Raw genomic sequence first — 72,089 nt, forward strand, 5'->3', positions numbered from 1 at the left:
GTTTTTTCATTCCACATCATATTATCAATATAGGTTCATGTTAATATAGGTTATTCTTTTTAACTGTAGCATATTTTATTGTATGAATATAGCAAATCTACCTGTCATATCTAAGTATCTGTGTGTCTATATCCACTACCATTTAACATTTGAATTATTTCCGCTGTTACAACACTGTTGTATCGGACGCCCGCGCATACCGCCGTGCACCACTCTGCAAATGTGCATGGGCATGCACGCACACACACATTCCCACCCTGGTGGCTAGGTTATAGCATACAGATGTTTTGGGGCGATGTCATTGTTCTTCGTGACAGCTCTACTAGCTTATACTCTCATCACTATTAAATGAGAGTTTTTATTTCCCCAGATTCTTGGCCAAACATTGAAATTTTGTCCATCTTGTAGATTTAAAAGTGTATCTTCTCACGCCTGTAATCCTAGCACTCTGGGAGGCCGAGGCGGGGCGATTGCTCAAGGTCAGGAGCTCGAAACCAGCCTGAGCAACAGCGAGACCCCCGTCTCTACTATAAATAGAAAGAAATTAATTGGTCAACTAATATATATATATACATATATATATATATATATATATAAAATTAGCCAGGCATGGTGGCGCATGCCTGTAGTCCCAGCTACACAAGAGGCTGAGGCAGGAGGATTGCTTGAGCCCAGGAGATTGAGGTTGCTGTGAGCTAGGCTGACGCCACGGCACTCACTCTAGCCTGGGCAACAAAGTGAGACTCTGTCTCAAAAAAGAAAAAAAAAAGTGTATCTTACTTTTTGAGCTTCCCTGATTATTTGCATAGTTGAGCATGTTTTCACATTCAGTTTTCCATTCAGCTTGTCCTCTTCCATGAATGACACATGCAAATACTTTGCTTATTTTTCTATTAAGTTCTTTGATATTTTTGGTTATTGATTATACATCCCTTTGTATTCTGGTTATAGAATTCTATATGCTGAACATATCTCCTTTCAGTGGCCCTTTATTTAATGTATTAAAGATTTATTAAATATATTAATGTATATTATTATACATGCATAAATTTTAAGTATAAAGTAGTCAAGTTTATCAGACTTTTTCTTTATGAATTTGGCTTTTTATGTCTGGTTTAATAAATATTTCCCTACTCTGAAATCTTAAATATTTCCTCCTAATAGTTTTACATTTAAATTTTCATTTATTTTATTTGTAACATAAAATAAGGAATATGATTTATACAACCTTTACATTATGCATATGGATAGTTAGCCCTGCCGTTTACTAAATTCTCTGTTCTTTTATATTTATCTTTCTCCAATTTAGACTTTGTTCTCTCTACTGAGTTTTTATTTAATCACTATACTTTTTATGTTTATGCTTTTAGATTGGTAGCTTTTCATATCCACCTATTTTAAGTACCTACCTCTACCTCTTTTATTCCATATTACTATTTTTATTTTATGAATTTTTCACTCCATTTATCTGTTTTAAGGATCTTGAAGATTTTAATGTCATTTTACAATTTTTTCATTATTTTCACTAGTTTCTGAAGTGAATTTGTGTCTGAAATGTTTTATTTTGTTAGCTTTCTTATCTGAGTCATTTCCTTCACGCACTTTGGAACTTTTATTTGCAAGCTCATCTTGTGTAAGGAGATGTTTTCCTTCTGGCCCTCTCTCTGCCCTTACCCTGCCCTCCTTGACCCACGGCACCCCCCACCCTGCCCTCAGCCAAGCAGAACTGTTCTTTCAGTCTCACCCACTCTGCCTTGGGCCTGGGAGAGCAGGAGCGAGTCTCTAAACTGGGAATGAGCAGAGCAAAACCATCGCATTTCCTCCTCTAGTGCCGCAGTCTAGAACAGAGCTGAGCAGTGGGGCCTGGCCGGTTGCATCAGCATGATCTGGGGCTTCGGGTTTTCTTAAGAGTTCCAAAGTTGATTCTTATGCTCAGCGGAATTTGGGGAGCACAGATTCTGGGTGGGGAAGTCAGAAAGCATGATGTTCAGTTCTGACTTCTTTTCTTAAAATCTGTGTAAATTTGATTGAGTCAAGTCCTCTCTAGGCTTTGATTCGCTCAGATGTAACACGAAAGGGCTGCATTGTGTGATCCTGAGAACATTTTACATTCTGAATATATTTTAATCCTTGTATTAGAGAACCAAATTATTCTTGTCATTTTGGCATCCACATTCTTCTCTTGACTTGGGTTGACATTGCAGTCAATTAAAACATATGGGCCTTTTTTCATGTGTTGCCGCCTAAGCCAGCATCTCTCCAGTCTGCAATTAGTTTTTGTATCTAAGTAAGGACTCTGTATTTTTATGATGAAATTAATTTTAATATTTGTAAACATATTTAATGAATTCTAATATGAAAAAAGGTACATGAATGTATTCCAAGTGTACAATTTGATAATTTTTACCAACTACACATGTGCATCCAGCACCCAATTCAAAGAACAGAATATCTGCAGCACCCATGAGCCCCTTTGGATCTTTCCAGACATTACCCATCTTCCCGTGGGTGACCTTTATTATGGCTTCTAACATTCATTTAGCTCTTTTTTGGACCTTATACATGAAATCATAACTATGTACTGGTTCAGTAAAGCTTCTTTTGCTCAATATTATGTTTGTGACATTTATGCATCTTGTTACGTGGTGTTAGATCATTAATTCTCATTAGTGCATTATATTCCATGGTGTAAAATGTATCAAAATTTATCCATTCTACTGTTGGTGGGCATTGAATAATTTCCAGCTTTGGGTATTATGAACTATGAAAATTCTAGTACATGTCTTGTGGTGAGCATATATTTTTTTAAAATTCTTTTTGTTTATCTGGTTTTTTAAAATTTCAGAATATTACAGGGGTACACATTTTTGGTACATAAATTGCTCTTGTACCATTTGAGTCAAAGTTACGCATGTGCGCATCCCCCAGATAGTGTGCATTGTACCTGTTAGGTGCGAATTTATCCTCCTCCCCACGCCCACCAGCTGGACTTCCAATGAATGTTATTTCCATATGTGTACATAAGTGTTGATCGAATAGTTCCAATTTAATGGTGAGTACATGTGATGTCTGTTTTTCCATTCTTGTGATACTTCACTTCAGAGAAGGGGCTCTGGTTCTATCCAGGTTAATAATATAAGAGGTATAAGTTCACCATCTTCCTTTATGGCTGGGTAGAACTCCATGGTATACATATACCACATTTTATTAATCCACTCACATATTGATGGGCACTTGAGTTGTTTCCACATCTCTGCAATTGTGAATTGTGCTGCTATAAACATTTGAGGGCAGGTGTCTTTTTTATAGAATGCCTTTTTTACCTTTGGGTAAATACCCAGTAGTGGGATTGCTGTATCAAATGGTAGTTCTACTTTCAATTCTTTGAGGTATCTCCACACTACTTTCATAGAGGTTGAACTAGTTTGCAGTCCCACCAGCAGTGTAGGAGTGTTTCTATCTCTCCACATCCATGCCAACATTTGTTGTTTTGGGGCTTTTTGGTAAAAGCCACTCGGTGAGCATATGTTTGTATTCCTCTTGGGTATATAGCCAAACTTGATGCTGCTGAGTAATAGGCTATGTATGTTTAGTTCAGTAGATACTGCTACACGGTGTTTCAGTGTGGGTGATTCAATGTAATCTGGCACACAGAGTAGATGAGTGCTCCAGTTGCTCTACCTCCTTGCCATATTTGGTATTTTTCATATTTTTATGTTAGCTATTATAGCTTGTGTATTGTTTTATCACATGAGAGTTTTAATTAGTATGTACCAATGATTAATGAAGTTGAATAATTTTTTCCCACAATTATTGGGATCGCGAGTCCTCTTCTGACAAGTGTTTCCTCAAGTCTGCTGTGCATTTTCCTGTTAGGTAATTTGTCTTTTTCTTATCAATTTGTTTTAGCTCTTCATATATTCTAGATATGAATCTTTTAAAAATATATTTATTGTAAATACTTTCTCCTACTCTGTGGATTAGATTTTTATTTAATTGTGTCTTTTGATAAAGAGAATTTCTTAATTTTTCCATGGTCCAATTTATTATTTGTACTTTTATGTTTAGTACTTTGTGACCTGCTTAAGAAATATTTGTCTATTCTAAAGTTACAAAATGTTACAAAAATGTTCTTCTAAATTATTTATTGTTTCACCCCTAACATTTAGACACACAATCTAGAATCCATCTGAAACTGAATGTTTTGTTGGTTGGTTGGCTGGTTGGTATGGTATGGCTAACTACCTCTCTCATATATGTGTGTATATATCTGTGTGTACATATACATAAATACATACTATTTGGTTTTGGACCAGAATTATTTTGTTATATATTCTACCATCCAAATTTAGCAATCATTCCCTGCCTTGTGTCTCCTACAGATAAGATCTACATGCCATTACTGTTAATACCAAAACAAAAGTTTTTAATTAAATAATTTAAATTAATTTAAAATTCTATTACTAAGGTATATATTCTTAGTAGTCTTCTGATGAAATTCAAATATATTTGGGGAGGTAGCACATTGAAATTGCATAACACATCGAATCTGTTGGTAATTTATAAATCAGAAAGCAAGTTGTTTTAGCAGCCCTGTGGGAATTCCATGAGAACTAGTTCTGACCACTGGGATAACAGTGAGGGCTTGCCAGTATGGGGAGCATGGCCAGCAAGGACTGGCCTGGCGGGATGCCGAGGCCAGGGAAATGTGTGGGAAGAGACCCTGGAACCTGGGGCCAGCAGTATCAGCAAGTCCTAAGAAGTGAGATGGAAAGGCAGCAAAAAAAAAAAAAAAAAAAAAAGATTTCTTGTTTTTAAATTGCATTCAGCACTGACTAAGAGTAACCCACTATGATCATTTGTTTTTCCACAGAAGTCCTAGCAGAGGACATTTAATGTTTCCTTTTCTCCCTCCCCTCCACTGGTCAGGCTGGTCACCACAGGTCGCCTGGTTTTCCCCGTCTCAGTTTCTTCTCTTGCGTAAAGGAGATGAGTGGATGGCCGTCCCGCCACACTTTCCACTGAAGGCTAAGGGACTCATAGTGTTCTAAGACTTTCCAGTGAGACTCCGCTTCCAGGAATAAATGATTGTCACTGCATCTCAGAATCCTACTTTGTTTAGCCACTTCGACCACCACACACATATGCGTGAGTGTGGGTGTGTGAGAGTGTGTGGGCATGTGTGTGGATATGCTAGAACTTAAAATAAATCTACCAGCATACAAGCGTGGCATTGAAAGATGTCGTCTGTGTATGGGATCTCTCTTAGTGAAATGACCTAGCAGCGGCTGAGGTGCAAACCTTCATGAGGACGTAAAGAAGTTTCAGGTGAGGCAGAATAGAGTGATAGAGATGTTCCTACTCCGGGTTTACACAATGAGTTAGCTCAGTGCTCACTCCACCTGGGAAGTGCATTGGGCCCTTTTTACAACTCAGATATCAAAATCTTCCTATTTCTAGACTGAGTACATTTTCACACTACATTTACATATGCTAATACTGATAAAGTTTTTAGCTGAAAAAATTTTAGCGAGTAAATGGCATTAAGGTAATTTAATTCCTTCAATTTGCTATTTAGAGTTAAATCATCTCAAAGTTTTAAAAAATTATGTTACTCTACTGAAATTGATTTCATCTGGACAAATTCTTTTTAGTGTAAATTTTACAAAGATCTAATTTTTGGTTAAATCAAGTTTTGCTCATATGCATTTGTGAACTATCTTTTGTGGCCATAATTTCTGCAAAGTCCAAATTTCCTGTCTAAAAATTTCAGATCAAAATTTGTGAAAAAATTTGAATTTTTTAACAAATATTATTTTCAGCAATCTTTGCTGTGTGTGATTTTAGTTATTTTCAGTATATCTATAATTCATTTCTGTCAAGTTTTTTTTTTTCCTGTTAGTCATAAGGTGATTCTTTGGTCAGTGTTTGACTTACAACAAATTTTACTGTGTGAAGTTTTAGCTATTGTTAATTTGTTTTTGTATTGATTACTTCTACTATGCTTGCTTCTTTTTTTTTTTTTTTTTTGAATGTGTCAATTGTGGGAGTTTTCACTTTACTATCCAGTTACGATTCTTTACTGGATTTTTAAAATCTGTAATGGCAAAATCAAAATGTTCTCATGATTAAGTTTGAATTTTACTTTTCTAAATCTGCATTAAAATGACCCTATGCTTGAAATTTTTTTTTGTTGTTGATGTATTGTTCTTTAGAAGTGACAAGAAGTCCAAAGTGAGAGCTGGCTCTAGGAACAGCCATTTCTAGTGGCAGCTCTGAGACTGACACCTTCTAACCAGGACCGAGAGATGTCTAGGTTTGTAGTGACCGCCTGGTAACAGTCACAGCCAACTCTTAGTCATGCTGAGGGGATGCAGGGACACCACGCAGAGCCAGCTTCCCTTGCTGAGGGCACAGAGCGGGTGCTGTGCTTGCCCTGATTTCCCTGTTAATGCCGTGCATTGAGCTGGGGAAAATTCCCTTCTCCATTCACATCTCCTGCTGCATTATCTTTCTAGGCTGAGTCAATCCCCTGTTTCCTCCTAAATGGATATTATATTCTAAAGAGGAAATACTCTGAATTCCAGTTGTAGCTAGGGCTTACTTGAGCACAGAAGAGGTTAAGTCTTCTGACTCAGGGTTTCCTTGTGGCTATTTGAAAGAAATCAGAGATGAGCATCTCTCTGAGCTCAGGAGATCGGTTTCCCAGGGGAATGCCCAGAATGAGAGTCCTGTAGTGAGCAAGCTTCCCAGGACCTGCCGCTATCTAAAGAATTTTCACACACTAAGAGAATGACTTCTTGTTTATGGTCAAAAAGAATTCAAAGTTTGAGAGATTTATTACCTGGTCTGAAGGATAAGCCTCTGCATTCTTCGTTTTGGACAAAGGTGGCTCTTGCTGGAGCCTCTCAGGACCGTTGGTCCTTCTGGGCCACATGCTTTTGCCTTTAGTAAGCTTCTGGGTGGATGAGGAGTGAAGGTTCTGTTTCTCAGCCCTCCTGAAAGATGGAAGCTGGAGAACAGGTCTTGCATTTATATGGATTTGAAAAAGCAGCACATCATTCATTCATTCATTTGTGGTTTAAAAAGCATTTAGTGAACATCTATAATGTGCAAAACACTGTTCCTTATGTTGTAAAAAACACAGCACCCACTGCCCACCTCCAAAAACACCCAGAATAATACATTGTCTCTTTCCTTGAGGAGATAATATAGAAGAAGAGAAAAATGATGAATGACATTACAGCGCAGGTCAGTGGTGCAGACACTACCATGTGAGTTCTCAGGGGAGCTATTCAAGGGTATGGAGAAAATCTGAACATACAAGTGTTCAGTGTATACTTTGTTTATCACTGTGTAAACAAAGGCATGGAGCAAAGGTATTTAGCCTGATAGTCCAATTTGAGCCCATAGCACTCATGTTGTGGAAATCTGAGAAAGGAGAATTAATGTACAAATGGTAGACTGAAGCTATACTGTGGAGTGATTTTGATGCGGAAAATGGTGGGCGCCGGGACGTGGGCCGCCTCCTCGTAGCTCCGCATCTCCCCTGGCCACAGCTGCCAGTGGCCAGTTGGAGGGCACACTGCTGCAGCTGGCCAGGGGCACAGAGCCACCCGCGTGCTGCTGGGACCCTGTGTGCAGCTGTCTGTTTCCAGCAGCGCTGTTTGCATGATCCTGATTGGCTAATTTTTGAATTCCACTGTTTTTGATTGGATGTTAAAGCTTGTTGGTGATTGGATGTTAAAGCTTGATGTTGATTGGATGTTAAAGCTTATAGTTGATTGGATGCTTTTTGAGCCCTACCAAGGGTATAAAAGCAGGAGCAGGAGGGGCAGGAGAGGAGAACATTGGAAGACAGGAAGAGAGCTGTAACACTAGGTGTGCTGAGCCTGCTGTAGAAGAATAAAGGCTGTTCTCTGACTCTTCCTGTGCCACTCAGTTCTTTCCCTGGTCAAACGAATCAGAGCTGTAAGGCTAGCTGTACACATTGCCGCAACAATTTGGATACAGAGTAATACTGTCCTGCCAAAAATGAACACTCTCTGATTGTTTGATGAAAGCAAAATTTTATAATTAATCTGGGGTAATCAGTAGGAAACCAGAAATAGGACACCAATGCAGCACAGTAAGTGATGATAATTTTAATACATATGTTAACTGATTAATTTTTGTAACTTTAGGGAAGTCCTTCATAACATTAGGGAAGATATTATGGTCTGCATTTTACAGGTAAATATATTGAGGGTCAGAAGGGTTAAGTGACTTGTTAAAAGTTACACATAGAATCAAAGGACTAGCCTTCACATAAACCCAAGCTTCTTCACTTTTTGTGTGTCTTTGGCATAGAAAATCCATTCTGTTCCCAAAAGCAACCAATCAGACATCCTCTAAAACAGGGGTGGGGAACCTGCAGCCTTAAGGCCACATGTCCTTAAGTATAGGCTTTTGACTGAATCCAAATTTTACAGAACAAATCCTATTTTATTAATACATTTTTATTTGTCTTTTGTATTTTTATTTTAAAAATGAATGGATTTAAATACCAAAGAATAAAATAAGTTTCAATGAAATAATCCTCCCAGATTAACTGGTGCAGTTAGAACATTAGTAAGCCATAAGGGCTAAATTGACGACTGCTGTGCTCATGATTTAGTTCTCAATTCCCCTCCTGACTGGTACCACTACTGCATGAGGCTGGCCGGCAAGAGTTTATGGAGGTCAAGAATGCCAGTCTGTTATCAGCTTTTGACAATGGTGCACCCTGTTTCTGTTTGAAATAAAATTTTTGAATAGTTGCACAGCTCAACAGTATTTTTTAATTCTGTCTGTTTAACAGCCCATCATGTCACAGAAGATCACTAGAATGCTGAAGGAAGAAAACAGATTTTTAAATGAGATTGAGAATTGCAATATTATCTTGTTTCTGCTAAAGATAAGATGATTTGCTTGCTTCATGATACTGCAAATCAACATTAAAGAAATTTAATGCTCATCACCAGTATAACACTCATGAGGACCACAAATATTTTAAATTAGAAGGAGACATGTGTAAGGTTGTATTGCAGAAATTAAAAGATGAAAAGCAAAAGCAAAGACAATTCTTTCAAGCAACAATAAGACCTGGGAATGATGCCACTGAAGCAACTTATAAAGTAGCTTATATACTGGGCAGGGGGGAGGGGGGAGGGAAACCATTCAGTGATGTAGCAAATTGTGAAAGAATGCATTGTTGTAGAATACTTGGACCCTGATCATGTTTCAAACTACAAGCAACTGTCTTTTTGGAGGAGAACCATAACTGATCAGCAGCATGAATTAGCCTTCAACTTAGCAGAACAGCTTCATGTGATACTTAAAAAGGAAAACATATATTATTCAATCACTTTGGATGAATCAATTGATACCACTGGCCTGGTACAGGTCATAAAGGAAGATTTTCTTTGCTACAAAGAGTTACTTGCTTTGGGCACTCTTGCAAACAGAATACGGGGAATAGATCTCGTCAACAACTTTAAAGATAAATGTCGTGAAGTTGAACTGATTTGGTAAATTTAGTGAGTGTATGTAGAGATGGTGCACCTTCCATGACAGGAAAACATGAAAGATTCATTGCACAGATTTAAAAAAAAGTATTTTCAGATCCAGATGCTCTCATTTCTTTTCATTCTGTCTTGCATCAGCACAGTTTCTGTGCTGAAGCTGCTATTTTAAGTGACATTTTGCAGCAAATTATAAATATTGTTAACTATATCCATGCAAATGCAACACAGCATTCAGTTTCATAACATGCTGAAGTTGAACTATGAGATATTCAGTGTGGATCTGCCATATCATTCTGGAGTGTGTTGGCTATGGCAGGAACAGGTGTTAGCCAAAATTGTATCTCTACAAGAACAGATAGTTAAATTTTATGAAGAACAGAATTAGCAGTGTGAATTATTGAAAAAAGATTTCTATAGGAATGCAGCATTTCTGTGTGATACCATGTCTAATCAAAATGACTCGAATATTTTTTGCAAGGTAAAACTAAGTCTATGTATGATATGTGGCAAAAAAAATCCGAGCATTTCAAAAAAAGCTATCTTTTTTCAAAACACTTCTTCAAAAAGAAGTTTCATGTGAACGTTTTCCCCAGTTAGCAAAGATCATCGATGAGCAGGATGATATATGAGAATCATTTGAAGAAGATGTAGCTGTCATAGACCTATTAATTGGAGAATACAATGAAAGTTGCCCTGATTTGGGGAATCACGACATCACACTCAAACCAGCATTTCAGGCTCACCTAGCTGATATCACCAAGGGACCTGAAGAACTACAGATGGAACTGATTGAACTCTCAGTAGATAGAATTTTAAAGTCATTGTTTGATGCTAAGAAAGATCTAATTAAAATATGGAAAATGTAGTAGAATACTCATGCCTTTGGCAACATGCCAAGAAAATGCTTTCTTGCTTTTCAACCATCCATTGCTGTTAATCTACATTGTCCCACCTAGCCCAAATCAAGATGCTCTTAAGCTCACAAATGACTGTTACCCACCTAGAGGACTGACGGGAACTGTAGACCTCCGTGCTGCAACCAAGTATTCAAATGCATTCTAACAAAAAGCAGACACAACAAAGTCATTAAAAGGCTACTTAACTTTAAAATTAACAATTCGTTTTCATTTTTTTAAATTATTAAGTACATAGTACTTAGATTTTTACAAAATAATGTACATTTTTAAGTAAATCTAATTGAAGTTTCTTGAATGCTGCCTCATTCGATTACAGCTAAATTTAATGCAGCCTTCCAACATGAAAACGTTGCCCATCCCTGCTCTAAAATATTCTGTAAAATTTAATTTTATACAAATAATAAGGTCACTCTAACCTTGATCCACAGAGGTGAGGAGTGTGCAGGATTACATAAAATCCCTTTTGAGAGACTTAAAAAATGGGGGAAATATTTGCTGACTTTCGAAATTCCATGGTTGGATAATCCTATACATTTCAGTGTCTCATGATGAGGGGACATCATTCGAAGACTAATGAAAATATGGTCAAACTCACTCAGTGCTAAGTTACTCTGCTAGTAAGTGAGTAATTTACAAAAGCAACTTATTTCTTTCAGGCCAATAAGGGGCAACTGAACAGTCATTGTAGCACCTGTGTGTTCACAGGACCGAGGCTACAGCCTTTTTATTACTAGGGGTGGGATGTCCCCTTGCTGTCGGGAAGTGGCAGCAAGTGGTAGGCTCCCCAGGTTCCACACCATACAACCTTTTATCTGGCCTCGTTTATGAGATGAGGAACCCCTGAGACTCCAGAAGGGAAAGGAGTCTTCTTATCTAGAAGAATTTTAGCTTACGAAGACTGAGCTTTCTCTGGAGTCTCAGGAAGAAATCCAGAGTTGCTTCGAATTGCTTCTTTCCACACTTCCTTTTTTTTTTTTTTTTAAATAATCCCCTTTACCCTTCCTCTTCCCACCCTCATTGTGCCAATGGTTAGAGCTACCCAGATGCAAACGCAAGGTGCCCGAGATGCCAAGGTGGAGTGGGAGACCTATTCCCCCGCACAGCGCTGCTTACCTCCAAGGAGGGGCAGGTCCCACCCCCTTCCCCTCACCAAAATTATTTTCTTTTGCCCCCATTTCTTATATTCTGACCCCTCTGTACTCTGGTCTTTCCATACATCAAAGCAAACAAATAAGAAATGATCTTATAAGTCATTTCCTCCTTGTTGTGGAGTCCAGGGAGTGAAAGACCCATGTAAAAAGATTTCAGACACCAGGAAGAAAGTGTCTGTACCTTTAAGTCATCTTTGATCAACTTGCTTCTTGAAGACCTGGCCTGGCATGGTTGCTCACTCCTGTACTCCCAGCACTTTGGGAGGCGGTGGAGTGGGGATAACTTGAGGCCAGGAGCTCCAGACCAGCCTGGGCAACAGTGCAAGGCCCCATCTCTACAAAAAATAAAAAATTGGTGAGGAGTTCAAGTCTATGCCTTTCAAACTCCAGTACCTGCTCGTCCCACTGGAATGAGCGTGCCCGGCCGTGTGGAATCACTGGTCTCAGCGGACACAGCCCTGCAGCTCAGCTGTGGTAGGCTGCTGGGTAGGGTGCAGTGCCTCGAGGAACTTCAGCTCCATCTCCGCAGAGGCCTTCTTGCTGCGTCCTTGCAGCAGGGATGGGGGCAATAAACCTCCCTCCGGGAAGGAGAGGAGAGAAGTCAGAACATTCCCCCTGCTCTTTCTACCCCAACAGCAATAATTTATGAATTTATCTTAGATTGCTGGTCTTTCCCTTATAGCTAGTTGCTTCTCTGTGATCTGACTGGCTTGAGGGGCACGGGCTGATTCTACTGTCTTTTATCAAACATTGGAAGGTAGGCATGGTAATTCCCAGACATTATCCTTAGAACATGGGGACAATCTCATGTATTCTCCCTAAATTTCTGGCTGAGAGAAAAAGAAAATCCTAGTTAACATTGTGTTAACATTCTGTTTAACATTGTTTGTATTCCCAGACACAACATAATATATGGCATATGGTAAGGGTTTATTAAATATTTCTTTAAGAGAAGAATGGATAAATGAATGAATAAATGAATGGTCAAATAAATAAAAGTGGAGGGAAGGGAAAGTCATTCTGTTACAGTGATCTTAAAATTATATTATATTCATGGCAATTCTGTTAGTTATCTATTGCTGCATAATAAATTACCTCAAAACTTAGCAGTTTAATACAACATTTATTATCTCAGAGTTTCTGAGAGTCAGGAAGCCCAGAGTAGCTTAGCTGTGTGGTTCTGGCTCAGGGTCTCTCATGGCCTTGTGGTCACGATACTGAGATGTCGGCCAGGGCTGTGGGCATCTGAAGGTGGACTGGGCTGGAGGAGCCGGGTCCGAGACGGGGCCCTCCATGGCTGGTGGCGAGTGTCTCCGCCGCATGGGCCCTTCCACAGAGCTGCACACAGTGTGGCAGCTGGCTTTCCTCAAAGCCATAACCAAAACACCAAGTCAAAAGCTGCAATGTCTTTTATAACTTGGTGTTATAAGTGACATAATTATCACTTTTGGCATATTCTGTCTTTCACACAGGCCAATCTGGTAAAATGTGGGGGTGGCTGCACGAGGGTGTGAACAGCAGCAGGCAGGAATCATTGAGGTCCGTCTTGGAGACTGGCTGTCACAGCAGACTGTTCGTATGTCTCAAGTCTCTGAGTGCTCATAAACTCAACAACGTGAAAGAAATGGACTAGTTCTTTGAAAACCACAAACTACCCAAAGTCAACCAAGACAAAATTGTCAACCTGAATAGTTCTATAACCATTAAGGAAATTGAATTTTTAATTAAGATCTCCTGACAAAGAAATGCCCAGGCCCAGAAGGTTTTACTGGAGAATTCTAACAAACTTTTAAAAAAGAATCAATACCATTTTACACAGTCTTTTTCCATTTCATTTTATGAGAGAATTACAATGACAGCAAAACTAGAAAAACAAAGAGTAAAAATTAAAAAAAGAAAACTACAGACTAATAGCTTTCATTAACTCAGATGCAAAAATCTTCAACAAAATATTAGCAAATCAAATCCAGAAAGGTATAAAGTGGACTACACAGAGTGACTAAGTGGGCTTTATTCCAAGTATGCAGAGCTGATTTGATATTCAAAATCAATCCATGTAATCCACCATTTCAACAGGTTAAAAAATCATGTAATCATATCAATCGATACAGAGCAAAGCATTTGACAAAATTCAACAGCCATTCATGATAAAACACAACTACTTTCAGAAAAATAGAAATAGAAAGAAACTTCTCCAACTTGCCTAAGAATATCTCCAAAATCCCTACAGTGAACGCCATGCATAGTGGTCAATGACTTTCCCACTGAATTTTCTCTCTAGGATTAGGAACAAGGCAAGGATGTCCACTCCCACTGATCTCAATCAATTCAGTGCTGGAAATTATAGCCATTGCCCTAAGGCAAAACAAAACAAAACAAACAGAAAGATTGGAAGACTGTAAAGGAAGAAATAAAAACTGTTCCAATTTTCAGATGACATAAGTACTTATATTAGAAAATTCCAAAGACTCTACCAAAAAAAAAAAAAAAGGAAAGAAAGAAAAACCTTCAAGTTTTCAGAGTACAAGATCAACACACAAAATCAATTACATTTCTATATACTAACACTGTATACCTGGAAACCAGAATTAAAAACACAATTAAAACCAAAAACTTTTATAATCACTCCAGAGAAAATGAAATATTTGAGTATAAAAATACCTAAAAAACCTAAAAAATATATAAAGTCTCTTTATACTGAAAATGACAAAATGCTACTGAAGAAACTCAAATAAGAGCGAAATAAAAGGAGAGAAATACTATGTTTATAGATTGCAAGAGTCAAAATAATAAAGATGTCAATTCTCCCAAAACCGATCTGTAGGTTTAAGTCTTGCATACATCCCAGCAGACTTTGTGTAGATATATACAAGTTTATATGGAAAGGCACAAAGCCTAGAAAAATTAAAATAATCTTGGAAAGGAAGAATAAAAGAGGAGTCCGTCCCTCTGCATATCTTCTGACAGGAAGGCTTCCTATACGGATACGTAGTGAAGACAGTGCAGGGTTTGTGGAGAGAGGCATACATGGACAAAGAACAGGGTATACAATTCAGTAATATACCCACACGGATATGCCCAGCTAATTTTTTAAATTAAACTTTTTATTTTGAGATAATGGTAGATTCGAATACAATTTCAAGAAATAATACAGGGATACCCCATATACCCTTTTCCTAGTTTCCCTCAATAGCGATGTCTGCAAAACCATGGTACAATATCACGTCCAGGATATGGACATTGATCCAGCCGAGAGATGGGAGAGTTCTGTCACGACGACCCTCCTGTCCTGTTCTGTCATAAAACAGCCCTCCCCTAGTCTGAAAATCAATCCATTCTCCTTTACTGTAACTGTGTCACCTACAGAATATTACATAAATGGAATCAAACATTATGTGACCTCTTGGGACTGGAATTTTTTTTCACTCCGCCTAATTCCCTACAAGTTGTTGCCTGAGTCAGTAGTTCAGTCTCTGTTGTTGCTGAGTAGTGTTGCATGATATGGATGCCCACAGTTTGCCTAACCACTCATCTGTTGAAGGACATCTAAGTTGTTGCAGTATCTGGCCATTATGGATAAAGCTGTCATGAACAATCATATACAGGTTTTAATCTTCATTTGAATTAGGTTGAACAAACTTATTTAAGGAAATGCTTCCACTTGTGGAAATATTTTCAGTAATTATGAAATATCACTTAAATATTTAAGAAATTATGGGGAAGGGGAGGTGTTCCAGAAGATTATAAGCACTCTTCTCTTTTATCTTTGTGCCTCTGCACAGACCTATTCTTGAAACTCCATTCAGGTATCCCTGTTGCCCTGTCCCTACCCAACCTTCTTTGAGAACATGGTTTCTTTCCACAGCACACTGGATTGTACATTTCAGCTCCCTTCCTATGCCTTTCAAATTCAAGTCTGGGGAAGGAAGGGTGAATTTCGACTCTCTGTTGGGGTTGATGCAGAAGAGGGAGAGATGACAGGTGTTTCCAGAAAGCATCTGGTTTAATCCTAAATTCTGAACTCAAACACACTTCACCAGCATTACGATTAATTTCTTTTCAATGGTGAGAATCTAGTTTGCATGTTAATAAATGTAATCTCCATTTATTAACATGACTTTAGCCTTTTTTTGTGAAAGGATAACCAAGATTTAATTATTGTAAAGGTATAGATACTCATATCTTGCCCCAAAAATTCCTTCTAAGGCTTTATTACATTGATTAAATATACCTTTGTCTGAGCTTTTTAGATAAATGGCACTATGTTGAAAGGTCATCCAGTGTATCTAACACACAGACTCCACTCAGTAGACATCTGCCGAATTAATCCTCTGTTTTTTTCTTCATCTTAGGCACATAGTGGGGATTAGGCAGGCAGTGGAAGCAATTTATAGTGCCACCTGAGGCACAGTTAAAGGAACAGGAAGCTGTTTTTAGATATTTTAGAGATTAGATGTGGAGTCAGAATTAGATTTATAGAGTTGACAGATTATTGTCTGTTTCTTCCCAGGGCAGAAGATCAATGGATGGAACTAACAGGTTGATAGCCACAGGGCACTTTTGTCATGGCCCGATTGCAGGACGGGGATGAACACATAGGACATAGACATAAGACACAGACAGACAGAGTTGGCTGCAGTCCAAGAAGATAAAGTACACAGAGACGAGACGTGGTTGGAGACTGCAGCACCGTAAAGCGCCAGTCGTTTTATTTTTATACTGTTTAATTGGGCGAGCGTTGCGCAGCTATTCTCTCGTGCCAGCTACTTTCCCAGTCACTTTTTGGTATGTGACTTCCCACGGCCAACAACACCTGTTTCTCCAGTCAGAGCATCAGAGACGGCCTTCCACGAGACATGGCCCTTTGATGCCTGATACCATTTGCAGATAACAAACACTCTCGGCTCCAGTGCGAGACCACAAGTCCTTGGCCGACTTGCAATGCCTGGCACCGCGTGCAGGACACCAGACAACTGTGGCTCGCATGCGAGACCTCAGGTCCTTGGCCGTTTGCCTAGAGAATCAGTTCTTTCAGCCGGTCAACAAGCCATGTCCTGCTAATTGTGGGAACAAGCAATAGGCTCCCCTTCTGCTGACTTCGGGTCTCAGCCAATCTGACCCAGGGACGGCTCGCTGCAGCTCGCTTCACACTTTACAAAAGACTTTTCTAATAAGGGGATATTAAAAACTTAGAATAAAATGATTTTTGAAGTGGTAATTTACCTGTCATTAGAAATACTTTATTAAAAATTTCAAGATTATGGTAGAGGGTATTGAGGCATTGAGAGAAAAGTTGAACAACATAATCTTGAAGGCCCATGCAATTCTAAGATTCTTTGTATTTATACACATATAATTGAAAAAAACTTTATTCCATGAATTATTATACTGAAAAGGAACATAAATATAGACTAGTCATGAACTAGTTACCCTTTAAGTATTCCTAAGCATAATATGGGAAACAAAGTCATCTATTTGCTCAATCACCAAGTGATTTTGGCCTCTCTTACCAAATGAAAGGACAATAAATGAAAATCATGAAAGAAACAGCTACACTGACAGGGAGAAATGTAAAATCTGTTATTAACTCTGTCAAATTTTAGACCTTAACTCCATTTTGTTGAATCCCTAATGTTTTATTGAAAAGGGAATATTCTTTAACTGAACACTATGCTAGTATTATGGCTAGTCTTCTGTGTTGACTTGGCTAATAAACTAGTTATTTAAGCAAATGCTAATCTAGGTTTGCTATAAAGGTATTTTGTAGACGTGGCTAACATCTACAATCAGTTGTCTTTAAGCATAATATATTACCCTTGATAATGTGGATGATGTCATCCAGTGAATTGAAAGCCTTAAAGGCAAAAACTGAGGTTTCCTAGGGAAAGATTTTTGTCTCAAGACCATAGCATCAAATTCTACCTGGGTTTCTAGCCTGTCCTGTGGAATTTAGACTTGTCAGCTCCCACAATTGTGGGATGAGCCAACAATTCACATAAACAAATAAGCAAACAAATAAAAGTGTGTGTACATATCCTCTTGCCCTGTTTCTCTGGAGCACCTGTCGGATACACTGGTTCTCTTACACCTGCTACTGAAACCCCCGCCTCAGGGACATGTTGCTGATTTGATCGTAGAGTCCGGAGCCCAGCTCAATCAAAGTCACACTGCATTTGTATCAATATGTCCAAGCATTTTGCATTCATCTGTCTTTCTAGAGGCCAGATGATTGTAGTTACTCATGGTGGCCTAATTCAAGAATTTTATAGAGTCATTGAATGTCAGATATAGAAAAAAAATATTAGAAATCATCTAAGCCAGATTCCCACTTAACAAACAAGAAAGGCAGATAGCAAAATTATTGCTAATGTTAGAACTAGGCTAAGCAGTCATGCTTGTACACACACAACTAGACTGTACTATGCTGCCTTCCTCTTCCTCAGGCAGGAGTGTCCTCCCTTCCTGCATCCCTGAAATGCCATAGAGTGAACCAGACTAGCTCCTGGGATGAGGACAGATCATTATGGATGGGGTGGAAGAAACCATGAAGAAAAGAAGTTGCTACATTCTGTTCTGGAATCCTACGACAAGCAAAGGCATTTAAATCTCCCCAAATTAGGGTGACCAGCCACATGCTTTGATTTCTGAAACCCTCTAAGAACTCTGGCACAGTCAAAACTAACACATTCCACCTGAATTCATGTAGGGTTCAAATATGCAACTTTCTCTGTCATAAAAAAAAACCCAGAAAGATCTTTTACTTCCAATGACTGGTAGAATTGGTTTCCCTTCTAAATGCAGGGTTTTTTTTTGCAATATTAACCTAGTTTATTTGCAACAAAGAAGATAAAATAGCCTGATTCAAACCTTTTAAAATACTGAGTCAATGGCTAACATGTATTGAGTATTTATCATATTTAATGAACATTTATTATATATTAATATTTATCATAGACATTGTGATAAATGTTTCATATGAATTAGCTATTCTATCTTTCCAACAGTTTTTTGAGACAGATATTATCATTATTATCCCCATTTTGTTAATAAGGAAACAGCCCAGAGAGCTTCCCTACCTTGTACAAAGATTGCATGGATCATAGTAGCAAACTTGGTATTTGGACTAGACAACTTGATTCAAGAATCTAAATGTTGAGCCACTGTTTTATCAACACTCTGCTAAGTGATTCCTGTGTAGTAGTGAATAAAATACATATTGTCCCTGACCTTTTGGAGCTTAAAGTCTAACAGAATTTCTTTCTTTAATTATAAAGGTTAGAGTGAAAACATTGAATTAGATTTGTCCTTTAAGACAGAGGCTATAAATTAAGCCATGGCTATCTCATAGGCATTTTTCACATTTAGTTTAATGGAGATCACATATTTCAAATTTTATGGGAAGGATGAATAATAACCCTGATGCCACTCAGCAAACGAGGAGACAAAGAAAAAAAATTGATAGTCTACAATTTAAAAAGTCCAGGGAACCCAAGCAGATATAAATGGTCAGCATGTTTGCACTTTTGTTTTCGAAATCAAGCCTAGAGTGTAACAGATCATGGAGACTTGCACAGAGATAGTTAAACATAATGTCTCAGATTTGATGTTGAACCCCACCCAAACACTGGCTTTCTTGGAAGTGTGACCCTTCATCGTGTATAGTTGTGCATAGTCTTTCAGCTGGCATTGGATATCCTGACGTTAGAAGGCATTCTGTATTAGCGGGAGTGAATATGGGTTATGAAGCAAATAAATAATTGTTCTTAATGCCTATAAGCAGGTTGAAATGCAGTGTTCCAGATTTTATAAGATTTTGCTACAGAGATAAAAATATTCAGATATTCCTGAGTTTTAATCACACAAAATTTTGTGCTTAGGTCTTTCTTTCAATTTTGCACACACAATTCAAAGGGTAAGTGGATAGTGCTGAGTAACTCTAGGTTTCCAGACACAATACCTCATTGGATCTTGATATCAACCCTATGCAGCATGTTGAGCAGCACATGGGAAAACTGATCTCAAGTATAGAGTTTTGTCATTTCCCAACATCAAGTAACTAAGAGGCTGAAGAATGAGGTCTTAAATCTAGGTTTTCTGATTCTAAATTTCATGTCTCTCGACTACAGATTTTTGGCCACACAAATAAGAAAAAAAATTGGGTTAAACAGTTGAAATCACTCTTTCTCTTACCTATTTATGGTTTGAAAAAAATCAGCTCTCCTGCATTTTAATTCTCGATGTCTTAATTTAATATCAATATTTCTAACAAAGATTTAGTATTTTGTATCTGTGGAATAAATGCCTGCCATAAATGTTGGGCAAGTACTGCAGTATGTAAACAATGAAGATGAAATTCAAGGGCTCACATAGTTTATGCCAGTTTGTTGGCACTCAACCATGACTCACAACTCCAAGCCAGGAGTCCTCAATCTCTTCAGTCCTACCTCTCAGCTGGGCGTTCCCAGGGTTGGTGGGATTCAGAGCCAAAATGCTTCCTAAGTTAGCCCCGAGGGTGAGTTATTACTCTGGTATGAAGCTTGGGGCCCAGCCAGTTTAGGTGGAATCCACTGGGTACTCAGGTCACCGGAGAACACAAGACTCATTCAGCCCCTAGCTCACCCACCTATGTGAATGTTATAAGCATTCACTTTACAATAATTTGATTTGTATCTCTACTTTAGTCATCAATTATCTACCTAGGACAGTGTGAATAAAGGAAGTCAGCTTGCTTATTACCGTTTGCTTACACTAGCAGAAAGTATGTATCTCACAGCTAAAGTTTGTCCATCTGTCTAGGATGTCCTTCAATACTTAAGCTGCTACTGGTCCCAAAGAAGTCTATTTTTCATCCTCTATTATGAAGAAGGTCTATATTTTTACTCAAATTTGAGTCTTTTTTCTTTTTCCAACCAGTAATGGTAAACCTTCTTGTCCTAAGAAAAAAAGAATACTTCAAAAGATGACTCAGAAGTTTTCCTGGAAATCAAGTAGCACTTATGAAACATGATTTGCTTGTATTACTGTAAATGACAATAAATCAAAATCATATGAATTAAATTTCCTTGCAAATTAATACAGGCTCACTAATAACGAGTTTGGTTTTTATTTTGCCAAAGCTACAGCAACTTAGTAAGGATTTGTAGCCTTTCCTGAACCAGATGGATCAGCTGTTCCACAGTAGATAGTAAGATGGATCATAAACACAAAATGTTACAATACATCTCAATAAGGTATTCTGAAATCCTTTTAAATTGTTTTCTTTTTTAAATCAAACTAGCTATTGATTTTGGTTATAGCTAAAAATTTGCAAATGCTTTAATTTTTTGAATTGACATCAGCAAATATTATTCTGCTTGATAGAAAAAAATTAATTTTCAATGAAAGGCATTGCCAATGAAGAAACTCGGGACAGATATTTAAGATGCAAAGGTACAATGAGCTAATCACTGACAAAGAAAGCAAGAATTAAAAGTCCTCCTTTTTTTGTCTTACAATTTCATACTAACAATAGTTTTAAAGATGGCATGTGCTATTAATTGTAACACATATGTTGAAAATAGTACTAAAAATGTTTTAATGCAACCTTAATTAAATATAAAAAGTAACTTAATATCCATGCTTAGAAACAGATAACTTAATGATTCAATAGTTGGACTCATCCAGCTAAAATGCATGCAAAAATAAGATTCTAAACTGGAGAAAGGATGATCTGAAGGTGACTAATAAGATCATTCTGTCCTTTCCCAGCAATGTCACCAGTAATGTGCAAGTAACTAAAGCTATAGTGAATAATTTTGCTTGTTCTGGTTAATGCTGGACAAAACTCTAGAGAGGAATTGTATAAAACAAATATTTTTATTTTTATAATGCATTTTGGCTCAAAGCCAAGTCGTGCAGGATTTTGCTTGGAATTACATTCTGTTATTTGCAAGCAAAGAGTTCCCTAGGCTGCTAGATTAGCAGAGCTAGTGAAGTACTGCTCATCTGAGGCTATTTAATCTGACTACTCTGCAAGGGTCCAATCTATTACTGCTGCTAAATTTAACCTCATGTGAGCCACAGCACTAGGGCATGAGGGCCACCATTCTTCTCAGCATGAGAAGTGAAAGTGCCCTCTGCTCATGGCCTGATGAACACACTCAGACGGGGTCAGTCTAATGAAGGCCAGTCCTTTAGCTTTTTATTGTTTTAACAGTTATTTCTTTAATGTCTACTATGTATGTTGGCTCCGTGTGAGGTCCTGGCAATAGTTCTGCTTTCAGGGAACTCAGAGTCTAGTAGGGGAGAGAAAAGCATAAACAAATAATCATGGCAAAATGTGAATCTTACAACAGAAGTAGAAGTAGTCACAGAGTATATGGTCTTTCTGTATTGGCAATGACTAGTTTTATGAGGTTGGAGCTGGGGTGAAGTTGTAGCAATTACCTGCTTCTGCATAACAAACCATCCCAGAACTAAGTGGCTTTAAACAAAAGGCATTTATTTGCTCATGATTTTTTTTTTTTTTTTTTTGAGACAGAGTCTCACTTTGTTGTCCAGGCTAGAGTGAGTGCCGTGGCGTCAGCCTAGCTCACAGCAACCTCAAACTCCTGGGCTTGAGTGATCCTTCTGCCTCAGCCCCCCGAGTAGCTGGGACTACAGGCATGCGCCACCATGCCCGGCTAATTTTTTTTTTATATATATATCAGTTGGCCAATTAATTTCTTTCTATTTATAGTAGAGACGGGGTCTCGCTCTTGCTCAGGCTGGTTTTGAACTCCTGACCTCGAGCAATCCGCCCGCCTCGGCCTCCCAAGAGCTAGGATTACAGGCGTGAGCCACAGCGCCCGGCCTGCTCATGATTTTTCTCTGTGGTCTGGGCTCAGCCACACAGTTCCATTGCTATCTCATGCTGGCTTGGCTATGGCCAGACTGTCCAACAAAGCTTTGTTCACATACCTGGCACTTAGGTGGGATTCTCAGCTGAGCATCTTAGTTCTCCTCCCCGTGGCTTTTCCAGCGTACTAACACAGATTTTTAATGTGGTGGCAGTAGCTTTCCAAGAGAGTGAGAATAAAACCTACAAGGCTCCTTGAGTGAGGCTTGAGGCTGGGCAGTCAGATAATGCCACTTCTACTGCATTCTATTGGTGGACACAATTAACTGGGCCATTCTATAATCAAGAATGGGGGAATAGTCCCCACTTCCTGATGCAAGAAGCTGAAAAGAAATTGTGGCCATTTTGAAATCACAGGGGCTAGTTGGTTAGGGAACATATCAAAGGAAGCACTTTTGAGCTGGGTCTTAATGATTTGTATGAGTATTGTATGCTTAAATGTAAGTATGTGTGTGTGTGGGGGGGTGTTTGTGTGTGGTGCAAAGAATATTACAGGAAGGGCAGAGGGAACATTCCACACTTAGTGATTGGCATGAACAAAGAATGGTGCAATGTTTGTGAAACTGCAAGCACGTGTACGTAGGTGAATGCAGAATGCATCACAGCTGCTGGGGTAGAGGGTGAGCAGAGGAGAATCACAGAGAAAGGAATGAAGCAATGAGTATGAAAGGGCAAAGATTATGAAGGGGCTTATGTGAAAGGCTCAGTGACTTGCAATTGATCCTCTAGGCATTGAGCAACCAGGAATAACTTTTGCATCAATTTCAGACCTTTCTGGTTGAAAGTATTTGTTTAAGTTGCTGAGTAACTATTTGTAAAATAAATAAAACCTGGTTATTGACACACCCAGAATTTTCATTCTTGATAAAAATGGGACAAGATTAAGAAGACCTTATAAAGCTCTGATTAGCCTATATGTTTTGTTCATTCTGAGTCCCTGAACTACCACTAGACGTTTCTTCCAAGTACCCTCAATATAATGGTGGCTCCAAGAGTGTTTAGGGTGGCCATCGAACCATGATGGGGTGATGGCTGGGAAAAGATTTTGGAAAAGATACTTCGTTTCACTCAGCTGATATGCTTATTTGGAGTGGGTTTGGAGGTGTGCTCAAGACACCCCCAAACAACACCTTGACACTACCATTAAGGAGCCCTCTTCTCCCAAGCTGCTCCCTGTGGTCATCTAAGTCAACAGTAGAGAGTTAATGTTGAGGTTGATTATCTAATAAGAGAAGAAGTTTCTTTAATTAAAAAACCTTTTTATTTTATAATAATTATAGGCTAAGAGAATGTAGCACAAAATAATACATAGGGACCCTTGCACTGTTCACCCAGCTTCTGCCAACGGTAACATCTTATTATCATGGAAGTACAATATCAAAATATGAGAAATCTACATTGGTACATTGCTGTTAACCAAACTACAGATTTTATTTAATTTTCACCATTTTTACAGGTATTTGTACATGTGTGTGTCTAGTGCTATGCAATGTTATTCCATGGATAAATTCATGTAATCCTTATCACAGCCAAGATACAGAACTCTTCCATCACTACAGGGAACTTCCTCAGGCCACCCCCGTATGCTTGCACCCCTCTTCCTTTGGGTTTTATTCCACAAATGTAGTGGTGCTGGAATAACTACACTGAAGAAGGTATGCCTTAAGATAACAGGATCTATTTTCTGGGAGCCTCATACATTACATATCATAAGTTACACAAAGTTTTCTTGCCTGTCAATCCTGACATCAGCTAGCTTAATGTGTGTGGGTGAGGAATTTGAGAATTAAAGTTGGTTCTAAGCTTAAAGATTCCTTTTGCTTGCATGGTTTTCTTTTGCTTTATGAGAGCTACCCTTATGATCCTTCCTGCCTTCTCTCTTCCTCTAGCCCCCCCAAAAGGCCCATCCCATGTATTTACTGTATCTTCATTGGCAGATTGGCAGAAGTCATTACTTGAATTACTTCGTGTCAACACTTTCTTACAAAAACCCCATAATACATATTGTATATATGTAGTATGTGAAACCAAAAAGAATCACCACTGTTTTGAAGATTCTCTTCTTTTAATTATAAACTAATAGAAATAAAGTCACCAAGGATGGTAGATACAGTGATGATAGTGATTAAGGATAATATAGACAAAAGTCTAATTTGCTATCATCCAGAAACAAAGTAATCTAGATATTCACATTTATTTGGTATGGACCTTGACTATTATAGAAAATATTTGGTTGTGAATTAACCATATAATGGGCTTACATTTTGTTATTTATGCCAATGTCTTCTTGGCTGTCCATTAATTTATGGATTTATTGACTGTTAAGGAAAGACTATATCCTAAGAATGGAGAAAAAGAGGATACTTTTTTTTCCTGAAAGTAAGAGTACCTTGGATGATTGAAGCTTGGCTATTCCTATCATAACATAGAATCTGAATGCTGTATGAATTAGAATGCTGTAAGGAAAAAAAGAGAGCCCTAAGTGGTCTAGTACAGCGATCCCCAACCCTGGGACAGGTCCACGCCTGTTAGAGACTGGGCCTCAGAGCTGTGCTGAACCCAGCCTAGAGAGCGGCGCAGCGGGGGCGAGGGGCAGCCGGGAAAGCACTTGCCTGTGTTTGCGGCCTCTCCCCTCCCCTCGCTTGCATGGCTGTCTGAGCTATGCCTCCCCACCCCCACTTTCACCCCCACCCCTCTGTGGAAAAGTTGTCTTCCGTGAAATCAGTCCCTGGTGCCAAAAAGTTTGGGAACTTCTGGCTAGTGTAACGCCTTTATTTTATAGTCTACAGCGATAACACAACTGTGAGGTTATCTAGCAAATATTTTTGCCACTTTTGATATAAAATTGTCTATTCCAAAAATCTATATATCAGTTATGATATGATTTATACACTCACTCAGGATATACTACAATTGTATTTATTTTATTTATTTCCAATCAATTCCTCAAAAACAAAACAAAACAAAAGAAAACAACAACCCACCAGGGATTTCACATTTGGAAATGGTGAGGTTGACGTCATCTATGAGACAAGGGAAAATCAGAAATTTCGCACCGTAACCAGCTCTCTGCCTGGACACCTTTACGAACTGGAGGGAAGTAAGGATTTAAAAACATGCTAACACGGTCATGACAACAATTCTTGTTGGTTTGGAAACAGTCCTGGCTCACTCCTATAAAACCCTTCTGAAAATAACTGATTCTGCAAAACTTATTTCATTCAGAGATGAGTAATTCATAACCAGAAATGTCTATAAAATGCCATCGTAAAATAAAGAACATATGGAGAAACTGGTATATTTATAGTGTTCAACAGATATGTGTGGTGAGAGATGAAAATCATCTTCAAATATTTCCTGTGAATTAAAAAATATTGTAATGAAGCAATTAAATCCATAATAAGAATACAACATAATAATACAAGACCTGAGGGAAGAGATGACAAAAACATTACAAGGAAGTGAGACCTCAGTCTCAAAATTTTAAAAAGTAAGAAAAACATTTAAAAAATGAAAATATCACAGAAATTGGGATAAAAAAGAAGCAGGACAAGGAAGAAAAGGCATTTCTAATAGGCTAGAACATAGGAAGAGTAGATGCAAGTGCAGTGAAATAAAAATGTTAAAATGAATGATAGGAAATGACATTTATAGAAGGCAGGAAAAAGAGATTATATATATGAGTGTTTAAACAGTTCTATCTAAATGGATTATAGAATATTTTTAGAAATCGATGAAGCTTTATAAGCACATTTTTCTCCAGAATGGTCAACATTGTGATGTTTATCATTGAACTTGACTTGGAAGAAAAATGTTTTGCACAACCTGATAAAAAGACTTGTGTGTTCATATGGGACAAAAAAGTTAGAACACTACCTGTGAGTTCCAAATATATGATTGGATTACATATTTAAAAGTAAAACACTAACTTTAAAGTCCTAGATGAACCATGGAAATATAATCTTACAATTACAAAGGCCTTTCTAGAGATGAAAGCTAAAGGAGTAATACATTTAAATGCATAAAAAATCTAAAAATCACTGCATGACAAAAATCACCAAAAATAATGAAGTTACCACTCAAGAGAAAACAATAGAAAATATATTTAGATCTCCTAACACAGATAAAAATAACTTCTGCCAATCAATGAGCAACACAATAGGAAAGAGCAGAGTAATTTAAATAGACAAGTACAAATGGATTTTCAACCTAAGAAATGATGGTAAGTGTTAATTTGAAGAAAATAAATGAAAATTCAAACTAAGGGAGCTCGTTTTTCACCTATTAGAGTGGCAAACATTTGATAAGGTGTGGGGAGATAAGCCCATGTGGCAATGATGGTAAAAGTATAAACTGAAAAGTAAAATAAATAAATAAATAAGTTTTAAAAATCAAAGCATAGAACGGTGAGTAGAATAGGTTACTGTTTGTGTAAAAACAGGGTAAGATAATATGTGTGTAATTAGTTGTATTCATAGCTATCCCTGGAAGCCCAACCAAGACTCTGATAACCTGGTTGTTTCTTGGGAGGAAAGCTGGGTGTTTTGGAGAAAGGGTGGAAGTAAGACCTGTTATAGTATGTCCTTTTGAAATGCTTACATTTCTCCCTGTAAATGTATTTCTTATTAACAATAATATTAATATCAAAAATTCATTGGATTGAAATCCCACTACCTCTGCTTGAGCCTTCCCCATTCCAAGAACTCTAGAGGCTTGTTCTTGCTAAGGCTGGTGTGTGCACGTGAGTGCGGCCGCCTGCCTGTTGGGAGGGGACAGTTCCTGCTTCCAGTGGCAGGTGTGGATGGAATGGCCAAGTCGGCTCAGTCCACTACTGCCACAGCCCCTACTGCGGCGTGGCTCATGCAACGAAGGCACGGCGGCCTTGGCAGGGTGTGCCTACCCACCCACGCGTGGGGCAGCGTCCGCAGGGGCAGCCTTGCGTCGGGTTACAGCTCTCTGCAGCCCGCACTCAGCCGCGCTCAAGCTTATTCCTCGTGAATTCAGTGGCGGGTGGCAGGGACTAGAGGTGCACTTGCCACCCCCCTCAAATGCATAGGTGCTTCCACTGAGCCCTGGTACCAAGCCTGAACTTCCGCCTTTACCAGTGTAAATTTAACCCTGAAATTTCAATGTCCTGCCCTGCCCTGGGCTTTGGTCAGAGCCCCTCAGGTCCATGGCGACAGCTCTGCCTACACTCTAATTGTGAGAAATGATGTTGGGGACACTATCCTTTTCTGTCCAGAAAACCCTAGCCTCTTTGCACTATTAATGGTTCGTCTCATATCCCAGGCCCAAGAGAGAAGTGTGAAGGGCCGGGTAGCACTTCCTAACACACCCAAACAAGCAAACAAGCAGGCGAGCAAACAAACCAGAGACTCCGACAGTGCTGCCGTCGGATTATTGTCAAATCCACCTTCATTGCTAGTTTTTAATGCCAGAGCCGGATCGTGCGAGGTTCTGCAACAGCTTTTCAATGGAGAGCTGCGGGGAGCCTGCCCTCGCCCGGCCCGTGCCGTCCTCTGGGGCGCGTTCCACTTGCCAGACCTGGCCCTGGTTCCCGGCCCCCAGTCAGCCCGCTGCCAGCCCAGACAACGGTCGCCTGCTTGCTCTCTGCCCACCATCCTTGGCCGGGCGGCTGAGGATCAGCTCTGGGCTGGGACAACCCTGCAACGCTTCCCACCAGCTGGTGGGCTCCAGCCACACCCCACAGCGGGCTCTGAAACCCCGCCTCGCAGAGGCCACCCTCCTTCCCAGCCGCGCCCTCCTGGGGTGCCCCATGCCAGCCCTCCGGCATTCCTTAGAATTCGTCTTCCCTTCTTAGGCGCTAAACTCCTATTAATAATAATTTTCTCAAAATTCACTTTTCAAATTACTGTGTGATTTCCGTCTTCTGACTGCGTCCAAGCTGATGTATGAACTAACTAAATGAAAGGCCTATCCACATCGTTCTTTCAGGACATTCGACAATTTGCTTTGCATTTGCTTAATTCAGTGGGACCCTCAAGCTTTATTCCAGGTTGTCCTATGTTATACAAAGAATGGTGGCTACTATTTGCACTAAGGAAGCAAGAAAAAAATCGTGTTACATTATAGGGAATTTGCATTATTATGTTATAGCGAATTTAATGACATCACATTGTTGAGATTTGGCAATACGCATTCAGTAGCAGCTTGGGGATGGGTGCGTGGGGAGGCAGAGTCGGGACTCGCAGGCGACCCTTACCAGCGGCAGCGTGCTATTTTGTACAGGGGACCGTCTCCCCTCAATCTATTTATTATAAATATTAAATAAATGTTAAGTTTTATTTAATAAAATATTAAGTAAACTATCTCTGCAACTTGTCACATGAATTGAATTCAGGAAAGCAGGGTGTCCTTTTTGGAAAGCTTGCAATAGTGAGGTGATGGGCTCCGGAGATGTCCAGGTTGACGCATCTTGCAGGGCAAAACGCCGGCCTGGGGCGGCACAGCAGGAGCATCTCGCCGCGGTGAAACAAGCCCTTCACATGCTGGCCCATGGCTTCTAACATATCGGGAGGAAATACCAATTGCATTTTGTTTGTTTCTTTAATAGATTTTCAAAGTGGGCCCTGAATAGAGAGTTTAACAAGACGTTGAGAAAGAAATACTGGGAGAGATTGAGACCAAATGCCACACTGAAGCCTGGGCACTCCGTCCACAAGTCTTCCAAACCCCACACACCTCTTCACAACCTCACTCAATCACCCTGCCCGGGCTGAAGCCGTACTCTCACAGAAAACTGCCATTTATGACCTTGGTTTGGAATCTTGCTCAGACTTGACACATTGTTTTTTCTTTAACAAAACCCTGTCCACTGATCAACCAATCCCGGGCTCAGGCAGAGGCTCTGAGATGTATTATATTCTCAGCCAGTGGATGATTGAGATCACTTGTCTATCTGCTGGGGGAGCTGGCCAAATATATGCCAGCCACATGTGAAACAGGATCTGCCTGCCAAACACCAACCACAGAAGGTTGCCATTAATAATTTCGTGAGTAGACAGCGTGGTGAGATTAGTTCCAGCTCTTCATGTGCTGGCTTCCGGGAGCAGATCCGCCAGTGGGAGAAGTGCTGGAAAAGCCCACCTTGTCCATAGACATTGTCATGACCTGTGCAAAAGAGCATGGGCATCTGTGGGGAAGGCAGAGGCCCTTGTCAGCTGTTGGCAGGGAGATCTCTGGAGACTTTCTGAGGCGAAGATCTCTGGAGACTTTCTGAGGCGAAGATCTCTGGAGACTTTCTGAGGCGAAGATCTCTGGAGACTTTCTGAGGCGAAGATCTCTGGAGACTTTCTGAGGCGAAGAGCACAGCATTGCCCAAAGGCTAAGAAGCAAGTTTTCTTTCCACTGGGTCTCCCAGGTCCACATGCTCTGCCCAGTTAAGGAGGTGTTGCAGCATCCAGAGTGGCTCAGGCTGGGCTCACAGGGTTTCCTAAGTGTGTTGAACCACGCCCCAACCTTTGATTCCTAATGAAAGGCTGTTGCTGTCTTTGTGCCTTCAAGGATGCAGCAAAATGGCTTAAATTTCAGCTACTAAATTTAAGAGAGTGATATGGGAATGGGTATTCACAATGTGACAGGGCAGAAAAATCACCCTGCAAAATGCCTCTATCCCCGCTCCCTCCAACTCACTTTTAAGAGGTAGAGAGTTTACAAGTCCTCACTGAGAAACATGCCGAATGCCCATCACAGGTTTCTCTTCAGCGGAGTCGTGTGAAACTACCTGATAGAGATAAGTTTCTCTGCACAGATTAGTGTGTACACAGAGACCAATTCTTGACCTACTGTGTCTTCCAGTCTCCAGTGGAATTAGCACCGTTTATCTGAGCTTCCTTGGCAGCCTGCCTGTCTGTCTACTTCTGTTGTAGCAGTTACTACATGATAGGGCGTCGCTTGTTTAAACTTTGCTTAGTCTCTTGTGTTTTTTCCTGGAAATTTTACTTACTCATGTCGATATCCTTCGCTCCTAAAGGAATGGTTGGCACTTCGTAAATACTTAGCAGGGTTTATTGGCCTATTGAATGTTGATATTGACACTGGGCAATAAAAGGATCTGCATTCTGTATGCCAACTTTCTCATTGTCTCCAACATCTCCTAAACATATTCTAATAAAATGTTAGGACCAAATGACTTACTATTGCAAAGAGTTCAGAGCACAGAGGTTCTGGGATCAGACTTGAATGTGAATCCTAGGTACAGTATTGACTGTGCAACTTTAGGCAGGTTATTTAAAATTACTGTGTCCCCATTTGTAAAATGAGTTTAAGACAACATGTAAAGCATAGAGCTTTGTGAAAATTAGATAACATACGTACATGCCTGCTACATAGCAAACACTGAGTAAATATTAGCTGTTATTGTTATTGCCATCCCATTACTCATCAAAGGTTGGGCACCGCGTTCCTGCCACGCTCAGGCTGATGGTGGAGGCACCATGTCATGTTCCCCCCACCCCGCAGCCATCGCTGGACCTGAGGAAAGACACGCTCTTTCTCCAATGGCTCTTTCATTAGTGAAAACCTTTGAAGTCTTTTGAGAAGGCACATTATGAAACGGAGGTATTCTAATTATTTGTGGCACCAACAATAGCACGACAGTCAAAATACCTAACAGGGATCCCACTACATTTTAACAACCTTTAGAAGGCAGTATTTCTAGACACTTGTCACGTCACCAGGAAATTTAGATTTTTTTTTTGAGCAGAGTATGGTAATGCACTTAGCCGTGTGGCTCTTATTTTCAAACAATTTGCATCATATTCATCTGTGTTAGAAAAATGGAAATAAAAAAATTTGAGTCAGCTAAAACTGATTGTCTCCTTTCATTGGCTTATGGGATTCCACTCCACACAAACAACTACAATGCCAGCTGGTGTTTCAGCTGGAAACATCTGCAGGACCATAAATCCTTTCTTGCATCTTTTTTTTTCCTGCTAAATTAAGCCCCCCTCCTCTGTTGGTAATTTTATTCATTGAAGAAAAAGTGGGCACAGGAGAGTGACAGACATTTATGACCACAGATGAAATAGAATATTAAATTATAGAATGAAATATAGAAATAAGATGATTATTGGATAATTAGTACAAAAAGTAAATTTACTTAAAATTTTCAGGTAATCAGAGCTAAAGAGACATAATGAAATCAAATCAGTTTTTAACAGGGTGGCACCACCCAATGTTTTTTGCTACAGATTCCAATAAAGTCTCCCAGTACCACAGATCATTGATAGTGAAATTATTGATTAGTGATAGAAGATAAATATCTCATAATTTTCATTTGGTAGTTATTTAGTGGAACAATGCAGGAATATCATATAAGAATATAGCATTATTTGATATATTAATATTAATATGACATTATAGTAATATAATATAAATATATTATTGTTTTTATTACAATACTTTCATGTACGTACACAGTGCCCAATACCTTACAGTCGTAGGGCATCTGCTTCACTCATGGCTGTCCTCTCCCATCTGATTTACATCTTAATATAAAATGAATACTAATCAAGTAATCCTTGGGATAGACTAATTGATTAGGTGTTGGTTTTTATTGGAGGATAACTCATTCTTTAAGGCCCCTAAATATGAGAGTACCATAGAACATTCTATAGAGATGACTTACTGTCTAGTAATTAAAAATAAGCATAATTACTAAAGCCTTCCTCCCTCAAATATCTTTATGATTTGAAAGAAGAGAGAAGATGAAATAGGGAAATATTCCTAGAATAGCATCTGTAAAAAGTAAGCTCTATAGCTCATTTGCATCAGAATTATTTGTAGTTTGTTAAACATGCAGAATCCAGTACTTCAATCTAGATGCAAACTTCAGGCATGGCTTGGATCTGTGCACTTAATAAGCTACTCAGGAGACTCTTCGGTGCATTATTGTATGAGAATTCCTGGCCTAGAAAGTCATGAAGTTGGGGGAACCAGGCAAAATGTGGGGACATGAGGTTTACTAAGCCTGTATTTACCAAGCCTATAGACTTACTCGTTAATCCTGAGAAATGCTTCCTGGGAACCACTAGCACTGACTAGCAAACGCAGCACCATGAGGTTGCCAGTATCTGAAAGCAAGGTAAGAATTTTACTATTTCCATTGGTATTGTCACCCCTCTCCCAGTCCCATTTGGTAAATGCTGTCCAGAAAACTCCTATCCTGGGGAAAGTGGACATTCTTACACTGTAACTCAATTCTTCAAATCACCGGGCAATGTAGTTTGGGATTAGTTACTTCTCTGAAGTGCAAAGCTCTTTATTTTGTTCTCAAGTATTTGAATTCTAATATTCAAATAGATTCCTTTTCCACCTTCTCCCGATAAAGAATTTAAATTCTAAAACAGAAAAAAAAAAAAAAAAAACCATGGAACAAACTTCTTCCCAGACTAATGATTCTACAAATCATGAATCCACATGTGGCGATGCAGGAGTTTACATACAGATGGATGTGAATGTGTGATTGTGCAAAGAATTAGAATTCATTGCAAACACCATTTGTTTGCTTCTGGTGACCAAGATCCCTAAGGCTTTAACATTGTATTTTTTATTTACATTACCATTAAAGTAATGGCAATGTAAGTGGCAATGTAAATATTGTATTATCTAATTCAGGAAGGTCTCTGCATCCATCAAAATTTCTCATGGATTGATACTTGTTTGGGAAATCCATGAAGTTTTTCACTATCATGTGTTCCTGTTTTATCTGCAGACATCTTTCTGCAGACTGTGACACATTAAGAGTCCAAAAAGAGCTCAGTCGGACGGGCGCGGAGACGCTTCTGGAAGGAACGCCGCGATGGCCGCCCAGGGAGAGCCGCAGGTCCAGTTCAAGCTTGTGTTGGTTGGTGACGGTGGTACCGGGAAAACTACATTCGTGAAACGTCACTTGACCGGTGAATTCGAGAAGTATGTAGCCACCCTAGGAGTCGAGGTCCACCCCCTCGTGTTCCACACCAACAGAGGACCCATCAAGTTCAACGTGTGGGATACCGCTGGCCAGGAGAAGTTCGGGGGCTGAGGGACGGCTACTACGTCCAAGCCCAGTGTGCCATCATAATGTTTGATGTAACATCAAGAGTTACTTACAAGAATGTGCCTAACTGGCATCGAGATCTGGTACGAGTATGTGAAAACATCCCCATTGTGTTGTGTGGCAACAAAGTGGATATGAAGGACAGGAAAGTGAAGGCAAAATCGATTGTCTTCCACCGAAAGAAGAATCTTTGGTACTACGACATTTCTGCCAAAAGTAATTACAACTTTGAAAAGCCCTTCCTCTGGCTTGCTGGAAAGCTCATTGAGACCCTAACTTGGAGTTCGTTGCCATGCGGCTCTTGCCCCACCAGAGGTTGTCATGGCCCGGCCTTGGCAGCGCAGTGTGAGCACGACGTAGAGGTGGCCCAGACCACCGCTCTCGCGGATGAGGGGATGACCTGTGAGATGAAGCTGGAGCCGGCGTCAGAAGTCTGGCTTTACAGGCTGTCCTGTGATGTCAGCGGTGCAGCGTGTGGCCACTTTATTATCTAGCTAAATGGAACATGTGCTTCATCTGTGCGATGCTGAAGGAGATGAATGGGCTTCGGAGTGAATGGCAGTTAAAAAAATACCGTCATTGTTTGGACCTGCGTATTTAGCTGTTCTGGAACGCAGTTGATTCCTCCTTGAGTTTCAAATATAAGACTGCTACAGTCACGTCACAATGTTTAGTGGTGAAATCCTGTTTGTTAACTGTCCTTCCCATTCCTTTTCGTTTAGAATCAGAATAAAGTTGTATTTCAAATATCTAAAAAAAAAAAAGTCCAAAAAGAGAAGGTGACTGCACATGTATAGCCAGTGTAGTGAAATACATTCAGTTATGCTATAAACACAGCGCAGAGGCTCGCCACTTACTACTTGGTGATTAATAAAAAGGTGCTGAATGCAGGGACATGTCTCACGCCCTCGCTCAGTTACTACAGCCACTCTTCTTCCAGCAAAAGGCAAGTCTTGCAGATGATGGAGACTGGATTTCACAATGACAGGCTCTTTATAATAGCCCAACAAAATGCAGCTTGGATTGCAAATAAGAAGAGGTTGGATTTTTCTATTTCTTTTTTTCAAACTAATAAAAATGAAGGCAATAAAGATGTTTAGATAAAGAAAAAAATCTCTGATCTAATTAAATGTTCTCTAAATCTGAAGGTACACATACATTGTGAAAAGTTTGTTCTTCCAATTGAGCTACTATACTTCCAAAAATTTTATAGCAGGAAAATATATATTAATTTGTGGTCGTTAATAAAATTACCTCTCTTATGTGAAAATTATTTTTACCATCTTTTTCCACTGTGGTTTCAGGTTCAGACAGTAAAGACATTTCTCTATATCAATTGCATGCAGGGTAATATGTAGTGGAATGTGAATTATGTCCAGTATCATGTGAGTAAGCCACTAAGTTAATGAAAAATATGTTATATAAAAATACGTTTATATAAAGAAAGAAAAAATATATTATCTTTATATATTACATATATAACACATATGTATTTGTCTGATAGATACTGATCATTGAAAGTCTAAAGAAACATATATGTCGCATTTTTGGGTGGCTGAATGTATACACTTTGTTGATGAAGTGCTGTCCACTGTAAACTCTAAACCAGGCACTAACCATTTGTCTGCTCCCACACTGTGAGAACCAGAGCAGGCATGTAAACAGAAATGCAAACAACATTCCTGCTGAGGACGTAGGGATTATTTGTCCAAATTCAAAGTAAGTCCAGTGTATATGTTTCTCTAACAGTGCAGCAACTACTTGCCCATTCTCCTCTCGCTGTCTCTTGGTTTCTTTTTGCCATGGTAGAATTAAATATTGTCATTTTCTGGGTGTTTCTTTCCTGTGGCTGGGCTTGGCTGTACCAACTCCCATTTCCCCCTGTTTCCGATGTAGCTGACACATAAGCTCGCATTTGCCTTGCTCACCACTGCGCTGGGGGCCGCTGGGTTCCTTTGTTCTCAAGTGTATTTCAGAGCAACGTAGCACAAAAGAAGCAGAGGAGATTTTTTTTTAATTGATATACAGCAAATCCAAGGGGAAGGTCTAGAATTTATGTAATAGGTTTTAAATGTGTTGAGAGATATTTTGGATAATTCTCAACTGAGGAAGACATTTTGCTCAACACAATTGAATTCTCACTTCCATTGATTTCAAATGTTGTTTTTAGACAGCTCTGATATTTTAAAATGCTGTGTCCAAGTGCAAAGACTAGTTTGATCAATTCATTGACTGTATGCCTGTTTCTACTAGTTCTTTGATAATATCTTCCCACCGGTTTTTTTATGTTTCTTTATCATAGAGGCCATTGCCAGGGACTCTTGAATATAGCCACCGTGCTCGGGGCTCTAAGACCTGACTTATTCTTTAAGAGATGATGATGGATGGGGAAAAACACTTTTGTTCAAGCTTCCATGAACTTCTGGAAGCAGACAAAAAAAAAAGACCAAGAGGAAAAGTAGGGACAGAAGGAAAGAAGACAAAGAGGAAGAAAGGAAAAGGAAGGAAGGAAGGAAGGAAGGAAGGAAGGAAGGAAGGAAGGAAGGAAGGAAGGGAGGGAGGGAGGGAGGGAGGGAGGGAGGGAGGGAGGGAGGGAGGGAGGGAGGGAAAGAAGAAAGGAGGGAGGGAAGAAAGGAGGGAGGGAGGGAGGGAAGAAAGGAGGGAGGGAGAGAAGAAAGGAAGAAGGACAGTGTCACTATATGTTTATCACATTTTCCTGTGGAGAAAGCTTCCAGAAATAACTGCCATATGTGGCTGTTGTGAACCACCACTGGGACTATTGCCATATGCTTCCAAAATGAATATGTTACCTGAGTAAGAGACACAATCTCAAGTTCTGACTCAACGAATTGGTATTAGGGTGGGGAAAAGCCATTAACTCATGTTGCTGCCTTTTCATAAAACAAACCAAGTGATCCTGTAATACTGACCTCTGGGGCTCAGTCCAGTCAGGTTTCAAAATATCCCAAGCTTGAAGGCTTCTACCATTTCCCTCAGAGACTATTCCATCATCCAACTGATATTAAACATAAGGAAGTTTTTCCAATTATTATTCCCCAACTTCCTTTTTTTCTGAATGTCATCCTATTATTTACACTATTTCAATGTGCTTTATTTTTATACCTTGGATTTTATAGCCTTCAAGGACTGGAAGATGGTTGTCATTTAACCCTCTTTGTCCAAACTGTTGCCAAGAGAACACAAAAGAGTTATTAAATTGTGCATTACTGAAGGTTTGTAAACTCTACTCATAAATCAAGAATCCTAAAGTCTTGAGAAACAGGGATATGATAAAAGGAAAATTGCCTTTTACATTTACTTTTCTTTCCTAGTTTCAAGCTCTTCTACCAACTGAGAGATGTTTCCAATGTTCTGCTAAAACCCTAGTGTGAATGAGAGCCACAGACCGTCAGGGTGAGAAGGAGGCTTCCTTAAACGTGATCTGGTCCTATTCTTCTTGTACTGATAGAGCTTCAAATATTCCTGTCAAGTCATCATTCATACTTGACTAGCAAGGGACACAGATAGAGAAATATAACTCCACTAAATGGATGAAACAAATCTTTAGCTACGATGGTACAGTTCACGTCTGCCATGAGATCAAGCTACAGCTGTTTGTTTCTCCCTGTCTTGGAGAAACAGCTACCACAGAGCTCAGGCAATCATTGTCTGTCCACAGATCAGGAATTCTGGAATTTAAATACTAATCTCATTTTATTCTCATAGTCTCATAAAGTGGATTTATCTCCATTTCAAAATGAGAAAATCGGATTAAAGTTTCAATTAACTTGCCCGAGTTCTCGCAGGCTCTAACTATTGGAATCACAGCTTGTAATTGTGGAGTTGATGCAGAGACCCATGGTGTGCCTCACAACATCACAACTTGAAGTAAGATTATACTTCGAGTCACCTCAGAAGTACACAATTATCTGCTGGACAAGCCATGGAGGTAATAACTTTATTTACTTCTGTGATGAACAGCTAATTTGTTACTTCAATATTTACTGAGGACCTAGTATGTGCTTAGCAGGCTTTCAGTACTGGGGGTATAGTTGTAGTTAATTAAAACTCGAATTCTAAATAAAATAAATATAGGGATACATCATTTATCAGATAGTTACAAGTTCTGTAGGGAATAAATGGAGCAAGAAAAAGAGAGGAAATTATAAAAAAAGAAATAAACATAATTTATCAGACCGTTTGACGTGCTGAGGAGAAACGGCGCAGAGAAGAGGGCGGGGGGTGGGGCGTGAGCAGAACCCCTCTGGAGACCATTCTGCCTGCCGCCTCAGGAAGGCGGAAAGTGAGGCTGGTGAGCGCTCAGGGCTGAGGCGGCATCACCTGCAAAGCTGCAGAGGTGGGGTCTGGAGAGCTACTCAGGGCTTTGAGTGGAATGACATTGTCTAACTCATGTTTTTAAAGGTTCATTGACCGCTGTTTTGAAAATCACCTGTAGGAGGCCAGGGGTCCAAAAGGCCAATCAATATTTATTTGTTTATTTATATTTACTTATTTATTTATTACAGGTCTTTGTATAAACATATGCTTTTATTCCTTGTGGGTTAAGTACCTAGGGGTGGAATGGCTGGATCATGTGACCCATTGGTCATGTTTCTCTTTTTAAGAAACTGTCAAACTATTTTCCAAACCATTTTAATTTCCTATCAGCAATTTACAAGATTTCCAGTTCCTCCACATCCTCAATAAATTTAGTATAGGCAGTCTCTGTAATTTTTACTGTCTTGATGTGGTGTGTAATAGTATCTCATTGTGATTTTTATTTATTTATCTGTGTATTTATTTAATTTATTATTTCAGGATATTAAGGGGGTACAAACATTTTGGTTACATATTATGACTTTGTCACACCCAAACCATGATTTGAGGCATGCCTTTTCCCCCCACCATGCTCACAGCATCCATTAGTTGTGAGTTCACCCACTCCTAATCCCCAATCCCTGAAGAATATTACTACAGTGTGAACACCTTAGTGTTGATCAGTTAGTGCCGATTTGATGGCGAGTACATGTGGAGCCTATTCTTCCATTCTTGTGATACCTCACTTCAGAGGATGGGCTCAAGTCTTATCCAGGAAAATATAAGAGGTGCTAGCTCACTGTTGTTTCTTATAATTGAATAATATTCAATTGTATACATATACCAAATTTTAATAATCCACTCATGAATTGACGGGCACTTGGGATGTTTCCACATCCTTGCAATAGTGAATTGTGCTGCCATAAATATTCGGGTGCAGATACCTTTATTATAGAATGTCTTTTGCTCTTTTGTGTAGATGCCTAATAGTGCTATTGCTGGGTCAAATGATATTTCTATTTTTAGCTCTTTGAGGTATCTCCAAATTCTTTTCCACAGAGGTCACACTAATTTGCAGTCCCACCAGCAGTGTAAGAGTGTTCCTGTCTCTCTGTATCCTTGCCAGTATTTGTTGTTTTGGGATTTTTTGATAGAGGCCAATCTCACTGGGGTTGGGTGATATCTCATTGTGGTTTTCATTTGCATTTCTCTAATGATTACAGATGTTGAGCATTCTTTAAATTGCTAATCAAGATTCCTAACCACAACAGTAGACATTTATAGGCATGGTTTGATACTTACTTTATTCTCATTATCTCATTAATTTTCACGGTTCATGCAATGACTGTCATCATTATCTTCTCAGTGTAATTTCTAGGTGAGGTTCCATGGGATTTTTGGTGCAGTTGATCCAATACACAAGTGGGGAGGGGTATGTGGCATATTTGTCTTGAATATATTTAGTTTTGAAACAATTTTTAATTAATATAATCTGAATATATTTTAGATTTTTATGACAATTGTAATAGTAATTTTGAGATGCCTAGAAAACCAGTGATTCTCGGTCCCAGGTATACATAAAAATACCAAGGGTTTGAAATTGCACTGCCTTAGGGACTCTTACATAAGAAGCTAGGTGGGGCCCAGGCAGCTGTACTTTACAAAGCTTTCTGATATCCATTCAGGGTGGAAGAAAACATTTAAGGAGGCCTCCAGCACCTGAAAGGACAAAATATCAAATATATCCCAATATTTTGATTTTTGAAATACATTATTTTCAGCAAACAAGTACACTGAGGTCAAATTTGCCCTATACCTGGCACAGATTCATTGGCCGTACCATGTGTACTTGGCCAATGGCCTCCTCGTCTTCTTCCCAGATTGCCTCACTGTCTGGCCTTCCAAAACATGTACTACTCTTATAAAGTGCATAACTTTTTAAGTAATTTTAAAATATTATGCTGAATACTCTGCAGATAATTCTTAATAGTTACCTAACTACATGGACCAAGTCAAGTTTTTATGAAAGAAAAGGAAGATAGAAAAGGAATTAAATCGTTGGGTTTCTGTAGAGAGCCACATGGAGCTTCCAGACCTAGAAGATGTGGACGTTCAGAACTGAGTGTGTGAGGGGAGAAGGGGTTATCTGGAGAGAGGACTTCCGTTTTCCCACAGCCTCCTTTCAGCTGGGCTGTTTATATAAAGCCATTCCAGATACCTAAAACTTGCTGAAACTGGGGCTCAGGCAACAGCTCCATGGGGCTGGAGAAGGCCGGGACCACAAAGCCAGAAAAAACAGCCTTGGAGACAGACGAACTTTGAGGTTTTGCAGCAGTCAGCGTCAGGGAGGGAATATTCTAGAGATGGGCTGGGACTATTCAACAAAGGCTGACTGCTGTAACACATGATGCCGGTGTTTCAGAGTCTTAGTGGAGCGAAGGCTACTGCTTGCTCACACCTGCGTGCAGTGTTGGCCCACGGTGGGGGAGAGGGGACACCCGCCCGTTGTCCCATGGTCGGTAGTGCGAAGACTGGGCATTCCCCACCTGGGCTGCTGCAGGCGCCAGAGAGCTGGAGCTCTGGGCCAGATCCTCCTGTGTCACGAGCAAAGCGAGGAGGGATCATGTGAAAGATTCTGGGGCCAGGCCAGACACAGGGATGTGTGCCCTTCCCCTCATTCCACTTCCCAAACTCAGCCATGTGGTGTCACCTCAGAACGAGGGGAAAGGAGAAACAGTGGGATTATGCGCCCCCGGAGCTCAGGGATGTGTAACTGAAGAGTCATCTTTAAGAAAAGCTATTTGAAATGTGTCATATTTTTGGAAATTTCAAACTGCAATATGTCTGCTTCAGGAGATCACATATCATTGAACTTTCAACATGATTTAATCAATTATCAGATTTGAACTAAAAATTAGAGTGTATGATTTTTTTATGTTTTGTAAAAGTATAAAGGTAAAATAAATTTACTCTGCAAATACTGGGGAAGTGGGACATAGTGACACCCCGACACTGCCTCCAAGCCAAGCGGTGAGCACTGGCTTAGAGTCCTTGCTGTTGTCACAGTTTGAGGACAGGATTGAAGACAGAATTCGAGGAGAGACTGAATCAGAGAGGAGTGTTTCAGTTTGTCTGGCTACAAGGATTGGATGGGTCTTCACAGCTTCTTTGCTTTGTTAGAGGGTCCGGACAGCCCCTGCTACTCTGTGGTCCAGATTCAGGTTCCCCAATGCCTGGAGCCCTCTCCCGTTGGCGGGGCTGTGATGGCAGGGAGCGGTTCAGGGCCGGCCGTGCGCTCCGTGAGTGAGAAAACCACGGTTCGCCTGTTCTCAGAAGCTCGTATGGACAGACCCTGCCCTGTAAGGGACTTTAATATGGTCATGATCTCTTGATGTTGCAAGACGGGGAAAACATTTCACGGTGTGTGATTTCCTGACATTCAGTGTAACCAAGAGTGTAAGCTGAGCGTGTGTGTACCCTTGTGTGAGAATTGTAGAAAACTAACTGTAAACAAAAACATTTCTTGAGAGATATCTTGTGTAGCTCCAAATATAGGTTAGGAAGTTCTTCTCCAGGTACCCTAATGTGGCACTGAAACATTGTCCTGAACCTTGGACCCCTTTGCTCCACCTCTCTTATTGCAGAGAGCACTTTTCTTGCTGGAAATAAGAGCCAGGAGTAGCACCCACTAAGTTAGAGAGGCAGAGGAGAAATACTTCTTTGGTTTTCATGCAGGCTTTCTCAGTAAGTCACAATCTGTTTATTGATATTCCCAGTCAGTCATACAAACACATTCTGATCCACAGGCCTGGAGCTAAAGATAAAAAGAAGAAAATATATCTTAAAAAAAAAAAGATTTGAAGCCTAAAAGTTACTTACTACTTTCATTCTTGTCTCTTAATCTTATGTTACATTTTTTTTTTTTGTTATTTCTTTGGAAGGGAAGTTTGGGTGAATTTGCTTCAATATTTTGTCATATACTTTTGGCCTTGTGATAGGAAGATCAGTTGCTTCTTTTTGCCCACTAGCCAGACAGTTAGCCAATCAACCACAAGCATTCCAGTAGGTATACTAAAGTTTGAAAAAAAAGGTCAATTCAGCTTTTATTATACACACACATATATACATAATTGTACAACATAGGTGCTTTATGTGTGTGTATTTAGCACCTACTATATACCACGCACTCTGCAGGATAACAATTGGAGATGCATTTGTCATTTAGAAACATGGCAGGGACAATGGAAATTGTAAACATCAAGTGAAATGTGTGGGCCAAATACTTTTTCAATAATTCCTTGCGAGTCTGTTCCCAGGCCTCTGCTTTCTATGAAAGTGAGTGACCCCGCTGGGAACACGACTGCAGACAACTGGAATGACTTTCACAGCGGGGCCCAGGCCCTGCGCCTGCCCCTCATAATATATAAAAGCCTAGGCTGAGTTCAAAGATAGGGAACATCAATCCTGGATAACACACATTTTTTCAGGATGGTGGGAGGAGTCAGGAACGTGTGACATGACATGCAGGGCCAGGCCGTGAGGGACGTCGGTGCTGCTGAGAGACATACTTCCTGTCACACAGCAAAGGCTCATTGTGTCCAGAACTGGACACTTAACCAGCCGTATGAACATAAGGGATGAGGCTGTGGTCCACTGAGGGTGAATTTTGAAACGCTTTGGGACCTCCTGGCTGGAGTTCTGGGACTTAAGAATCCTGAGTCAAAGCACAGAGCAGTCACTAGTGCAGCTGCATTTTGAAGCCAGAAATTCCAAGTCAGATATGTTTCATCCACAGTCCTAAAGACATGGCAAACATTCCCTCTGTCTGGAACAGCCGCCTCCGTGCCCTCTTCCTGCCATCCGGCCTGATCTGCCTCCTTGGCCTGGAAGCCTCAGAAGTCACTTGCTCTAGAACATGCTTTTTCGTGACTCAGAGCCAGTTAGATGCCCATCCTTGAACTCTGGGGCCATGTGCATCCACCATGGAGTGGCAGCTTTCACACTGCGAGTTTTCCTGCCTGCCTCCGCCTCTGATTTATTTCGTGCTTGGGCTGTGTCTCTGATATAGCATAGGGCCTGGAGATAGCCTCGAAACGACGCATGTTCACTCTCTGCTGACTCAATGCTCAACAGGTCTTCCAGAGCACCGGGCTGTGCTCACACATGAGGCCTGCTGGGCGTCGTGCCTCCAGTTCCCCTGGAAACTGGGTGTTGCGTTTCACTTAATGTAGACCATCTGAAACAGGCCTGGAGGGGAGGAGCCCTGGACGCAGGACAATGAACAGCTCATTAGTGCCAGTGAAGCTTCCCTCTGTGTGCACACACACCATCCGCATCTGGCCCCGAATACGTGGGAGACTCCAACAGATGTTGTAAAGGCTCCGTGGCTAGCTTTCTCCCCATTCACAAAAATGTGTTCCTTGCTACTCTCCCATTGGCTTCGAGAACAAGGAACTGATTTTTGGAATAACCCTAATTCTGCATCTTTTAAAATGAATGAAACCCTTCTCATTGCAGCTTCTAGAAGAGAAGAGAAAAAAGATGGGCAAAGGGGCATCCATGATAACATTGTGTATGCAGGGTGGGCCCAGAGCTGCTGCTGCTGCCTCGTGTGTGTGTGTGTGTGTGTGTGTGTGTGTGTGTGTGTGTGCATTAAACATTGCCTTAGTAGGTTAGTAGCAAAGTGCCACAAACTGGGTGGCTTAAACAACAAAAATTTGTGTCTCACTGTTCTAAAGGCTCGAAGTATGAAATCAAGGTGTCAGCAGGGCTGGTTCCTTCTGAGGGCTGTGAGGAAGAGTCTGTTCCATGCCTCCCTCCCAGCTTCTGGTGGCTTCATGCAGTCCTCGGCTTGCAGATGGCCTTCTTTCCCCTGCGTCTCCACATCACTGCACTCTGTGAGTGTCTGTCTCTGAGTCCAAAGTGTCCCTTCCATAAGGGGACCAAGAGTATTGGATTGGGCTTGCCCTTGTGACCTCCTCTCAGCTCGATCATCTGCAAAGACTCTATTTCCAAATAAGGTCCTATTCACAGATACCAAGGCTTAGGACCTCAACATCTTTTTGAGGGACACAATTCAACCGTGACACATGTTAAATTGTTGCAGGACATTTTAAGGTAAAAGGGAACTGAGGCCCAGAGGAGATAAGTTTTGTAATATTATGTTGAACTGAAACCAGATCTGCTTGGTTCTGATCTCCTGACTGTTGTGTTATTTAATGCTATAGGGAAGAGAGAGTAAGAGGAAAACTATGCCGCAAAAAGGTTTGTCAGTTCACAAAAATGGCAAAGCCTAATCCAAGTCCCCCCAAAATGGGAAAAGTTATCACCCAGTGTAAAATTTTCCTTTCTTACTGTTTTATTTCTACCTTGTTTTAAATCAAACTAAGATGGACACCACTGACTCTAGCCAACACTTGTTTCATTCATCCATTCTACAAAGATTTGCTGAGCACCTGCCATGGGCCTAGGAGTGTTCTAGGAAGTAAAAGCACTACAATGAACAACATATGAACCTGCCCTTGGGAACTTACATTCTGGTGTGCAGAGACGGTCAATAAAAAATGATATCATTTATTTGCCTTTATATTACTGATGTCTATATTTATTTTTTGATGATCAAATGTCAAGTAGTGAATAAAATAAAGCCAAGTAAAGGGATAGAGAGTTCCTGGGAATGACAAGATAGGCTGGTCAGAAAGGGGAACTCTGGTGAGAGAGTCCTAAGGATGGGAGGTAAGAGCCACCCAGGTAACTGTGCAAAGAACATTTCAATATGGATCAAAAAGCAAGTGCAAAGGCCCTGAGGCAGGTGTTTGCTTGGTGAGATGGAGGATTCCAGAAACAAGGCAGAATGAGACTTTAATATTGATTGAATTTCTGAGGAAGATGGACTCCTTTTAGGCATGGTATAGCATTAGAAAATGCAAGGCCACTTTAATGGAAGGAAAGGAATGACATCATAGAGCACAGAGTAGAGGTTATAAAATAAGGGAAAAATGTCAATAACAATGACTGTGTTCAGTCATTTTTGTGCCATTCTCTGCCTCCAAAATAGAAAGGGCTAATAGCCCTTTCTCCACAGTTCTGAACAGGTACCCATTGTTCTGGTCCAAAGGCCCAAGAGCAGAATGAGCAATTCAGGAAAGGGGAGTAGTTGGGAACATTGGGGATATGTGTCCCTTAGGGTGTTTTTTTCCACTCTGGGAAAAGTCTTTGCCCATGCTCACTGCCCATATGACTCCCATCTGACCCCATCTGACCCCATCTGACCCCATCTGATCTCTGTCTGATCCCCATCTGACCCCATCTGATCCCCATCTGATCCCTACCTGATCTCCATCTGACTCCCGTGTGACTCCCATGTGACTCCCATATGACTCCCATCTGATCCCTATATGATGCCCAACTGATCCCCATCTGATGTTCATCTGACTCCCATCTGATCTCCATCTGATCCCATCTGACTCCCATGTGACTCCCATCTGATCCATCTGATCCCATCTGACTCCCATGTGACTCCCATCTGATCTCCATCTGATCCCATCTGACTCCCATGTGTGATACCCATCTGATCCCATCTGACTCCCATGCGACTCCCATCTGATCCCATCTGATCTCCATCTGACTCCCATGTGTGATACCCATCTGATCTCCATCTGATCCCATCTGACTCCCATTTGTGATACCCATCTGATCCCATCTGATCCCATCTGATCTCCATCTGACTCCCATGTGACTCCCATCTGATCCCCATATGATGCCCAATTGATGCCCATCTGATGCCCATTTGATCCCTATCTGATCCCACCTGATCCACATCTGACCCCATCTGATGCCCAACTGACTCCCATCTGATCCCCCTCTGATCTCCATCTGACTTCCACTCCCCATCCGATCGTGCTTCTCTGGCCACTATTATTTGGTCCATCAGATGGTGCCTGGTCAAATGGGAACAACTCATCTTGTATCTGGGCAATTTAAATTAAACACTAGAAAGATTCTGTTGTTTTTCCAGTAGTGTGGAGCTGTAATCTGTACATGTGGAAAAGGTCATGTTTTTAACCTTTTGGTCTGAAGAACTAGAGGAAACCAGCTTGGGTAGATGTAGTGGAGGGTGAGGTGGGGGGGGAGAGAGAGAGAGAGCGAGCTTACACACAAATGTACATAAAAAAGAGTATAACTGAGTGAGAAAAACAGATTCCTGGCAGCATTTAAGTCAGAAGTTTAATTTAATTCCCAAACATCATCTGCTTTTCTGCCCCTGGATTTTGTGAGACATCCGCTTTTGGTTTCATTTGAATGGGCTTCTGTTTAATGTGTAACCAATAGTTCAACTAAGTCAATCCTTTCAGATTTACCTCCATCCTACTGACTGACTGCCACTGGGCATTCTTATGTGATAAATCGGTTGGCATGACTTTTATACTTAACAATTAAGTCTATAAAATACATATTTTGTTTGCTGAAGTTAAGTTTACATGCTTAAAGTGTCTATTAATGCTGTCCTGAAAAAAAAGCAAGAAGATAAGTTTATTTTAAAGCTATGTAGGCATGTTTTACTTTAGAAAAATGATCAAACTACAAGAAGATTATTCTAGAACTGTTTATGAGGGCATTAGATACTTGAGCAAAACGTAAAATATAGAAATGCTTAAAGGCTTATTATTCACTTTCATTTGAATAATAGAATAAAAGGAAGGCATATCTGAAAAGATAATTTGTCAGTAGAAGAGTAGATTCCATCAGTAAATGTGCACACAGATTTTCCCAAATATACACACGACATGAAGCAATGGAGGTTGAGAGATTTGGGGATTGTCACAGATGAGAATAAGGGACTAGAATTTATATAATGCGTAGGCAGCACCAAGCACTCGGTGTATATGTGTCTAACATGTTCCATAATGTGATTTCCATCATAACCCTATGCCATGTGTATTAATCATCTTTTATTCAGATGAAGAAATTGAGATTCAGAAATTCTAAGCCATTTACCCAAAACTGCATGGCTACTGAAGCTGGGATTAAAACACAGACATCTCCAATTCCAGAGTCCACGATTCTTCCCTGTCACTCTTTTGCCTTCCGGTTTCAAGGTGGGCTCTCTGAACCTCATGTAGAGCAGGGTTTGCAAGGCACAGACAGTGGGTTCCCTTGGGGCGGTGGCACATTTGAATCTACAGCCCCTCCCTACTCAATCTTAACCAGAGATCCTCCACTTAGATATGCTAGATTCAGCATACTGGGATTCTTGTGTAAGATTTCTTTTGGAAAGAATATTTCACTGCTTTAAGAAGTTTGAAAGCCACTATCACAAGCCAATACTAGGTCATTTTTTCCCAAGGAATACTTGTTTAATCCCATTGAATCTAAGACTTGGAAAAGAAATAAATCATGATCTTCATTAGAAAGAAAAAGCTTAGTTCTTTTTAACATGAAGAGTAAATAGGGAAGACTGGGTATGGTATATGCATCACAAATCCTATCTGAAACAGGAACATCGACTTATGTTCAACTCAAGAGGTGAAGAGAGGGAAGAAATAATCATAAAAACTTTTAAAATATAGAGAAGTCTCCCTCTGTGAAAAATTAGCCGTGGCTTCAAATTCACCAAGAGTATGTATAAGAATAAACACCTTCCTGTTTTAAAAGACATACATATCCAAGAATTAGGTGTCAGCAAGGAAACAAACAAGATTAGGGTTTCTGCAAACCACTGGCATAAAGGTGGTTTGGGCCCAGCCCTCTGTAGCAGTTCTGGTTTTCTCTGTGGGTAGCTGTTTTCATTGCACAATTCGGTTGTCGCCTGGACTTGGATCACCTTCTGCATTGGACCGAGAAGCCAGGAGCCACGCTGTTTACCGCAGGGCAAAGCTGGTATTCACTCTGGTGGAAGCAGACTCGGGTCTCAGACCAGCAGGGTGGAGAGCTCAGCTGACGGTGTTCCCACGTGGCCATGACAGAGTGACAGGGGCGTGAGGGCCCAGGCAGCACGTGTGGGTCGAAGTCCTGACTCTCCCCTCTGACTGTTGTATGGCCCCTGACCTCTCTGAGCCTCCCTATGAAATGGCCTTAATAAGGAAGTTTATCATAAGGTTAATAATCAAAAGGTTGTGTTTAAAAAATACATGACTTGATACATGTTCCTGCTTTCTTCTCCCTACTGGACTGCCCGCACTGCTTGTCCTCCAGTGCCTATGTCCCCCTAGCTGGAAGCCCCTGGGGCCAGGCACGGTGGCGGGCGCGGGCTGCCCTACAGCCAACAGCGGGCCCCACGCCGGGCCAGAGGCGCAGCGGACAAGCACGGGCGGACGGAGGAATGGAAGAGCGAGTGAGTGTCTTTGAGAGCGCCGGTTCGCTGAGGAGTCGCCGCTTGCTGTTTCCATCGCGCAGCAGAGAAGACCCTGCCCGGCAGGTGTCTGCAGGGAACGCGGCTCACAGCGCCGCCAGGGCGGGTTTACTCCAGGCCCGCCTGCCCCAGAGCCACCTCCTCGGGTCTCCAGCTCAGGACAATCCCTGACGGCAAGGAAACAGCCCACCCTGGAGAAGAAAAAGCTCCCTGGTCTCTCCTTGTTCCTGAGTGCAACCTTCCCTTCCTGCGCCGGCTCCGCAGCCCCCTTTCTAGTCGCTGCCCCATCCCATCTTGTCCCCAGGCCACTGCTTGAAGTGGGAGCCTCCCGTGATGTATGGCCCGTGGCCGGCTCCGCAGGGGCCCGAGCCGCGCCGGGGCCTGACGCGCCTTTCGCCAGGCGGCGGGGCAAGCGGTGCAGACGCCCGCCCTGGGGCCCGCAAGGCCCGAGCTGCACAGAGACAGCAGCTGCGGGCCCCAAACGCCCAGATAAACACTCGACAGAGGGCAGGATCAGAAGGGAGCCGGGGCTGTGGTTTGAGTGTGGGACGTTGCCTGAGATTTCTGGGGTTCCATTTCTGCCTAGGGTCACGTTTGCCTCAGAAATGTGCAGGAGATAACAAGATTCTTTTTTTTTTTTATTTCGGCATATTATGGGGGTACAGATTTTAAGGTTTCAATAGATGCCCATTTCCCCCCCTCCCCCCACAAGTCTGAGTCTCCATCATGACCATCCCCCAGATGGTGCACATCTCACTCATTATGTATGTATATACCCGCCCCCCTCCCCCCTCCCACCTGCCCAATACCCTATTATTGTAGCACCTATGTGACCACTTAGGTGCTGTTCAGTTAATACCAATTTGCTGGTGAGTATATGTGGTGCTTGTTTTTCCATTCTTGGGAAACTTCACTTAATAGTATGGGTTCCAGCTCTAACCAGGAAAATATAAGATGTGCTATGTCACCATTGTTTCTTAGAGCTCAATAGTACTCCATGGTATACATATACCACATTTTATTAATCCATTCTTGGATTGATGGACACTTGGGCTGTTTCCACAGCCTTGCAATTATGAATTGTGCTGCTATAAACATTTGAGTGCAGGTGTCTTTTTTGTAGAGTGTCATCGGATCTTTTGGGTAGATGCCCAGCAATGGGATTGCTGGATCAAATGGTAGATTCACTTGTATCGCTTTAAGGTATCTCCATATTGCTTTCCACAGAGGTTGAACTAGTTTGCAGTTCCACCAGCAGTGTAGGAGTGTTCCTGTCTCTCCGCAACCACGCCAGCATTTATTGTTTGGAGATTTTTTGATAAAGGCCATTCTCACTGAGGTTAAGTGATATCTCATTGTGGTTTTGATTTGCATTTCCCTGATGATTAGAGATGTTGAGCATTTTTTCATATGTTTGTTGGCCATTCTTCTGTCTTCTTTAGAAAAGTTTCTGTTCAAGTCCTTTGCCCACTTTTTAATGGGGTTATTTGATTTTTTCTTCCTGATTTTCGTGAGTTTTAAGTATATTCTAGTTATCAGTCCCTTATCAGATGCATATGATGCAAAAATTTTCTCCCATTCTGTAGGTTGTCTGTTTACTTTCATGAATATTTCTTTGGCTGTGCAGAAGCTTTGTAGTTTGATCATGTCCCATTTATTTATTTTTGTTGCTGCTGTGATGGTCTTTGGGGACTTCTTCATAAACTCTTTGCCCAGACCGATGTCTAGGAGAGTGTTTCCAACTTTTTCCTCTAGAGTTCTAATAGTTTCATACCTTAGGTTTAAGTCTGTTATCCAGCGTGAGTTGGTTTTTGTGAGAGGTGAAAGGTGTGGGTCCTGTTTTAGCCTTCTACAGGTGGCTATCCAGTTTTCCCAGCACCATTTATTGAAGAGGGATTCTTTTCCCCAGCGTATGTTTTTGTCTGCTTTGTCAAAGAGTAGATGGCTATATGAGGATGGTTTTATATCAGGATTCTCACATCTGCTCCACTGGTCAATATTCCTATTTTTGTGCCAATACCATATTGATTTAATTACTACAGCTTTGTAGTATAGTTTGATATCTGGCATATTAATGGATAACAAGATTCTTGAGGAATTTGAGCATGGAAATAGTCAAATTGTGGGTCAATCCCTCAATTACTTAGTCAGGAACCCAGTACTGCGGGGCATCTCCATGCCGCTCGCTCCTGCTCCCATCCCAGCTCGCTCTCTGCGCGGCTCAGGTGGCTTGCTCCACCTCACGAGGACGGAGTGTGAAAATCAAACTGAGATAATACATGCCAACGCCTAGCGCCTCAACAGGACGGTATAATACCTGTATATATTTAAGTTCCTGCTTTTAAGAAATAGGTTACAGTTCTCAGCTCTTAAACCCCACTGCACAATAGAATGATCTGGAGAACTTTTAAAGAGGGCCATGCCTAGGCCCTATCTCCAGAGATCCTGGGGACTTTGCTAAATCTTAGAAGCTTCCTGTGTCATTCTAATGTGCAGCCAGGGTTGAGGATGGCTGTTTTGGTAAGACAGCTTTTTAACACATGGCATAGTTACAGAAAAATTCATCATTAAATATCTGTAGTGGCTTCCAAATAATTTTTGTCCCAGTGGCAATATTCTCATCCAATTTATGCAGATGAGCTTTGTAAATTTCCTGCAAACTCATTGAATGTCTAACAATTGTATCTAGAGGCTTCTTCTAAAATGAGAATTTATCTGCTTCATAAAAATTTCCCTTTCCTTTAATAAAAGTTCTGGCCTCTTTCTCTTGTCTACTCTCTCCTCTGTGGGCTAAAAAAACCTTATACTTTTACCTCCAGATGCACATTCAGATATTTTCTTTGCACATGCAATTCCCATAAAAGTCAAAACAAAGAGAGCAAGGAGGAAAAATAGAGCATATAAACTGCCTTTTATAATCTGTCCCCATTCCATCTCCCCACCTCCCTAAACCCAGGCTCACCTGATTCCCATTATGACCATTAATATCTCCCAAGCCTTGGGCATTTGGGGACATTGCCAACTCCACATCCACCTCGTGGTTCCACTTCCTCTTGCTCCTGTTACCCCAGCGCAAAGCATCAACCAGCTCTGACCTTGAATACTGAAGACAGCATGAACATCAAACACTTCCACCAGTGTTTCATGTCAAAAGTACTTCTGAACCACTGTCTCCCACCAGCAACATCCCACCTTCCAACCCAGGAAATCAAACCCTTCACAAATATCAGTAAACTGATCCTCCTGGAAACCTGGACCAGAGGTGAGACAGCTGAGTGCCACGATAGGAGTAATTGCCCAAGAATCAGGCCTCCTGTCTCCCTCTCCCCAACACAAGGCCTGGCTCTCTATTTACAGAGCACACTGTTGCTCTAATAGCCCAATTGATTTAGAATGCTTTTCTCCGTACTGTACCATGTGTGCAATTAGTTGCTGAGAAGGAAACACAACTTAGCTCAGTTGCTGCATCTGCTGCTAGTCAGGGACACACAATTTCATGCCCTGTTTTCCAGATGGCTTGATTAACATTCAGAGAGACCTAGTGACTTGGCCAGAGCATCAAAAGTTGCTGTGGAAGCTCGGATATAATTGGACCTCGGAGAACTACCACAGATGGAAAGAAAACACAGCAAAACCTCAGAATGCAAGCCAGACATACAATACTGCGTGCGAGAAGAGCAGGACACGTGGAGTGGCTCTTCCCTGACCCATTCATTTATCCATGGCTTCATTGATAAAACTAATGCTTATTGAACACTTAGCAGGTGCCAGTTTTCTGTTAAGTTCACAGTGGTAAGCAAGTGAGTATGCCCCATGCTTTTATGGAGTCCACAGTAAGTGGGAGGTCATTAATAGTCACACAGATGAAACCACGAATGTGGAGGTGCATCTGCTAGAGAGAACACAGTGCTCTGAGTCGGAGGCGGTTTCCCCAGGGAAGGGCTGTTAGCTTTGAGACCTGAACAATGAGTAGAGATTAGCTCCAGAGAGAAGGAAAGGCAAGTCAGACAGAGTCAGTAACAGGTTAGAGAAAAGAATTTGGTGAGTTTGAGTAATCTGGGGAAAGCTGGTGTGGCTACAGCCTAGGAGAGGGAGGAGGTGGTATAGGGTGAGTCTGAAACTGTCAAGGAAGTGCTAGGTAAATGGAGGCTTTGAGGTTTCCATTAAGGATTTTATATGTTTAACTATCCAAGGAGACCATTAAATTAGAGCATTTTAAGTAGAGGAGATAACATGATTTAAATCTTCAAAAGAAGATCTCAAAATCTTCTTTTAGCTGATCCATGGAGAACAAGGACAAGATCAGGGATATAATGGGAGAATACAAAGGTAGAAGTTGTACACTTGGGGCTTGGGTTTGGATGTTGATGGTGGAAATAAAATGAAGCATTTAACAGATGGTTTGGGGAGATATCTGAGAGGCAAAACTCTGTGAGGCATGTGGTAGACTGAAAGTGAGGAGGGAGGGAATGGTAAGACCTAGGCTCTGTCTTCTTTCCTAAGCAGCAGAGCATGTGAAGGTGTGGGTCCTCATTACAGAGATGGAACCTAAAACCATCTTTGTGGGAGACTGAGGGGAGGAGGGAATCATTTTGGGAGAAAGCATGGATTAAGAGGAGAGAAGGGCTCAAAACTGAGGCCTGAAGAATTCCAACCTCCGAGGTCAGACTGGTAGAGAGGAAGGAGAACTAAGTCTGGAGGAGTACAGGACAAGCAGAAGGAGGTGTCCCGCAAGCTCCACACAAGGACCTCAGGCTGAGGGAACTCTCTCCGCTGAATGCAGCTGAGGTCCAGGTACCATGAGAACTGAAAAATGTCTATTGGGTTGACTACTACGGAGGTCATTGTGACTACTCTAGAAGAGCAGTTGGGGTGGCTGCATGACATGTTTTCATAGATCCAGACTCATGGCCAGACTGACACCTGGGACGTTACGTGGGGGCATCAGCGTGCCAAAGAGATTTTTCTCTGTGAGAGCTGAGGCACAGTTGGGTGGTTGAACAAGTGGGTGGATACAGACTTTGCCTGCATCTCCAAACTCGCTTTTCATTTTCCTAAATCCTCTGGCTGGTCAGGCTACAACATGTTAGGAAAGAAGGAACTAAATGGAGCTGGAGTTGTGAGTTGTGGCCTTTTCTTGCTGGGAGAGGAAGGCATGGGAAAGACTGTGCAGAGGGAACCATTACCACACATACATGCCAGCTAAGACCTCAGCATCTAGGCCAGGCACAGTGGCTCATGCATGTAATCCTAGCACTCTGGGAGGCCAAGGAGGGAGGATTGCTCGAGGTCAGGAGTTTGAGACCAGCCTGAGCAAGAGCGAGACCCCCATCTCTACTAAAAAATAGAAAGAAACTAGCTGGAGAACTAAAAATATATAGAAAAAATTAGCTGGGCATGGTGGCACATGCCTGTAGTCCCAGCTACTTGGGAGGCTGAAGCAGAAGGATCACTTGAGCCCAGGAGTACAGGGTTGCTGTGAGCTAGGCTGATGGCATGGCACTCAAGCCTGGGCAACAGAGTGAGACTGTCTAAAAAAAAAAAAAACCAAAAACGACTTTAGCATCTATCAAGGGATCCTTATATCCTTATTTATCCCCCACCCAGTCCAGCCATTCTCAAGCCTGGCTGATCGATCACCAAGATGACCCATGACATTTTTTAAAAAGGACACACCTCCAAGTTGTTACCCTTAAATACCCTAATTCAGCAAGTGTGTACTGGGGCTGGGAATATAGTTCTACAAGGTCTATGATAGATTCTGATGATCACTCAGTCAGTGAATCACTGCTCTAAGTAATTCTTGGTTTTAATTTCTACTTTGATGCTCCCTGAAAATTCTAACAAAGATCTATGTAATTTTGTTCCCTCCTTCCTTCACTGTTTTTGTAAGATATGGAACACAAAGGGAACAAGTTTTTGATTTGCTAACAGTGCCAAGAAATATCAAAGAGTTAATCATTTCTATCATCAGAAGAAACTAGGCCTGAAAAATAAGTGTAGTACAATCATTTGCATACACAGGGCACTTAAGTTGCAAAGCTCCTCACAGCATCCTGGGGCAAATGTCGAGAGAGGCTATCACTTCCATTTTTCGAGTGATGAAATTGAGTTCAAGGAAGAGGTTAAATGCATAGTCATTACATGATAAAGTGCAATCCAGACATTTTCCCTCCATGCTCATGTTTTGCTGGAAAGCTGACCAGAATACTGATTATACTGATTATTTAAATTAAGACACACACCTACAGGATGAAATGATCACTCTGGTGACTTGTAGTAGTCTACTACATATATAGTCTATATATGTGCATTTTGAAAATGGTTGGCTCTATGTCAAGAACAGAAAGGAACATAAAGCAGAAATTTGTGATTTTTGCCCTCAAAAGAGACTACAATCTCAATCTCAATTTCAAGATGAAACATATATTTCTATACTTCTTATCTCACTAATAATACAGGGCTGCTAACCTAATAGTGGCTACTGTGCCAACTCACCAGAGTCACACACAAAGGCAACAGAACTATACATGAGGGTAGTTGTTAGTGAGTGTCTCAATTCAATGATTATATAAAAATAGTCACTACATAAGAAAACTTAACATTCCTCAAAAACTTACAGATCATATATGAAGAAAACTTGATAGAAGCTTTTCCAAACTTGATAGCCATCCTCAACTATCAATTAAACAATCAAGTATTCATGCTAGAAAACAGACAAGGTTATCTTTCTATTCTCTGTATAAAAACTGATATTATAACATTGTTGTCTTCTGAGTTAGTGATCAAAGAAGAATGCAGCCCGAAAAAATGTGTTACGGAGTTGTGCCGGGCAGTTAATTAATACATTTGCTTATGTAATACTCATGGTACTTGTCAACTTTTTAGATTCTCTAAATAATTATTTCTTATTCTAAGTAATCATTTACTTTTGAACCAGATTCTTTTTATTTTTTGTAATTTTATATTTTTTAAAGAGCATTCTCTTGGTAATTTATAAGCTTTAGGTCCCACAGAGAAATAGTTCTGCCCCAGTGCTCAGGGAAATAATAGATCACAGGGAAGCTTGGGCAAAGCTTCACAACTTCTAGAAAGTGGAAAAAGCGCTCCAGGTGGATGCACTAGTTCTGTATAGGGGAGTGTCTTAGTCTGTTTGTGCTGCTATAACAGCATACCTGAGACTGGGTAAATCATAAAGAACAGAAATTTGTTGTCTCGTGGTTCTGGAGGCTGGGGAGTTCAAGGTGCTGGCATCTGGTGTGAGCCCTCCTGCTGTGTCCTCATGCAGTGGGCATGGGAAGGGCAAGTTAGCCAAATGTTGCCTAAAGCTTCTTTTACAAGGGCCTTGATCCCATTCACAAGAGGAGCTCTCATGACCTAATCACCTCCTAAAGGACCCACATCTTAATATCATATTTGCAACACTTGGATTTTGTAGGAAACACACCCAATCCATAGCAGGGGGCAATAGGAAGCAGGAGCCCAACCTGAGAAGAGCACTTAGAAACTGTTTCTAGTATCCTTAAAGGAAATCTACCTAGGCTAGTTTTTGTTGATTTGTTGTTGCTGCTGCTGCTGCTGCTGTTTCCTTGTTGCTATTATTTTTGCTTGCTTTGTTTTGGTCACCTCACATGTTTCACAGCTCACTGCTGAAGACAGAAAGCATGTCTCAGGGGAACCAGATAGGTTTTTCAGATAAAATACAAGGTGCCAATTAAATTTGAATTTTAAATGAACAATGATTAATGTTGAAGTATAAGGGTACCCTATACAATACATGAAATATATGTATACTAAAACATTATTTGTTGTTTATCTGAAATTCAAATTTAACTGGGCACCCTGTATTTTTATTTGTAAAATCTGACAACTTTATCCTGAGGATAAAGTTAGAAATTCTGAAGGAAGGAAAATCAGCTTTATTTTTGGAAGCCTCTGGTTCTAGGTGTATTCATCCGGATGCTCTCTGCTACACCAGCCACTAAGCTATGTCCAACTACAGCTTTAGGATTTATGGCGCCTTCTTGGTCCACACAAGGCAATAGGAGTCAGTGTTTGTGGAACATGGAATTAACCCATTCAAAGTTAGTAGCAGCACTTTGGTCTGGGAAACAAATGTTAGAGAAGTAAGCAAATGTAAAGTACACTGGCTCATGCCTGTAATCCCAGCACTTTGGGAGGCTGAAATTGGAGGATCACTTGAGGCCAGGAGTTTGAGAGAATGAAGGAAAGTCATTCCCTGGGAGAAGGATCATTTTCACTACCCATGAGTGAAATCCAAGAGTGCTTCACTTCGAACAGATCTGCTGAATGAAAATCTGAATTTGCACAAATCTAGGAGTAATTTAATTTTATTAATTACTAATGGATTCTCTGCCCTATAAAAAGGCTTTAAAACAGGTTTTGAACATAGTCTGATTATATCTATTCAAAAATAGTTCAATACAGCTTTTTATTTTTCAAAACACACTTCTAGATGATAATGTGCTCATTTATACCCTAATAAAATTTGCATTTGCTGTTTTAAGGGTTAGGGTAACTGGATTTAGCACATAAAAATACAGAATGCCTGGTTAAATTGGAATTGCACATAAATAACAAATATTTTTCAGTATATCTCATGCTTATACTGAAAAATTATTTGTTGTTGATTGACAATTCAAATTAAACCGTACATACTATAGTTTATGTGACAACCCTATATAGCATACCATCTGATATTCCTGATTTTGAAGCCACACAAAGATGGAAGAGAAGAAAAATAGGAAGAGATGAGAATTTATAAGTACACAATGTGCTTAATTTTATCACAGGACCTGTAGGGCTCAGTAGATGTACTAATTAGTGACTTTTGGCAATGAGATTTGAAGTCTCCCTAGGAGGTTGGTAGAATTATATTACTACAGAGCCACAGGCCACGCTTGGCTTTGTGACCCAGCCACTACCTATGATAAAATAGGTATTTGCAAAAGTGGCTGAAGGTTGCCTGCTTTGCACAGTCTGCTGCAAACTGCTCTGCCCACTGAGCTCCCTCACCAAAGCTCCCTCCTCATAGGGTTTCCTAAGAGAGCCAGACAGTTCAGAAAGGGAGAGCTTCCAGAGCACCATCTGTCCTACTGCAGCAGCGTTGTGGATCACTCAAAGGCGCTAACACATTCGAATTAAAGTGAGCAGAAGACTTTGTGAGCTGCAGCTCCTGAAGTTTCTGAGTTTTCCCCAGCTATCTCTTTCAGTTCCACACCAAGATTTTGCCTTTCTTAGAAAATGTGATCATCAGGGTTTTGTAACAGTGAAAATTGCTCAAAAATGAAATAACTTGCCTCAGAAGGGAGTGATTCTCTTGTGTTTGCGAGACTGAGTGAACATCTTGGTAGGCATGTTAGGAAAGTGATGCAATATTTGTTGGCGTTTGGACTTGATGGCATGATGATTTTTTAAGTCCTGAAAACTATATAGCATAGCATACGTAGCAGAGACTCTAGAATCATTTAGATTTAGATTTACATTCAAATTCACAGCTTTGCCTTTTTAAATTTTGAGTAAATCATTACATGTTTCTAGTCATTGCTTTATTTGTAAGAAGAAAAACCTAATGAGTTGTAAAAATTTAAAAAGATAATGCACGATAGCACATAACATTGTTACAGATACAAAATAATCCGAGTGAAATAAATGTTAGCTATTATTCAGGTCCTCTCAAATTCTGAGATTATATATTTCCATGAACTTCAGTCAGAAAAGCCCACCTACAGAGATTTGCTGCGACCACAAGCAAATCTTTGGGCTTGTGGAAGAGATTGACTTAGTTCAATAGCATGAGATCTCACCATGGTGATGATCAAGAAGATATCAAAGGGCCTCTTTTCTGGTGTATACTTTTTGAGGTGGCTCAAGGAGAATGAATTTAAGATCTTTTCTTGTCTTTCTCCAGCCCCTGGCACAACCTTAAGTAAATACCTGGTACTCAGGAAATAATGTTTGCTGAAAATTGTGCTCTTCTTTGCCATAAATGAGAGCAGGGACTTTGATGTTTATTCCATGAAATCCATGATTAGAAATAAGCAGAGCAAGAAACTCAGTCCCATAGACACAATGAGGCCTTTCTACTTCTAGGTTTCTCTTCAGACCTCCTAAAATGTGATTGAAAGCTTAGCTGGAGGTCAGTGAATGCCCACGCACATTTCAAACAGCTCCAGGCAATAGGCTCTCACTTTGTAGAAGGTGCAGTGTCAAACGCTCTGGGTGAAAGCTGCATGACTGTTTCAGCGTTACATTCCTACCAGCACAGATTAGCATTTCTAACTTTCTGCTCAATCATGTTCTCAATATTTTATAGAAACTTTATCTTTCTTAGAAGTCATCTTGATTCCTCTATTTTTCTAAAATAATACCACCATGCAGGTCAACAGATCCAAATAATGAATGCATTTGATACAGGGGCTTTATGAAAATTATTATTGTTTCCTGCTCACATCATGAATGTATTTTCTATGCATAATAAACAGGGAAGATTAGTTTATGGAATTTTAGGTCCACCCTGAGTGCATGGAGATAAATTCTAAAAATAAAGCTGACTCCTATTCTTTCTTTCTTCCATTTTTCCCCCCTCTTTGTCGGGGTGAATGCCGAACATAATTCTTTTCATGACTTGAGTATGAAAAGCAGCATCGGCCATTCTCGGTCTCACAGCGCCACCTTTTGGAATGTGTTCTTTCTTGTTTCTTAAAGGTGAATTCCAGACACTTCCTTAGCAATGGTTTGACATAATTTCCCTGGAAAGTTCAGGCTTAGGGTATGATAATATACCTTGGATCTGCAAAGCATTAAAAGGGAGAATATTGTCAGATATATGATCTAGCCATGGACACGGGCCAGATGCCTTTGTGACTGAAAGGGAAGGCCCTCTTGTCCCTGTCCACTCCTAACTGGCTTGGGTTTGCTGCTATCAGCACCTTCTTTACTTATGCAGAGTGGCTCAGTTAATTTCTTTCTTTGGCCTTCCACTTATGTTGTTGGGTGCTTGCTCATAGCCATATATAACAGGTGGCAACAATGGCTTTTCAGACCACGAGAACAACAGAAGTACTTTATGTTCTTCTCCAGACTGCGTCACTGGAATGTTCACCCGCAGTGCGGAGTGGGCTGCGTCAGATTACCTACAGATGAGGCAGGCTTTTATTGATAATTGATTGATTGATTATTTGGGTTATATTTCTGGCATTAACTGAAACTAGACTTGAGTTAAAATAAAATAAACCTATGTAGGCCATCCTGTTGGAGGAAATTTCAAAATAGCCAGAGACAATAAGATTGTGCTTTATGTTTGGGGCTTCCGGTGGGAAACGGGGAGGGAAAGACTGGCTGAACTATCCACAGGGAGGGCTGGTGCCTGCCAAGCTTCAGAGTCCCAACCCACCCTCGTGCCGAGCTCCTACGCGGCGCTGCAGCTCGTCAGTCCAGCGGAAACAGAGCCCAGGCTGTTCGCCACCACGTACTCATCAGAAACCGTTGCAGTTTTTCTCCTTGAGCTTTTAACCAGAGTTTTGGGCTTAACCTAGGTTGGCGGCACTGTCAGAGCACGTCTTTCATTCTGACCTTTAAGAAAGGAAATAGTGGGGAGAAGTTAGAAATAAATGCTCTGATCCCCACTTTCGGTTTGCATTTTTGTGGACACAATGAGGAGGACGCTTTGGTCAGAATGCCTGAGCCCCTCTGCTTACACAAGGCCTGGCCATCCATCACCTCCAGGTCACATTTTGTTTACTCCTAAAAGCCATCCTGATTCCTTCAAGAGTGGCCTCTCCCCACTCTGAATCTCTTTGGTTCTTTTACCCTATAACAGTTTGCTGGGCAATAAGATGGAAAATTCCAAAATAAGTCTTACTCACCTTGATGCTTTGCTCTTATGAAGTGCTTTTGAATTAAACTATGAAAATACACATGGAAGAAGTACCAAAATCACAAGACTTTGGAGGAAAACCTCCAAAATGCAACATCATAGCAATATTGTACAATATCACCCCATCAGTAGTTGCTCTTTTCTTTTGCTCAATGCCTATGCTGGGGCCAAAGCAGCCTTAAAACAAATTTGAGTGTGTCACTCCCCTGCTTTAAAAGCTCCACACCTCTTTCTGGCCTCAGATAGTCTCCAAACTCCTTACATGGGTCTGGCAGGCTCATACTCTCTGTCCACAATTCACCTCTATAATCTCACTGTTTTCTCCACTCCCCTTAACCATCTACACTTTGGTCTACTTACTCTGAATTTCTCCGTTGTTATCTCTTTCTGAAATAGCCTTCTCTGAATTTTCTGCCTAGACAACTTTTCTTCATTATTCAAGACTCCATATAAATGTTTTCAATCTTCTTTCAGAATTTTCCAAAACTCCAAAGCAGAGTAAGTCTCAACTTCATTTGGGGTTCCATGTAACTTTGGTCATTTTTTATAGCCTCTATCGTATTTTGTATTAAAATTATCCTACTTGCATTAAGTACTGTACTAGATTTCAGTGACTTACAGAGAGCGACCACACTGATTTATTTTGATCTTCAAGCAGTTGGCCTAGTGTATAACATACAATGGGGCTTCCATAAATGTGTGATCAGTGACTCAGTGAAGAAGCCTGAAGAATAATGACAATGACATTGGACTGGAAATTGGTAGACCTGGGTTCTGAACCTATGATTTCCACTGTGTGATCTCAGGCAATTTAGCCTTCTTGGGCCCAGATTGCTCGCTGCACAATGACTGCTTCACATTAGCTGACCACGAAGGCCCCTTCTGATATGGGACCTGTGAGGTTGTGGCTGCTGGGAAAAGTTCAGCAAGGCAGGCTTTCTGGGCACTTCCTGACCCGATGGTTTCAGTCACGAAAGACTCTTTCAGATTTTGTAACTCAGGATGTACTGAGAGTAAATACCAAATTAGTGATGAAAAGACTGGAATGTTTTGAAAGGAATAGGTTCTTATCTTGTGCCTCTGAACAGTGCGGAGAGACTGAAATATTAGACATGTTGCCTACTGATACCTGCTTGAGATTAGTTAATGGGAATCAGAGGATTCAAGGACATATCATACTGACGTGAATAAGTGACTTGATTATTTATAAACCATCCGCATACAGCGTCAGGTGGAATTCCATGGAAAGTAACTTCTCACCTACTTTTCAAAGGACCGAACCTGGAGTGTTTTCTTAGATGCTCTGGCTGGGGTCCCAGGGCAGTAAACTAAGGTGCAAGCTTCCACATCTGCCATGCTTCATGCTTGTTTTCACTGTGCTCCAGTTTGTTTGTTTTTTTTCAAGGAGAAAATATCAAATTTTTATTTTCATAATTTTCTTAATCCTGCATAAGGTTTATTTATTTATTTATTTATTTTTCCTTTTATTTCATCATATTATGGAGGTACAAATATTGTTAGGGTTACAATATTGCTCCTGCCTCCTCCCTCCCCCCAAAATGTACAATCCCCTGGTGGTGTGGATTGCACACGTTATGGAAACATACAGCCCTTTCCTCCTCCCCACTCCTGCCTGCCCACCACCTGCTAAAACATTTTTTTTTGTTGTTTTTTTTTTTTGTAGGTTTGGTGTTATCTTATTTATTTATTTATTTAATTTTTTTATTTCGGCACATTATGGGGGTACAGATTTTAAGGTTTCGATAAATGCCCTTCCCCCCCCACCCCCCACAAGTCTGAGTCTCCAGCATGACCATCTCCCAGATGGTGCACATCTCACTCATTATATATGTATATACCCGCCCCCCTCCCCCGTGCCCAATTCCCTATTACTGCAGTACCTATGTGTCCACTTAGGTGCTGTTCAGTTAATACCAATTTGCTGGTCAGTATATGTGGTGCTTGTTTTTCCATTCTTGGGAAACTTCACTTAATAGTATGGGTTCCAGCTCTAACCAGGAAAATATGAGATGTGCTGTATCACCATTGTTTCTTAGAGCTGAATCATACTCCATGGTATACATATACCACATTTTATTAATCCATTCTTGGATTGATGGACACTTGGGCTGTTTCCACAGCCTTGCAATTATGAATTGTGCTGCTATAAACATTCGAGTGCAGGTGTCTTTTTTGTAGAGTGTCATTGGATCTTTTGGGTAGATGCCCAGCAATGGGATTGCTGGATCAAATGGTAGATTCACTTGTATCGCTTTAAGGTATCTCCATATTGCTTTCCACAGAGGTTGAACTAATTTGAAGTCCCACCAGCAGTGTAGGAGTATAGAATTTTTTTATTTCCATCTTGATTTCTTCATTTATGAAGTAATCATTTAGTAAGAGGTTGTTTAATTTCCACGTTTTTGTGTAGAAATGTGAGTTTCTGTTAGGGTTGATTTCTACTTTTATTCCACTGAGATCTGAGAAGGTACATGGTATGATTTCTATTTTTTTAAATTTCTTGAGATATACTTTGTGTAAATCTCTAGGATATAGTCAATCTTAGAGAATGTCCCCTGAGCTGATGAGAAGAACGTATATTCAGTGGATTTTGGGTAGAATGTCCTGTAAATGTCAGTCAGACCCAGTTGTTCCTGGGTTTTGTTTAAGTCCATTATTTCTTTATTAATTTTCTGTTAGGAGGATCTGTCTTGTGCTATCAGTAGGGTGTTGAAATCTCTGGTGATTATGGAGTTGCTATTAATCCTTTTGCTTAGATCCAGTAAGGTTTGCTTTATGAATCTGGGTGCACCTAAGTTGGGTGCATATATATTTAAAATTGTTATCTCTTCTTGTTGAAGTGTGCCCTTCACCATTATATAATGACCCTCTTTGTCTTTCACTACTTTTGTTGGTTTAAAAACTAAATCGTCTGAAATTAGAACTACCACGCCAGCCTTCTTTTGGCTTCCACTTGCCTGGAATACTGATCTCCACCGTTTTACTTTTAGTCTATATGCATCCTTGCAGGTTAGATGTGTTTCCTGAAGACAGCATATACTTGGCCTGTATTTTCTTATCCATTCAGCCAGCCTATGTCTCTTGAGTAGAGACTTTAGGCCATTTACATTTATTGAGAGAACTGATAGGTAAGGTAGGTTACTGTTCATTCTTTTGGGTTGGATGTTGTTGCTTTGATTTCTCTCTTGAACCATTGTATTATCTGGCCTTTAATCTTTGGGTTTTGGTTGTTTTTATATTCGTGAGTTTTTATTATGGTGTTCCGTGTGTAACACTGTTTTGAGTACTTCTTGTAGGGCTGGTCTTGTCTTGGTGAATTCTCTGAGACTTTGCTTGTCTGAGAATGTCTTTATTTCTCCTTCATATATGAAGCTTAGTTTTGCAGGGAAGAAGATTCTAGGCTGGGCATTGTTTTGTTTCAGAAGAGTGAGAATGGGGCCCCAGTCTCTCCTTGCTTGTAAAGTCTCATTAGAGAAGTCTGGTGTTATTCGAATTGGCTTTCCCATGTATGTCACTTGCTTCTTTCATCTTACAGCCCTTAGAAGGGCCTCTTTAGTTGATATTTTGGTCAGTCTGATGACTGCATGTCGTGACGTCTTCCTGTTTGCATTGAATCTCCCAGGGATCCTCTGAGCTTCTTGAACTTGTATATCGAGATTTTGAGCAAGGCCTGGGAAATTTTCCTCTATTATATCTTCAAATAGCTTGTCCCACCCTTGGGTGTTGTCTTCTTCCCCTTCTGGTAACCCTATGACCCTCACATTAGGTTTCTTCACATAATCCCACATCTCTTGTAGGCTTTGCTCTTTTCTCTTGTTTCTCTGCTCTATCTCTGTGACGGTTTTATTTAGTTGGAAGGTGTTATCTTCAAGCTCTAAGATTCTTTCTTCTGTTTGATCTACCCTGTTCTTGAGACTTTCCACTCTATTTTGTAGTTCCCTGAATTGATTCTTCATTTCCAGGAGTTCGGTTAAACTTTTCTTCATTGTGTCCATTTCTTTTTCCAGATCCTGGAGGCTTTTTGTGGTTTCTTTGTGTTGGTTATTGAGTTGTTGTTGCAGCTCGGTGAGTGTTCTTATGATCCACATACGGAATTCCTCTTCTGTCATATTGGTTGCCTAATTTTGGTTGGTGTCCGTTTCTTGGGGGCTGGTGCTCCTCTTTGGGGGTGTGTTTTCCGTTTGGTTCTTCATATTTCCTGATTTCCTTCGCTGATTTCTTCCCATGTCAATCAGTTGTTGTTTCTTTCCTTTGGGTTTTTGTTTGGATATTCATACACCTTGTTTAGTTTGTGAGCCGTTAGGTGGTGTCTGTGGGTGAGATTCGACCACTCCCTGTATAATGAGTCAGTGGGTGCCATGATAAGGCTGTGCAGGATGCCGTCCCTGACAGTAGGTGGCGCTTGCTCGGAGGAACAGGCTATGCTGTTGTTTTTGTGTCCTGTTATCAGCTCTTGTCCTGGGCAGAGCTGGGTTGGGTAAGCCTGCCCTCAGGCACCACCAATGCAATTAGCAGGGGTCAAAGTTCTGTTCTCTGCTTCCAGGAAAAGCTGTCAGGGCAGGGCTGGAATGGTTCCGCTCAGCCAGAGAGTCTGCTTGTGGGGGTGGGGCTGTCTGAGACCCACAGTCTGGAGCGGGCCTCGCTTCTTTCTACCCTCCCCAACTCCTCAGCTACTCCTGGGCCTTTGCCAGCAGACCAGACCACACGCCACTAGGCCTCCCTGGATTGTGATGCCGGCTGGGAGGTTCCCAGCTCAGAAACGCCACCTGGGCTGGGCGCATGGCCTCCCTTTGGTGGGAGGGTTGCCCTCTAGGACGCTGATCTGCCCCTGGAGGCACACACACCTCCGCAGGCTGTTCACAAATATCCCTTCTGTGCCCCGGGCAATGCGAGACCTCGGTGCATGGGATCTGGTCTGCAGGTCCGACCTCTTGGTCCCAGAGTTCAAACTGTATCCCCACCAGGGAGAGGAGTTCCGGTCCCAATTCACCCATGGGGAGCCCAAGCTGTGTCTGTGTCTCTCAGCCTCTGAGTCAGCACCATTCTCCTGGGAACACTGTGCCAGCAGCACCTGGGAGGGCTGGCGGGTAGAGAGCTCACAGTCTGAGTTCCCCTGAGTCAGCTGTAGGGTCCCAAAAGGGAAGGTCCCATTCCCTGGAGGTGCCTCCGGCTGGTGGCTGTATTGTCTCTCTGGGCAGCCGCAGGTAGGGTTGGCGGAGGGGAGAAGGAGGCAGTATGGCGCCTGCCGCGGGGCTCGGGTCTGTGCACACAGAGGTGCCCTGTGGGATTTGGGAATCTGGTGCCGTGTCCGCTACAGGCTCACCGCTAGCTGGTGGCGGCTGTCTCTGGGCTGGTGTCCGCAGGTCTCTCCACCCGCTGGGGAGCCCACCAGCAGTCCCAAATGCAGGGCAGGGGAAAGGTGATTTATCCACCTACCCTTCCCGCTGGTCTCCGGGCTGCTCTGGCAGTCTCAGCTTCCAGTTCTGTTCCGAAGCCTCCTCCCGTGGAGTCTCCCGGGGTCTCAGGTACTCCTCTTTCCGGCCCTCGTCTGCTGTATGCTCACCTTCTTGCTTCTTTTTTCTAATTTCTGCTAGAATCTGTCTTTTCTGCAGAGACACTCTTTCTGGCAGTGTTTCTCGTCCGCCATCTTGATCCTCCTCCGGTCTGTTGTTTTGTTTTTGTTTTTGTTTTTTTTTAACATTTTGATTACATTGTATATCTTTGCCTCTCCCTAAGTGTGCTCCAGTTTTAAAGGGACCCAAACTCTAGGAAATGGAAGACTGTGGTTCCCTGCATATCTATTTTTCTGTTCAGTGTCTCTTCATGTCTAATCAGCATGTCAAACTTAACATGACACAAATAGAACTCCTGATTGACCCAAATATACAGAATTTACTTTCCCAAGTAAATGTCGTTATTATTCACTCAATTCCACAGGACAAAAACTTAGAAGTCATCCTAGATTCCTCTCTTTTCCTCAATCCTACCTTCCTACCCATCGCTCAGCTATTCCATGAAAATACGCTCTGACACCAGTCCCTGCCTACCATCTGCCTGCAAGCAGCCTCGCCCAGGCCGCCGTGGCCTCACACGGGCCCCCGCAAGGGCCCAAGCTGTCCCTCTGCCTCTCATGGGCTCCCTCACGCAGTCTGCTCTGTAGGCAGCCGCAGAGAATCTTTCTGAAGTGCAAATCAGATCATCCTGTGCCCCTGCCCAGTCTTTAGCGGTTTCCAAATACACTTGGAATAAGACTCTGCCCAGGGCCTCGTCACCCCAGCATTATCTGGCCTTGACAACGTACCCAACCTAATCTCTCTTTCTTCCTCCCCTGTTTCATCTGTGGCCTTTTTTGGTGTCTTAAACATGCCAAAATATTTCTCATGTCACGACATGTGCTTTGTGGTTCCTGCTGTGTTGGATTCTTTTCCTGCAAGGCCGGCTTCTCACCCCCCAGGCCCACCTCATGGCTCCTCCTGTGCAATGCTCCTCTGGTGTCCTGCCCCAAACCACTGGTCCTTCTACGGTCACTGTCTCTCAGAGTTACCCCATTTTATCTTCTTCATACCACTAATCGGTACTTTACTTATCTTAGCATATCTATTGGTTTATTTACTCATATATTAATATAATCTGGCCCCCTGCACTATAACGCAATCTCCTTGAGGGTGGAGATTCTACCTAATTAAATGTATTCCACACTTTTAGAACATGTTTAGCATGTCATATAAGAATATATGTTAATAAATATCTGTTAATTAACTGACCAACAATGTTTTTCTATTATTATCTGTGAACATTAGATGAACATAAAAAAAAAAAAACCCAGCTGACTAATAAGGACTTGGGTATTCCTCAAAACAATCTAAGACCCTTTGGCTTTGAAAGGAAACAGGCAATATATGGATAAAAAGTAAATATACATAGGGCTTTTTCACACTGTCTCCTTGTTTCTTTGAGAAAGGTTTATAGTGAATAGTGATACTTGCAAGACAGAATATCACAGATAGATTGATAGACAGACAGATCCTAATAATTACCCAAAAGTATTAGCCAGAGTCCCAAAAGCAAATAGATAATGAAAATTGGCTGAGAAGAAAGCTTGTAGAAACCCAACTGTTTGCCTGGGACCAAAGTCAAAAAAGGAAAAGCAGTGCTGCAATGGTGCTGTGGTGCCATTATTCTGTCTTCTTTAGAAAAGTTTCTGTTCATGTCCTTTGCCCACTTTTTGATAGGGTTATTTGATTTTTTCTTGCTGATTTTTGTGAGTTCTAAGTAGATTCTAGTTATCAGCCCCTTATCAGATGTATAGGATGTGAATATTTTCTCCCATTCTGTAGGTTGTCTGTTTACTTTCATGAATATTTCTTTGGCTGTGCAGAAGCTTTGTAGTTTGATCTTGTCCCATTTATTCATTTTTGTTGCTGCTGTGATTGCCTTTGGGGTCTTCTTCATAAATTCTTTGCCTAGGCCAAAGTCTAGGAGAGTGTTTCCAACATTTTCCTCTAGAATTCTAATAGTTTCATACCTTAGGTTTAAGTCTGTTATCCAGCGTGAGTTGATTTTTGTGAGAGGTGAAAGGTGTGGATCTTGCTTCAGCCTTCTACAGGTGGCTATCCAGTTTTCCCAGCACCATTTATTGAAAAGGGGTTCTTTTCCCCAGTGTATGTTTTGTCTGCTTTGTTGAAGATTAGATGACTATATGAGGATGGTTTTGTATCTGGGTTCTCAGATCTGCTCCACTGGTCGATATTCCTATTTTTGTGCCAATACCATATTGATTTAATTACTACAGCTTTGTAGTATCGTTTGAAATCTGGCATATTGATACCTCCCATTTTGTTTTTATTGCCTAGACTTGCTTTTGATATGCAGGGTCTTCTCAGGTTCCACACAAAGCGTAAAATTATTTTTTCCATATCTGTGAAGAATGATGATGGGATTTTAATAGGTATTGCATTGAATCTGTAATCAGTTGGGGTAGTGTAGACATTTTAACGATGTTGAGTCTGCCGACCCATGAGCATGGTATGGATTTCCACCTGTGTACATCCTCTGCTATTTCCTTCCTCAGTGTTTCATAGTTCTCCCTGTAGATATCTTTTACCTCCTTGGTTAAGTATATTCCTAGGTACTTTATTTTCTTTTTTGCTATTGTGAAGGGTATTGAGTCTTTGATTTGGTTCTCAATTTGATTGTTGTTGGCGTGTATGAATGCCTCTGATTTCTGTGTATTGATTTTGTATCCTGAGACTTTACTAAATTCATTGATCAGTTCCAGGAGTTTCTTGGTTGAATCTTTGGGGTTTTCTGTATATAATATCATATCATCAGCAAACAGTGAAAGTTTGATCTCTTCTGCCCCAATTTGGATACCTTTAATTCAACTTTCCTGTCTGATTGCTGTAGCCAGAACTTCCAGCACTGTGTTGAATACAAGTGGAGATGGTGGGCAGCCTTGCCTGGTTTCAGTTCTCAGTTGTAATGCTTTCAATTTTTCCCCATTCAGTATGATGTTGGCTATGGGTCTGTCATATAGGGCTTGTATCATTTTTAGGTATGTCCCTTCTATGCCTATTTTATTAAGTGTACTTATCATGAAAGGGTGTTGAATTTTGCCAAAAGCTTTTTCTGCATCTGTTGAAAGAATCATGTGGTCTTTGTTTTTGCTTCTGTTTATGTGGTTAATTACATTTATAGATTATTTATGTTGAACCATCCCTGTATCCCTGGGATGAAGCCCACTTGGTTGTTATGCATTATGTTTTTGATAAGCTTCTTGATTTCGTTAGCTAGAATTTTGTTGAAAATTTTTGCATCTATATTCACAAGGGATATTGGTCTGCAGTTTTCTTTTTTTGTTGCATCCTTTCCTGGTTTTTGTATCAGAGTAATGTTGGCTTCATAAAAGGTTGTCAGGGAGATTTCCATTCTTCTTGATGTTGTGGAATAATTTCTGCAATATAGGCACCAATTCTTCTTTGTAAGTGTGGTAAAATTCGGGTGTGAAACCATTTGGACCAGGACTTTTCTTTTTAGGAAGATTATTAATTTCTGTTTCTATTTCAGTTCTTGATATTGGGCTGTTCAGGAATTCTATTTCTTCCTGGTTGAGCCTAGGGAAGCTGTGTCTTTCTAAATTTTTGTCCATTTCCTCCACATTTTCTGGTTTGTGTGCATATAGGTTTTTGTAGTATTCATAAATTATATCTTGTATATCCTTGGGATCAGTTGTGATGTCTCCTTTTTTGTTCCTGATGGAGCTTATTAGAGATTTCTCTTTTCTGCTTTTCTGCCTAGCTAAAGGCGTGTCAATTTTATTTTTTCAAAGAACCAACTTTTTGTTTTATTAATCTTCTGTATAGCTTCCTTGTTGTCAATATCATTTAGTTCTGATTTGATCTTCCTAATTTCACTTCTTCTGCTGGATTTGGGGTTGGTCTGTTCTTCTTTTTCTAGCTCTTTGAGTAGTTTCATTAAATTGTCTATTTGTGATCTTTTTGACTTTTGGTTACAGGCATTTATGAAGATAAACTTTCCTCTCAGTGCTGCTTTAGCTGTGTTCCAGAGAATTTTATAGCTTATCTCTCCATTGTCATTTTGTTAAAAGAATTTTTTTTATTTCCATCTTGATTTCTTCATTTATGAAGTAATCATTTAGTATAAGGTTGCTTAATTTCTACTTTTTTGTGTAGAAATGTGAGTTGCTGTTAGGGTTGATTTCTATTTTTATTCCACTGAGATCTGAGAAGATACATGATATGATTTCTATTTTTTTAAATTTCTTGAGGCTTCCTGTCCTAGGATATGGTCAATCTTAGAGAATGTCCTATGACCTGATGAGAAGATGGATTTGGGGAACAATGTCCTGTAAATGTCAGTCAGACCCAATTGTTCTAGAGTTTTGTTTAAGTCCATTATTTCTTTATTGATTTTCTGTTTGGAGGATCTGTCCTGTGCAGTCAGTAGTGTGCTAAAATCTCCAATAATTATGGAGTTGCTGTTAATCAATTTGCTTAGATCCAATAAGGTTTGCTTTATGAATCTGGGTGCACCTAAGTTGGGTGCATATATATTTGAAATTGTTATATCTTCTTGTTGAACTGTACCCTTAACCATTATATAATGACCATTTTTGTCTTTCACTATTTTTGTTGGTTTGAAAACTAAATTGTCTGAGATCAGAACCGCCATGCCAGTCTTCTTTTGGCTTCTGGTTGCTTGAAATACTGATCTCCACCCCTTCACTTTTATTCTATATGCATACTTGCATTTTAGATGTGTTTCCTGAAGACAGCAGATACTTGGTTTGTACTTTCTTATCCATTCAGTCAGCCTATGTCTCTTAAGTGGGGAGTTTAAGCCATTCACATTTATTGAGAGAACTGATAGGTGATGTGGATTACTGTTCATTCTGTTGTGTTAGATGTTGTTGCTTTGATTTCTCTCTTGAGCCATTGTGATATATGGCCTTTAATCTTTAGGTTTTGGGTGTTTTTATGTTCATGAGCTTTTATTATGCTGTTCTGTGTGTAACACTGTTTTGAGTACTTCTTGTAGGGCTGGTCTTGTCTTGGTTAATTTCCTTAGACTTTGCTTATCTGAGAATGTCTTACTTTCTCCTTCATATGTAAAGCTTAGTTTTGAAGGGTACAAGATTCTAGGCTGGGCATTATTTTGTTTCAAAAGAGTGAGAATGGGGCCCCAGTCTCTCCTTGCTTGTAGTGTTTCAGTTGAGAAATCTGGTGTTATCCTGATTGGTTTTTCATTGTACGTAACTTGCTTCTTTTGTCTTACAACTCATAGAAGGGCCTCTTTGGTTGATATTTTGGGCAGTCTGATGACTGCATGTCGTGACGTCTTCCTGTTTGCATTGAATCTCCCAGGGGTCCTCTGAGCTTCTTGAACTTGTATCTGGAGATTTTTATCAAGGCCTGGGAAATTTTCTTCTATTATATCTTCAAATAGCTTGCCCAACCCAGGAGTGTTTTCTTCTCCCCCCTCCGGTAACCCTATGACCCTCACATTAGGTTTCTTCACATAATCCCACATCTCTTGTAGACTTTGCTCTTTTCTCTTGTTTCTCTGCTTTATTTCTGTGACTGATTTATTTAATTGTAAAGTGTTATCTTCAATCTCTGAGATTCTTTCTTCTGTTTGGTCCACACTATTTTTGAGGATTTCCACTGTGTTTTATATTTCCCTGAATAAATTCTTCATTTCCAGGAGATCGGATTGATTTTTCTTTAATATGTCAATTTCCTTTGTGAATCTTTGTTCCAAGTCCTGAATCTTCTTTGTGATTTCTTTGTGTTGGTTGTCCATTTTTTCTTGTATATCATTGAGCTTTCTTACAATCTAATTTTGGAATTCTTCTTCTGTCATTTTAGTGTTTTGGATTTGTTCAGTCTCCAATTCTAGAGGGCTGGTGTATCTCGTAGGGGGAGAGTTTTCGGTTTGACTTTTTGAAGCTCCAGAAATCTTACGCTGAGCCCTCCCCATCTGGATTAGCTGATGGTGTCCAGCTGTCTTCTCTTCTGTAGTTTCTTGATCAGCCACTGGGGGGAGCACTTCCACCACACTTGGAAGTTACCCCTGATGAGAGGGGTTACTTGTGGAACCTATAGTGGCTGCTTGTGGAGGATTTGTTCCTTGCCACGTCCCTGACTGGGGGAGGAGATCCAGCCCCAGCGTTTTGATCAACTGGGTGACCTAAACTGTATACCGCCCACTTAAGGACTGCACACAGGCCCAGCAGATTCTCCCTAGATCTGGGGGAGAATGGGTTTTCTTATCTCACCCCGCCTCCATGGGTGGAGCCTACCACTTTTGGCAGGAGAGATGCGGGTTGGGGGAGGAAGTGGCTCCCCAGTCTGCCCTGCACCCAGGCACCCCAGTGGCTGTGGCTCCTGTTGTCGTTAGTTTTCTCAGTAATTCGTTGATCAAGCCAGGCCTG

At 40.8% G+C, this 72,089-nt stretch overlaps 1 pseudogene; it reads left to right on the plus strand.

Moving 5' to 3' along the window:
• Window positions 1–33,272: 33,272 nt before the first annotated feature.
• Window positions 33,273–34,042, plus strand: LOC105875346 (GTP-binding nuclear protein Ran-like; annotated as a pseudogene).
• The last annotated feature ends 38,047 nt before the right edge of the window (window positions 34,043–72,089 follow it).

This window comes from Microcebus murinus, chromosome 4 (genome assembly GCF_040939455.1).
Source record: "Microcebus murinus isolate Inina chromosome 4, M.murinus_Inina_mat1.0, whole genome shotgun sequence".
In the NCBI taxonomy this organism is placed as follows: Eukaryota; Metazoa; Chordata; class Mammalia; order Primates; family Cheirogaleidae; genus Microcebus; species Microcebus murinus.